This window comes from Lygodium microphyllum, unplaced genomic scaffold, assembly GCF_053477565.2.
Source record: "Lygodium microphyllum isolate KBCC unplaced genomic scaffold, Lygodium_microphyllum_v1.1.10 scaffold_42, whole genome shotgun sequence".
In the NCBI taxonomy this organism is placed as follows: Eukaryota; Viridiplantae; Streptophyta; class Polypodiopsida; order Schizaeales; family Lygodiaceae; genus Lygodium; species Lygodium microphyllum.
The window spans coordinates 1249405-1321493 of NW_028229525.1; the positions used below are offsets into that span (position 1 = coordinate 1249405).

The following is a 72089-nucleotide window of genomic DNA, read 5'->3' on the forward strand; positions in this document are numbered from 1 at the left end:
TTTTAAGGCATCTTTTGGGATTCAATGGCACATTCAGTAAAAATATATGACACTTGTATTGGTTGTACACAATGTGTTAGAGCCTGTCCGACAGATGCACTGGAAATGATACCCTGGGATGGATGCAAAGCCAATCAGATAGCTTCTGCTCCCAGAACAGAAGACTGCGTAGGTTGTAAGAGATGCGAATCCGCTTGTCCAACAGATTTCCTAAGTGTACGTGTTTATCTTGGAGCTGAAACGACTCGCAGCACGGGTTTAGCTTATTAATTAGTTGTATCAAAGATTATTAGTCAAATACTACTTTTTTCTTTTTCTTATACCATTACCGATTCATACTCGAATCTTTATAAAAGATCTTGATATGAATCGGAATGATATGAGTCAGAATGCTGATCTGAACTTACCAAAAAACTTTCAAGACAATTAAATTATCACCCATGATGAGTAACGTACCTCGGCTAACGATAATCGTTCTCTTCCCAATTTTTGCGGGTTTCTTGATTCCATTATTTCTTCAGAGTGAAGGCAGTAGAATGGTCCGGTGGTACACCTTAGGCATTTGTACATTAGAATTTGCATTAATCACTTATATATTTTATTGCCATTTCCATATTCACGACCAATCCATTCAATTACTTGAAAATTTTAGTTGGATTGACTCTATTCAATTCCATTGGAGGCTAGGCATAGATGGGCTTTCCATGAGTCTGATTCTACTTACGGGTCTTGTTACTACTGCAGCAGTGTCGTCGGCTACTTTGGCCAGTCACTAAAAATACACATTTGTTTTATTTTTCAATGCTAGTTATGTATAGTGGTCAAATAGGACTATTTGCATCTCGAGACATTCTTCTCTTCTTCTTTATGTGGGAATTAGAATTGATCCCAATTTATTTACTTCTCTCTATATGGGGCGGAAAGAGACGTCTCTATTCGGCTACAAAATTCGTTTTATACACAGCTTAGGTTCCGTCTTTCTCTTAGTTGGAGCTATAGTTATGAGTTTTTATGGGAGTGGAACACCGTCCTTCAACATTCAAGACTTGATTGTGAAGCCATACCCCGTTTCATTGGAATTACTTTTGTACACAGGATTCCTAGTAACTGTAGCAGTAAAATTACCAATCTTTCCTTTTCACACCTGGTTACCGGATACTCACGGAGAAGCCCATTACAGTACGTGTATGTTGTTAGCTGGAGTGCTCCTAAAAATGGGTGGGTATGGATCAATTCGAGTCAATATGCAAATTCTATCTCAGGCTCATTCGAGAATTTCGTGGTGGTTGGTATTGATAGGATCAATCCAAATTGTTTATGCTTCTTTAATTTGTTCAAACCAATATAATCTAAAAAAAAGAATTGCTTATTCATCCATTTCCCATATGGGATTCGTAGTCATTGGAATAGGTTCTTCGACAGATACAGGTCTTGACGGGGCCCTCTTACAAATGCTTTCCCATGGATTGATAGGCGCAGCTCTATTTTTTTCCGCAGGAGCTTGTTATGACCGAACGCGGACCCTTTCCCTTGACCAACTCGGTGGAATAGCCATTTCAATGCCTAAATTATTCGCCATGTCTAGTGCCTTTTCAATGGCATCCTTTGCCTTACCGGGAATGAGCGGTTTTGTATCCGAGTTATTAGTTTTTCTAGGAATAGTTACCAAGACAACTTATTCCCCCTTTTTCAAAATACTGGTGACTGCAATGGAAGCAACCAGTATAGTATTAACCCCTATTTATTTATCATCAATGTTGCGTAAAATATATTTTGGCTATAATAAAGTTAATTACTTAGACTTGTCCCTAAATGATATTGGACCAAGAGAAATTTTCATTTTGATTTGTTTTTTATTACCGATTCTGGGTATCGGTTTGTACCCCAACATGATTCTACCCGTGTGGAACAGCCAAGTAGTCACTGTTTTTCCTTGATCGATAATTTCGCGATGAAAGGTGTTGTATCATTTTCATTTTTTTTTATCTATTACTATTTAATCAATAAAATAGAGGATAAAAATTTTGTTAAAAAATGTTTATATATGGAAAACTTTGATGGGGAATCCACTTAACTTAGGATTCCCCATAAGATTTCCTATATATTCTTTTTAGCATACTATGCTTTTGCCAGTGCCCATCTCATTGTTACTGCCACGTAGCATCCTCACCTGTTTACTGCTCGCATTCAATTTTCACACAAAACTCTTTTGTAACCAGATCAGATTATTGAATTAATCAAATTATTTGATTAATTCAATAATCTGATTAATTCAACCTTTTTCACTGTTTCTAAACTAACCAGCCGTAATTATGCAAACCAATTCCCAATAGATTAACCCCTAAGAAACGGATCCAAACCAAGAGAAATCCTATGGATGCTATTGCAGCGGGTACTTGCCCTCTCCAACCATTAGTCATTCTAGCATGAATATAAGTAGCATATATTAACCGAGTCACCAGTGCCCAAGTCTCTTTAGGATCCCAGCTCCAATAAGATCCCCATGCCTCGTTAGCCCACACTGCCCCGGACAGAATACCAATAGTTAAAAGAGAAAATCCTAAACTAATCATTTGGTAGATCCATTGGTCCATCCGATTAACCAACTGGTACTTACCTAGGTTTAGAAATAATTGAAAAAAAGATTCTTTTACAGCATCATTTTTTGTTCCTATTGGTTTGAAAAAATCCTGGGCTATACACCAAGTGGATATCAAATGAATAGTATTGCGGTTGAAAGCAAGTACGGAACATTCTTTTTTGGAACTGGAATAAATAATTGATAGAGACACTGCTAGCAAAGATCCACGTAACAGGGTTGCGTAATTCAATGACATCATACTCACATGCATTACTAACCAGTGCGACTGCAAGGCGGGTATCAACCGTGTCTGTCGTTCCATCCCCCCGGGAAGACCTGAAGTTGCAAATCCATGGATCAATGTGGCACCCGATGCTGTAACTGTGCTTGACCAACCATCCCGATCTTTAAGAGCAAGAATGAAATAAATTAAGGAAGAACTCCATGAAATGAAGATAAGTGATTCATATAAGTTACTTAGTGGCAGGTGTTTAGAATCTATCCAACGAGTAATCATAAGGGCAGTTGTGCACGCAAAAGCGATTACCATGCTCTTATGACTGAAATTTCTTTCAAGCTTTTTAGATTTGCCAATTGAATAGACCCATTCAGACAAAGTAGTGAAGAAAAGCATGAACAAAGAAATATAAGCAAATATTTTTTCTGTATCAGTGTGCATCGTGTCGATAAAGAATTCTTGATATTTTCATTTTTGTTACTCAATCCATATTTAGGTATCCATTGTATTCATACTCTGAATTTATACTCAGTTGAATTTATTAGCAAATAGATTTTTATGGTATTCCTCACTAATCAATAATTTTTATAGATTCCTTCATTTCTCCGATCCGTACTCGGTAACGAGCCAAAGAATCTCCTTCTGTTTGAAATTGGATTTTCCAGTCCGATTCGTCGTAGCATTCGTAATGATCCACTTTTCTTAGATCCCATTGAATTCCCGAACCTCGTAGCATTGGACCTGATAATCCCCAATTGATAGCCTCTTCTCTTGCGATGAAACCGATTCCTTCGACCCGTCTAAGAAAGATTGGGTTATTCGTAATGAGTCGTTCGTATTCGTTAATTTTTGGTAGGCAATAGTGACAAAATTCTAAGCATTTGTCTACCCACCCGTAGGGTAAATCTGCGGCTACCCCTCCGATGCGAAAATAATTGTGCATCATTCGCATACCCGTGGCAGCTTCAAATAAATCATGAATCATTTCTCTTTCTCGAAATGTGTAAAAGAAGGGGCACCAACATCTGCCATAAAGGGACCCAACCATAATAAATGGGAAGCTATTCGGCTTAATTCAAGCATAATCACTCTGATATAACTAGCTCTTCTAGGTACTTGAATATTCGCCAACTTTTCTGGCGCATTCACGGTTACTGCTTCCGTGAACATAGTAGCTAAATAATCCCATCTTGTGACATATGGAAGATATTGCAAAATCGTTCGGTTTTCAGCAATTTTTTCCATCCCTCTGTTCTTCATCGAAAAATCAAAAAAAATTGAAATTGATCCTGGCTATGATGGTCTATATGTTGATGGACTGTTTCTATATCTTACCAATAAATAAGTTAATGGACTGTTTCATAATGTTCAACGTGTTGATGGACTGTTTCTCTATCTCATAATACTTACTAATAAGCTGTTGATGGATATGTATAACAATGTGAAAAAGGGATAAGAAAGAACCAAAGGACATTTGTTTTTAAAGAAAAAGAAGAAGATCCAATGCATTGGTTATGGTTTCGGTAAATGCATTGTACCATATTTCTTTCTTAATAAAAAAAGATGTTTCTAATTAAACTGTTTATAAGAGTTAAATGGGACAAATACATTGGTTATGGTTTCGGTAAATGCATTGGCTATGTTTTTGATAAATGCATGGGTTCTGGTTTCAGTAAATATATTATCTATGGTAAATGCATAGGTTCTGGCAATGATAAAATCATATCAAATATGTCTTTCATATAGTCAATCTTATTTGAAAGTAAATACATCGTTTTTTAAATGCATTGGTTCCGAGGAAAGCACTAGTTCAGGAGACTATATCAAAAACCAATAAGGAGAAAAGCCACTAAAAAACCAATAAAAACAGTTGTAATGACTATCGTACTTACCTAAAGCGTTAGCTTCTCGTCAATTCCTTCTATTTTCAGCCATACTTTACTCTCCTGCAATGAATCCTTTGGTTTCCGGTAGATGGAAGATCTGCATGAGCGATACAAGAATTCTTGTATAATAACAATCTTTGGTATCCGGAATGTAAGATGATTCGCCTTGCCAGTGGCCGTTCCGCTTACGGTTGTTAGTAAAAGCTAATAACTTACTAAGAAATCATCATCAACCTGCCTCATATGGCAGAAATTCACTAAAAAATTGGGCTTGATCCTGGCCCAGAATGAACGCTAGCGATATGCTTAACACATGTAAGTTGGATGTCATTTCTGTTCCAGTTTTATGGAATAATTGAAAAAAAAGTAGCAAACGGGTGCGTAACGCGCAGGAATCTGCCAAACAGTTCGGGCTAGATCCCGAAGCAACGCAAGCAATAAAGCTATGCGAGAAGATAATAAAGCGCTGTTTGATGAGCCTACGTAGTATTAGGTAGTTGGTTGGGTAAAGGCCAACCAAGCCTACGATGCTTAGCTGATCTTTTCGGATGACCAGCCACACTGGGACTGAGATACGGCCCAGACTCCGCCGGGAGGCAGCAGTGGGGAATCTTGGACAATGGGCGAAAGCTTGATCCAGCAATATCGCGTGGGTGAGTGAAGAACGTCGCAAACGCGAGGAATGGCAATACCGCTTGTAAAACCCTTTCGTCAAGTGTGCGATGGTGACAAAACTTAAAGAAGAAGCCCCGGCTAACTCCGTGCCAGCAGCCGCGGTAAGACGGGGGGGGCAAGTGTTATTCGGAATGACTGGGCGTAAAGGGCACGTAGGCGGTAAGTTAGGTCGAAGGTTAAAGACGCCAGCCCAACTGGCGGAATGCTTACGAAACCAATTTACTTGAGTGAGATAGAGAAGAGTGAAATTTCGTGCGTAGGGATAGAATCTGGAGATACACGAAGGAACGCCGAAGTAGCGAAGGCAGCTCTTTGGGTCTCTACTGACGCTAAGGTGCGAAAGCTTGGGGAGCAAACGGGATTAGATACCCCGGTAGTCCATGCCGTAAACGATGAGTGTTCGTTTTTGGTCTGCGGATCGGAAGCTCAGCTAACGCGTTAAACACTCCGCCTGGGGAATACGGTCGCAAGACTGAAACTCAAAGGAATTGACGGGGGCTTGTACAAGCGGTGGAGCATGTGGTTTAATTCGATACAACGCGCAAAACCTTACCAGCTCTTGACATAGAAACACTTGGCGTATGCACATTTGACATATGAACTAGTGTACTTGTTCTTAACGGGATAAGATAAAAATTCGTACAGGTGCTGCATGGCTGTCGTCAGCTCGTGTCGTGAGACGTTTTTGGTTAACTCCTATAACGAGCGAAACCCTTGTTTCATGTTGCTAAGACATGCTGTTTACAAAGGATCCATGCCGTCTTTCATCAGCAGCCGTACAGCTCAATGGTTGCTTGAGATCGACGGTATTCTTTTTATTGGGTGTTGCACTCATGAAAAACTGCCCGTAGTTTTACTATGGAGGAAGATGGGGATAACGTCAAGTCCGCATGGCCCTTATGAGCTGGGCTACACACGTGCTACAATGGCAATTACAATGGGAAGCAAGGCCGTAAGGTGGAGCGAATCCGTAAAGATTGTCTAAGTTCGGATTGTTCTCTGCAACTCGAGGACATGAAGTTGGAATCGCTAGTAATCGCGGATCAGCATGCCGCGGTGAATATGTACCCGAGCCCCGTACACACCGCCCGTCACACCCTGGGAATTGGCTCCGCCTGAAGCATTGAGCAGGGATCACTTATTAGTAAAGTGCATTATGCTTCCGTTAAGTGTAATTCACTTTAGTTTTAAAGGTGTTTCCGCTACATATTATGGTTGGGTCAGTAACTGAGGTGAAGTCGTAACATGGTAGTCGTAGGGGAACCTGTGGCTGGATGGATTCTTCCAGAAAGATGAAGATACAAGCTAAAAATCTCATATATGCGTTAATTAGCCTATTTTTTATCTGTTATTTTAATGATATTTTACTAGTAGCTAAAGGGCATTTTTGATGAAATCATTGTGGCCATTGTTTGTAGCTCAAGGAAGGAACCTTGCCAAGGAGATCCGGATAGTCCTGCTAGAAATAAGTTTTTAAAAAGCCCACATTACGCAAATGGGTTGGCTGAAAGCTAGCCTACGAGCTTTATAGTATGTACATAATGTGGCTATGTCATATGGTTAAACGATCTGCCATCTGCGAAATTAGGATCCTGGCACTGAAAAAAAAAGTATTGGCTAGTTGCTTAATCCATGCATGACTATATAAAATAAGGAATCTCCGATAGTAAGTTTCATATAAGGCTATAATAAAATTGCCCCCATTGTAGTTATCCATGGGTTGCCTCCATGTAACCGTGGGGCAAATTGAGAGGAAACAAAGCAGCTTAAAATTTTCTCTCAAAGAAAACCTCGTAACATTCCCAAAATGTGAAACCTAGACGGTACCTGTTAAGTGGTAGAAATAGGGTCTCTAACTCAAAGGGGAGCCACTATTACGTACTTGAAAAAAAGGGTATTTGCTTTGACGAATTTGTTGTCTCTTATTATTACACATGCTCGGTAAATTAGTTTTCAAATAACTAGGTAAGGGAAACAAAAAAGTATGTCAAAATCACGTATATGGAAGCGATACGAAAAAGGCGTTATGGCCTTAAAAGCACTCCCTAACCCAGATTCAGACCGATAAGTGAAAGAGAGTAAGTTGAAATGATATGAATAAGGGATACTCCTGTGTGTGTAAAAAAAAGAGCGTTACTTTCCGTTACGATCGTTTCGGATATTCCTTAAAGCTGATCTACGCATAAGAGAAACCAATGATTTAGACTATAAAAGATAGATCGGGTGAAAACATGCCGTCCTAACGTAGCCAAAAGTTTTGTCATTTCGCATTACATAGGGTATGCCATTTCGATATTTTATTTCTGTATATAAAAGGATAGCGGTTGATTAGGGCCTTTATTTAGACAGCTGATTAAACAGAGCATTGTTTAGGATGTAACCCCATTATAGCTTCGAGCTGTGTACAAAAGGTTCTTAACCTTATTGTTTGTTAACATTGAAATGAAGTTCCTTAGCGTTGGCCTTTTCGATGTAACTTTATTGACATTTATTAGTTATGAGCTTATAGGCTTAAAAGATATTAAGCTTGGTCACAGCAACGGATACTGGATTATTACTTTTATGGCTATAGTATAGCGGAGTTGTTGTTGAGCTAGCTTATTTGAAACAATACTTTTGTTTCATAAAAGCTATTAGCGACCTTTAAGCAGGCAAGCAAATAGTATTTCTATTAAATCACGTAAGAGACCAATAATCACTTTCCCGGTTGAAACCACTGGCTTGAACATAAAAGCATATGATGACAGAAACAATTAGGCTCTGCTCCATATCTTAACCATTTATTGGTTGCCATATTAGTAACTTAAAGTCGGTATGGTTAAAGATACTGTCTTGTCACTTTGGTTCCATAATTTGAAGTTCTGGTTGTGTCTAGCGTATCATTAGCGTTGAATCTAATTTCAGTGGTCATAGTCGCTTAGGAGCGGACTCGAATCACTTACTTAAAGATTTTCAGTCTTTTGCTCTAACCAACTAAGCTACCTAAACTGCTATAGGAATGGCAGACAAACCATTGATATTATTATCTAAGATTACTCAACAAAGCATGTATTAATGATTAAAGCTAGCCAAATAGGTTATGAAGTTGGTTTATGAAAAGGACTTTAAGTTCGTTCCATTGCTTGTGACAAATTGATCGAATTGATAGTGCGCTATGGGCTTATAGTTTGAATGGTTAAAACGTGCCGCTCATAACGGCAATATTGTAGGTTCGAATCCTGCTAAGCCCATATTTGTGATGGAAGCTCAATTTTTTCGTCTCTGGCCTTGCCTTTTTTTTTGGGTTACCTTTCTATGGAGTATCGCCAAGTGGTAAGGCATTGGTTTTTGATACCAACAAGCAAAGGTTCGAATCCTTTTACTTCAGCTCTGTACGACTATTATTTGTTTCAAAGGGTTATCATTTACCAAAAGTGTAATTTGTCCCTTTCCGCAATTCCTTTAGGCATGAAAGTTAAGAGGTTTCGTTTTGCCATATTATTGGCTTTATTTCTTAGAAATGTAGAAGCTAAAGGGTTAATGCATATTTGTCTATAAGTTAAGGTATTGGTTTTAGTTAGCAAAACCATCCGATTTGCCTGGCCAATAAGGATTTCATACAAAAAAACTACAAACAATAAAGGTAAAATAAAGTCAATTATCCACCCCAAAGGGTTAACTCCGTTATCACATAAAAAAATAAACAAGTTGCAAATATGCCACTACGAACAGCAAACAGACACGACTACAAAAATTAGAAAAAACCTGTCATCCACGATATAGATGAAGTATAATAGAATCCCTTAAATCTCTGAGTGAAGTATTTATATCCGTTAAGTTTTGACGAATTCCTATTCCTAACTCATTATTCTCAAGGAGAATTATATCTATAGGTATTTTCTCTATTTTTGCATATAAATCTGTTGTGTTTTGATAAATAGAATTGTATTCGCGTAGAAGATATTTCGGGACGGGTTGATAACATGACCAACTTGTAAACTCTTTTCAATAGATTCAGAATCCATGAGAACCCGACTAGCTAAACCATTTCAATCAACAAAGATTTTAGCTTTATTTTTATCTTCTGCAGTTACTTCTATAATATTTCCGATTGCCAAATTTCTTAACTATTAGATCATTTGCCAACTGAAGCCATTCTCTAATCCCTTGATAATGTTGGCCAGTAGCCATGATATTCTCATAGTTAAGAAAAAGACAAAAAGCATTATGAATAACATCTGACCATTCTTTATCATATATTTTGATAGAATTATATATTTCTAAAATATTAATTAATTTCTGACAGCAAGAAAGAGAATTCATGTTATTCATTAAATTCTTTGGTTTATATGCATACAGTCCCGCGGGGAGGCAAAGCCTGCCCCTTCAATAGAAGCTTTAACAACAATGCCTTATATTTGCTTGTTTCAGCGTATTTTGTGGATAGTTTCTCAGAAATCTATAGCATTCTGTTGGAACACATCCTGTCTTTTAACCTTCGTAGTTCTATGCATAGTTGATATTATAGCTCCAATCATGGCTACTAACAAAATAAGACTAGACACTGGAAACGGGACCAGATAATTGGTATAAAGTAAATTGCCCAATGCTTGCAAATTTGTCCAGCCTTATATCTTTTCAGCATACACTGTATATCTTGGATAGATTGTATTTGAATGGCTAGATAATACTGGGATGTAATCATTATCTAGAATGACAAAGATTTCTAACCGAGAAATTAATCCAATAGTACCACCTACCGGTAAATAGCGCAATATATTTTCATGAATTTCCGCTATTTTAATGTCTAACATCATCACTACAAATAAAAATAATACGGCAATAGCACCTATATAAACTATTGAAAAGATCATAGCAAAGAACTCAAGACCTGACAAAAGTAGTGAACCAGAAGTGTTGCAAGAAACGAGGATGAGAAGGGAAACGGAATGGACAGAGTTTCTAGCACATATGACCATAATAGTAAAAACTAAACTCAAGCCCGCAAAGACGTCAAAAAGTAGCATGGTTTTTTCGTTTATTTTTATTATCATATATTAATGACGGTTTGTTCTTATGTCAAATTTGACCCTAAAGATTTGGCAATCACGTAGTAGCACCAAGCTTATCATTACTTGGGGAAGACCCGATGCGATAAGGATACACAATCGAACGCCAAATTGATTTGCATAACCGCAAATGGCAAGCCATCCGGGCATGTTCCATTTGGTGATGGCGGTTGTTCAGGACTGGTTTCCTTTATAGCCGAAAGTTCTCCAAAAGTATGAAAAGCCGGAGGACTTTATATCATCCATTCCAGTGTGGTTGAATCTTATTCACCAGCCCGAGGACTCGAAGCACACTTGTCTTCGCTACTCAGAGTTTTAAGAACAACTACAAAAAGACGAAAGATCCCCAATACAAAGACATAAAAGCCAAAACTACTTAAAGCATTCCATTCGCCGTAAGCATCTGGATAATCGGGAATGCGACGGGGCATACCCGAAAGCCCTAAAAAATGCATTGGAAAAAAAGTCATATTTACACCAAAGAAAGTAATCCAAAAATAAATTTAACCCAAAGTCTCTAGATAATGAAACCCAGATATTTTACCTATCCAGTAGTAAAATCCTGCAAATAAAGCAAAAACAGCTCCCATAGAAAATACATAATAAAAATGTGCAACCACATAATAAGTATCGTATAAAGCAATGTCTATCCCAGAATTAGCCAAAACTATACCAGTAAGTCCTCCTACAGTGAACAAAAAAATAAAACCTACTGCAAATAACATGGATGTTTTATATTATATTGAACCTCCCCACATGATAGCAATCCAACTAAAAATTTTAATTCCAATAGGCACAGCAATAATCATAATGGCCGCTATAAAGTAAGCACATGTGTCCACATCTAACCCTACGGTAAACATATGATGAGCCCAAACAATAAATCCAAAAACTCCAATACTAATCATAACATATACCATGCCTAAATAGCCAAAGACAGGTTTTCTAGCAAAAGTAGAAACAACGTAACTAATAATACCAAATCCCGACAATATCAAAATATAAACCTCTAAATGACCAAAAAACCAAAACAAATACTAATATAAAACAGGATCTCCCCCTCCGGCAGGATCAAAAAAGCTGGTATTAAAGTTCCAATCGGTTAATAACATAGTAATCGCACCTGCTAATACAGGTAAAGATAATAAAAGTAGAAATGCTGTCACTAAAACAGACCAAACAAATAAAGGTAATCTATGTATGGTCATTCCAGGTCCGCGCATGTTCAATATAGTAGTTATGAAGTTAATAGAGCCCAAAATAGAGGAAACACCTGATAGGTGAAGACTAAAAATGGCTAAATCGACAGCTCCTCCAGAATGACTTGTTATACTACTTAAAGGGGGATAAACCATCCACCCAGTGCCACTACCTACCTCTATTAAAGCTGAACTTAATAAAAGCAACAGCGAAGACGGCAACAACCAAAACGAAATATTATTTAATCGCGGAAATGCCATATCGGGTGCACCTATAGGAATCGGAACAAACCAATTGCCAAATCCACCTATCATCGCCAGCGTAACCGAAAGGGATATCGTTAAAAAGGCGTGAGCGATTATTAACACATTATAAAGTTAATGATTTCCACCAAGGATTTAATGGCCAGGTTATGCTAATTCCATACGGATTAATACTAGAAGGCATGTACCCATTACTCCAGCCATGGCACCAAAAATGAGATATAAAGTGCCTATATCTTTATGGTTTATGGAAAACAGCCATCTCATAACAAAACGGTTCATTCCTGCAAAAGTGTTTTTCTTACCGCACAAAATATTGATAGGTATTAGAAAATAGAGGCTGCGTAATTAAGTAAAAGCATATTATAATGTTCCGTCTAAAGGAAAAAGCAAAGCCAAAAAATACTTTAGTTTCGTAATTGAATATTTATTATCCATACTACGGCAAAGCAAAAACTTTCATACGCCCAATAACTATGCATGGGCTGCCTAGTTAATTAATTGCAATGCTATGGTTTACATAAGACACAAAAAGATTAATTTCTATACAGAAAAAGCCAATAAAAAGGCACTAGATCATGTGATAAGATCTAAGCAATGCCATAATTTACATTTAAAGGCCAGAAGATAGGTGAAAAGAATAGCTAATTTGTTTCCATCTTGCAATGGGTGATTTATTTTAATGAAAGTAACTAATATTGCTTCTTTTTTTAACCAAACTTATAACCTATATTGGCGTCTTCAATCATTTTTCTAATTAAACTAAAGGTTACTAGGGTTAAACCATACATCACTTTTGGCACTGAAAAGACTTTAACTGCCAGACCGATCGAACAGATAAGAAAAAATCCCGTCAATGGCCCCGATCATTATTTGAAGAGGAGGAAAAAGCAGCTCACTTATGTTTTATAGAAAATACCTATAGATTTATATAACATTAACCATAAGGCCTCTTATATTAGGATATATGGCAATTTCCCTTTGAAATGTCTCGAGTGTATTTTTGATCCTATGAAAGAACATTTCTTTTGTTTTTGAGTTCAAATTGATCAAAGACTTCATTTTAAGACAGAAGATTCATTGTTTCGACAAAAACGTCTACTAAATGACTCTATAGGATTCCACTTTCCGTTTTTTCCTTCATGCACGATACTCTCTTTGTATGATTCCGGTAAAAACGCTGAAAATTAATCTGATCAACTTGCAGTATCTTTTAAACTTTGTCCTTTTTGAGTTTCGCATAAATTTTTTTTTAGATTTTGCCGTTGCATTGTAAGGTGCTTTAAAGTAAGTGCTCTTACAGGCAAGTCAGTGACCATTCTACGGCTATATGTCGTTGCTTTTTTTATTTATAAAATTGTATAAGAATGGATAGAAAGTTAGCTTTGAAAAGAGAGGCAGCTAAAAAAAACCATATCTTTGCAATGTGAAATTTCATTTCCTAACATATTCCTTACCCATTCTATAAATAAGCATTAAATGTTTTAAAGAAGATTCCTCAAATCAGATCAAAACAGTGCCTACAATCAGATCCTAAGGTTACTTCATTTGTATGCACTCTGCTCCGGCAACAGATAACTGTCTTAAGACATTTTATCATGTAACAATTAAACTTTGGTCACAAGTTTGCAGATAGTTAGTGTACGGATTCGTTTTATATACCGTTTCATTAAGGCGGTACATAAGTCTAAACCATCACTATATCATATTATAGTCTCTAAGTCTGGGCAGCCAAACCCTCAGTGCCTATTCTCCTTAACCAATGTTTACATTATGACACCATTCTTGCTGTATAGTCAACAGCCTGTTATAGAAAGTGGTTTCATAACTACATTTATGACGACATAGTCATTACTAAAAAAAATTACATTATAGCCTACTAATATATGGTTCAGTTTTACAGGATGCCGATTTCAATAGATAAGCCCATATTTGTTAACTTTAGGTAATATTAAATTTGCCTCTCGGTTTATGTTTAAGGGTTTAAGCTTTTTTCGTTCCGTCTGTTTCCTTACCAAAGAGGGCTTATGATTAGCTAATGGTAACTGAAGATAGGACCAAAACGATTAACCGAGACGTCGTTAAAACAAAGAACCGTTTCCGTTTTGCAGAAAAGTTCCTTTCGCTTAGTTTTACTTTTCAAGTTTCCAGGATGTTCTAAGGCAATCGAGATAATGGCATATAGTCTAGTCACTGGACTACAATATGCTAAAGCAGTTGTGTTACTAAGAATGCTGGCCGGTGAGCCACTAAAGGCAGAGTTTGAGGGCTTTTAGATTTTCTTATGGAAAACAGCTTTCATTCCCTTATATCCTTTCTTTCCTTTTACCAATGGGTAAGTGAAATTATTTTTGTATCTTTGGTAAGAAGATGGAACATTATAAGAATCTTGAAGGTTGGGTATTCAAAACAAGCCAAAATCTCAAAGTTTATTTTAATGAGCCCAATAAAGTAAAGCAACAAGACAATAATCTAATGACATAAAATAGTTACAAGTAAGTAAACAAAAACTTTTAACTTCTATAGATATGAAGAGGGCAAAAACCATAACCTCGGATGATTTTTCTCGAAGTTCCAGAAAATGCCCTAACCGGATCAATTTACCCATTTCACGCAATTTGGTTGGTTACGTGTCTTTTATAGCACCTTTTATGTTATGCCATATAGAAAGGGATTGTCTAGAATCGGTTGGATCCTTAAACTATGAAAACGACTTTCACATGATGGCGTAGGATAAGGCGAATCCTCTATCTAAGAAGAACGGGATGTGGTTCTTAGAGAATGTTTTCATCTCGGTGTTTTCTTTTTATACTCTAGTGTTTCCAGAGCTTTTTAGTGGTTGCATAGAATGGTCAAAGCCTTACAGACGACGAAATTGCTAAAAAGAAATATTTCTCACACGTGTTCTTTAGGAGAGATGGGTTTCTCACGAGTGCTTAAAGGATAGGCTATTGATATTTTCTTTCCCTTGGAATGGAATTCTTTTTACTTCCATAGCTCTTTCCCTCTAACTCCATCCTGTCACATCGTCGCCGTTGCTGCACCTTTTGTAATGTTACGTGGGTAGGAAAGCATAGAAATAAAATAACCGACGATATGCCTAGATAAACCAGTGGATATAGAGAGCGGATACGAAATAAAAGAAGATACGACGTCTGCAAGTCGGAAACGATCATTTCGTATCAAACAGTATAATCTCAGACTAGGCTATGAAAGCTAGAGAAGCGTGCTTGGTCCAAATCCAAGCACCCGGCCAAGACACTATATAAACAAAAAAGGTTCTCTGCCACATTGCTTAAGGGGTACGAGAGGATTGGTTTTTAAAAAACTACTTTTCTTTTATTTATTAGAACGGCATAAAAAACAAATAGTTGCTTTAACGCCTGCACTGAATATGGGCCTGTCCTATGACGTTCTAAACCCAGTTCACGTACCTTTAAAAGACAAACAGTCGACGTCAAAATACCAAACTTTCCTGTCGATGTGCATTGGGCTAGCTTTGAATTTCCTCATTTCACAAAGGTTTACTTTCTTGTTTCCACATTAAATCAACTACCAAATATCCCTAATGCTTAATGGCACAGGTAAAAAACAAACAAAAAAGCCCCTGGACCTGAAATCGTTGGTTTCGCATCGAATAGACATATAGATTAATAAGTAAGTAAACCAAAGTAATTAAGGCTTTTGAGGGCCAAAACTAAGAATAGACAGCGATGTGTCTTGCGTGTGCATCGAAGAGGACTTGAACCTCTAACCACCTGGTTCGAAGCCAGGCACTCTATCCAATTGAGCCATCAATGCTAAAAAAATGTAACTTGACATGGCTTTTTCCATAGGAACATTCATAAAAAATCCAGTGTATTTAACCATATCTTCTTTTTTAATGACGGTATCATTATTGAACATAATAATTCCTATCTTCTCATTCTCAGAATTTGAAGCCATTCCTTTGGAAAGTAACCTCATAAAGTTCACTATGTGATTGATATAGAGGAAAGGGATGAAATTTTTCTCGCCATGTTAGTTCGTATTTATTTGAAAGAAAGTAAGTTTTAACGGAATAAACTAAGTAAATGGAGCGCTAAAGCCAAATATGTATCCATAGCTATGCAGAGACGGAGAAAAATAGATAGGTATAATTGAAAGATGAAAAACTACGCAAACGAGTTAACATTTATATAGTTTTAAATCATAGAATCAAATTTCAAAATGAGCCCAATGCAACTACTTTTTGCTTCGTTTTATGGGATTTTGTTATTTGATTTAATTGGCAAAAATGGATAAGAAACGAATAGACGAGTAAGGTATTAATTGCAATTCTTTTAATTTGAGTCAACTTAAACCATTTTATTTCCTTGCGCTTTATTGCTTTGTTTGGCAATGTTTATTTCTTTGCTTTGCTTGAGCTAAGTTTTTTATGACCTGCTGGGCGATTTAAACTTTCTGACGTTAATGGATAAAAGCAAATAATTCTACAATGATATTTAGATATGAAATTGAAGGTCAGCCTCCATTATATGACATTAAAATTACATCGTAAATTCTGATAGTAATAGTATTTTTTTCTTCCGAAAATCCCTGACCAATTTTTTGTCTTTTCACTCCCTAAAAGAAACAAAGGAAAAAATGATTTGCCATTATGTTTTTTTTGAATCTTTTGTTTTCTTTATCGCGGTTAAACGAAGGGATGAGCTCATGTTTGCCCTTTTTCACAAAAGGGCGGTCTGGATTGGAGATTATCATGGCATAATAATCTCCATTAGACGGTACCATCTGCCTAAAGCATTTAATGTTTTAATGCTTCTGAGTATAGCAGGACTTGAACCTGCGACCATTAGATTAAAAGTCCAATGCTCTACCAACTGAGCTATATACCCAAATATTATTCTATTATTATTAATATTAATTAGAAGAGAGATTTCTATGTGGTAATTAAACGAAAAAAAACAACTCTGATGCGAGTTTTTCTTTGATTTTTCCTTTCTTTGGGATGTTCGGCAATGAAATTACGATTTTCACAGAAATTACTTAACGAAAGAAAGCTTAAGACAACAATTAGACAACATAACTTATGAATACTGGAAATGTTTAACCCGAAACTCTTAATTCTATTTGTAGCGTTACTAATCCAATTCTTGCCATTGCAAGCCTTACAAGAAATGGGAAATAATGAATGCAAGCTATACAAGAATTGCTTGAAATAAAGGCTACAAGCTGTACGGAAAATACAAAAATTAGGAAATTGCCATTACAAAGTAACGGCACGGAAGAGCTATTGTGGATTTGTAGAAAACATTTTTATCCTTAAGGATTGCTCGTAATGCGCTTGGATCCATTACCTGTAAAGATGGCCATTTATTGTTAATGAATACTGATTCTTTATATAACGACATGATAAAGAGAGTGGCGGGAAAGACTAATTCAAGTTGTATCAATTCCAAATGGATCGGTGGTTTCTCAACCAATTGGACACATATGAGACGTGAAGAACGCCCGCATTCCAGTCCACGTTTCTTAAAGATGTAGAAATGCTTTGAAGGATTGATAACACGCGAAATCCCAGATAGTTTAGTTGTACTGAATGTACGTAAAGATTTTATAGCTATATCCGAAGCCAATCGATCGTGAATCTCTATTGTATCTCTGATAGATTCCATCTCTCCGGAGGAATTGCATAAATTAGTTACTTATCCTATTTCCGTAAATAGTGATTCCGTATGGTTTACAAATCCATTCCGTTAATCGATTACGAAAACAATCATTCATTCGAAAAAAGCCCAAAGACCAGCTAGAAAGGCTCGAAAACCCACCGATAAAGCCATTCAGATTCGCATAAAAGCCAATAGGCCTTAAACAATCAAATATTAATAGCCTGTCCATGTTGTTTTTAATTGAAATCGCTAAAGTTGCTATCAAATTGCATAGTATTACTGCTTTTTAAGAGACAAGGATAATCCAGGCTTCACTAGACCCAAAGGTTTTGATGAAATGCTTTTGCTGCACGAGTACCGCCTGGAATGATATCGGATACGTTATGTCATTTTCTTGAGAGCATTAAGATCAAGAAATTTATGCGATTTGATCGCTAGACTTAATTGCAAAAAAAAAACATTTATTTGACATTATAGGATTAATGGAATCATGACTGATTATTTAACTAAGACCTTATTGGAATTTGCTTTTGTATCAGTTTTATTTTTTCGAATGGAAGTTTCTATGTCATGTGGGAACTCTCCGATTGTATCTTTGCAGCTAATATTTTCTATTGTATGGCTACGTCAATTCAGACGATTGGCCCATGAAACGAAGCCGGGGAAAGGGTTTTTTTGACATAAGTTCTAATAGAAAAGCCGGGAAGGCGTCAATTAACAGATATTGGCTACCTGCTGATGTGGTGAATGGAGAAAGCGTTAATTGGCTTGATCTGACATAACAAACATTTGCATTTTGCTGCCTGCTCTATACCTCTAAGCCAACTGTCTTAGGGGATGTAAAGTGCAGGAATATACGAAATTTCATTAAGGACATAGCTGGGATAATGGCAAATAGAAAGTTTCAAATTAAACGCTAATATGATATAAGTTTGCCTTTTGTTCCTTATTTTAGGCCACTTATCTGCGATAGTTTTGTTTGAGCCAGTTTATGGGCATTTTAATGCTGATTGAGAATTCTGTCGGCAGATAATTTATTTGTAGCCATTGATTACGCGTGGGAAAATAGCTCAGTTGGTTAGAGTGCTGGTTTGTCATATCAGAAGCCGCGGGTTCGATTCCCGTTTTTCTCGAATCAATAGGGCATGGGCGGTCTAGTCTTCCGCATGAAATTTGCTGCAGCAGGTTGCGGGTCCATCGGTAACCAAACGGAACCAAGCCGTACGACTTGTAAGTATCCTTTGCTGGTGTGTGATCTGAATCGCTCCTCCGTTCACCCCCAAGGAAGTGTAATATAGGTAGTACCAATAGATCCACTTTGCACATTCCATTCTATCAGGTTTTTCCACCATAAAGTTTATGATAGTTGCATCCTTATCCCCAAGTCCAGAATACCAGTTGTCCAGGGGTCTAACAACCAGTTCCATCACTGTTCCCCCGGAAACACACCGAACCGCTTAGCATACCTATCGCTATGCTCAGGCTCGGAAGTAATTCTGTTTCAGATGCAGAGCGGATGGGTGGGATCCTTTTATCTTTGATCTAGTATTTTTTCCGCTTTCTTCACCTGCGCCAACATTTTTAGATCTAATCATTAACCATGTACGTTAATAAGTTTCAGTCAATAGAACTATGTTCATACATCCTAATGTGCCAGTTATTTCATTTGCGGGGAACCAGAAAATCCTGGAAACAACGAGAATAGCCATCACGCTTTTGCCATATCATGGTGCGGCTTCGGACGGAAGTAAAGGCAAACAGTCGGGCGCCAATAGTGCTGCAATGGATAGGATGATCTTTGCAACTTTGGGAGGCGATAAAGTAAGGTAAATAAGTGGAAACGAGAGTACGGATAGATTGTAATGCTCCCGGATACACGTTGGAAAAACCAGTAAAGCTGGCCTTATTTGCAAATACACATTGTAAAAACCTGGCCTTATTATTGTTTATTTGCCGGCATTATTCCTGCTTATTTTAGGCCTTATTTTCCGATTGTCGGATACACTAAGGAAAAACCGTTAGTTTTTGCAGAACCGTGAGGATTCAAGTCCCTCTATCCTCAGTGAATAGTATAGGGGCAAAAGTCACAAAATTTCTGGTTTGTAAGAGTTCGTTAGGAAAGAGTATCTGTTCCGGACAAGGAAAAGAAAAGTGGATCTCAATAAGCAACCTTTTTCTATTCAAAAGCTTGCTTATTGAGAAAAAGTCATATGTCGAAGTCATAGATACGGATAGTTGCTATGTTTTTGCTTGGCCGGGATAACAACATAACAAGGAAACTTGATTTTTGGCCACCGTAACCTAAAAGTGATATTGATTAGCTTATGATCCTGTTAGCAGACAATGCTTGATGAATAGCAAAAATAACAAAATATTTTACAAGCACCTTTTTTTTACAAACCATCATAAATATCACAAACATCGCTTGGAATAAAAGACCAAACAAGAATAAGGGAAAGCAAAATGGACTTCGCCTCATTATTCCCCGGTGTGATCCGTTGGTCTTGTAAAATAGCCAGCGCTATTATATTAGTAATGTAAACTCCAATCAAAGGCAAAAAGAAATCGTCAAGACCTCCTGCCAATAGCTGAAATATTCAGCTGACTTTCAAGCCTTAGCAAAGGAATGGCTGCCCTTAGAGCTGTAGAAGCAGAAGGCTTGAAGCGCAAGATGAAAAATGAATGAGTGTAAGCTTCGTGGCCTGACAATTAACAGTGCTGATTATACTTAAGGACTCGTCATCATAGCAGCGGGAGAGAGCAGGGCAACGACAGATTGGGGATCGCCATTGAGCCTTTTTGAACGTCCGAAAAGGGTAAGTTATTGATAGCTTTGTCTAAGATAGGCCATCTACGCTCGCCGCGCTCCCCACGGAGTATGGCTCGCGTCCAGACTTTCGGTTGGGAAACGGAGTAACTTTCAAAAGCTCCCCCAAAGGAGGGCCGGCCAAGCCGTATGTTTTTGAAAATGGGATTTTTCCTTAAGCTTTAAAGCCGACGCGGAAACCCATTAATTTTTAATAATGTAGTAGATAATGATAAATCGTATATAATAAATGTAATGTGTGTTAGAGCATGTATCATTTCGATTACGTATTGAATTGACCTTTCTACATAACTTAAGACAAGCCTAACCTTGTGTCATGATTAAATAGGAAAGGGCTCGATACAATGGGAAGAGCCGTATGAGGCCATCAGTTTCATGTACGGTTCGGAAGCCAGGCTTATGTAATAATGCTGAAGCCTAGGATAACTGCATAGTTTCAGTTCTATTTCGTTGCGCGAAGGCGCCCTATGATATTCGGTGAACCCGTTAAAATACGAAAACATAAGTTATGATGGAAGCAGGAATCTAATTAAACTATTACACTTGCGTAATATGGTTTTGGCGAATGCAGGACTCAAAAGCCCCAAAGTGGAAGAGCCAAAAATTATTTTGTCAAAGCCACATAAACCCAATATTATTTTGCTAAAACCATTAGACAGGAAAATGGTTTGGATTGAATTGACCAAGATTTGGCGTGATCGTGAAAAGGTCAAGGGGTTGATTCTCAATCTGATGAAGGGCGGATATACTGTAGCTATCGCGGGGTTCATAGTTTTTTTTTCTAGGAGTCTTTTTTGCAAAAGTAAAAATAGCAAAGTACAAAGGAATAAAAGATTCCCTAGAAATCTAAAAGTCAAATCCCATATGAATAGGAACAGAAATGCAATATTAAACAAAAAAAATGACACATTTCGCAGGAATAGAACATTCAGAATTCTAAATATGAACCCAATAAAACGTAACATTGTAATAAGAGAGATTCATAACGTATCAATCAATTCCGTTCAAGTGCGTCAGGGCAGTAAAGTTTTTTGAAATCCTGGACTGGGCAGTGCCGGCGAGAAGTGTGCTTTGGTCTAAATCCAAGCAACCCGGGAGAGTGGCTGAGTGGTTAAAAGCGACAGACTGTAAATCTGTTGGAAACCCTTCTTCGCAGGTTCAAATCCTGCCTCTCCTAATAAAGTATTTGAACCTTTTCTTTATTCTTAAATAGCTTTCTTGCATTTAATGGGTGTTGGGACAGACCCAAGCACTAGATAAGATTTGAATGCTTAAATAGCATTTTTCGAAAGGAGTTTAAGCGAGTTCGTCGCAAACCATTTATTCCCAATCAAGGGCGCCTTTCCTCCATTCGATGAGAAAACCAATAGTCAAAATCCAAACAAATAGCATCATAGACCAAAATCCATACTAACCTATCTTTTCTAAAAAAACTGCCCAAGGAAATAAAAAAGTTACTTCTAAATCGAAAATAATAAATAGAAAAAGGACCAAATAAAATCATATATCAAATCGACTTCTAGCATCACTAAAGAGATCGAACCCACGCTCGTAAGCTGACAATTTTTCTGGATCTGCCGTTTTTTTACCTGTAAATGTAAAAGAAACCATGATTAGGATAAAAGAAAGTAGCAAACTGAAGATAAAACAAATTGCAATAGGTGCAAACTCATCCATCGTTAAATACTTAAACAGAAAAGGATAAAAATCCACCACAGACGGCTCTAACGTACTACAAATGCTAGGCCATATATAGATTAGCTGCTGTATGCAAGCATCAGACGTTTGTTGGGTATCTCTTAATAAAGGCAGTAGCTGTTTGACTGTCTGCGGATAATAATTATCCCCCATTTCATGGTATTTACGAATGCATAAATTGGCTTTCCTTACAAATCCAGTAAAAGGTTCACCATAAGGGGAACCCTTGGATAAATAATCTCTTAGATTAGGTAATATTACCTGATGTAATTCATTTAAGGGTCTCGCCAAAGCTTCCCTTCCCGTGCTGTTATCGTTTTCAGTAAGGTATATAATATGATTAAGATGAGCGTCGAAAGAGTTCTTCAATGTCTGATATTCTCTCAAATTTCTAAGCAATGGATCCATATTTTCAATTTTTCTTTAAAATACTTAGGTATAGCAAAGACTTACTTAAGCTCTGCGGTCTGTTTCTGATGTTTATGGATATTCTTTGAATAATTTAAGAAATACAACAAATAATTTATATCAAATAGAAGAAAGAATTGATAATAATTTCTTAAAATTTATTAAGGATATCTGATCGTGTATCAAGAGGTAAATCTATTGAAAATATAGATGTTCCAGAAATGGTTAATAATGTAATCAAGAAAGACCATTTTTATTTGAGTCTATAGAAACAAATACAGTATCTACTCAAACTGAAAATATTCAATTAGATAATATTAATTGAATATATCCTTATTCAAAGCCAGTTCTCGTAACCTTTATTCAAAGCCAGTTCTTGTATCCTTATTTAAAGCCAGTTCTCGTAACCTTTATTCAAAGCCAGTTTTGACCAAAATATTCACCTTATCTTACAAAATTGATGTCAAATGACCTTTTTATTAAAAAAAAGAAATATGGCCAGATGGGTTTAGAGCGAATTTTTTTTTTACAACAAAGATTGCTATGGCGCAACCCGTTTGGATTGGCCGAATAGGTTCTTATTAATCGATTGTTATTATACAAGAATTCTTGTATCGCTCATGCAGATCTTCCATCTACCGGAAACCAAAGGATTCATTGCTTTTCCTTTTTTGTCGAACTTGTATAAACACAACCCTATTTGCACCTATCAGTTACGAACTTGCTATTGTTATGAAAGACAACCCCTAGGCTCAGTCACAGCAACGAGTACCGAACCGTCGTTCCCACGGCTACAGTACCAGGAGTTGCTGCTGAGCCAGCCCGTTCAAAACAGTACTTCTGTCTAGCAGAAACTATTAGCGACATCCCTAGAACAGTATTCGTATCGTGAACCAATGGCCACTTTTCCGGTCGAAGGAAATGCCTAATAAATAGTCAAATACTGCACTCTTTAGCTACTGTACTCCGGAAACAAAGTAAGGGAAAGCCCCGTACGTCAAGAGCTGCACTGCTATGAATCAAAGACTGTCTGCTCGCCGTTTCCGGCCAGTATTGCGGGTTCAATGGCTTTATACGAATTAGCTGTTTTTGACCCATCCGATCCCCAGAAATGGAAATTGTTAATACTGGCACTGTACCTTAAGTGGGAGATGGAATAGCCCGCATTCATGGTTCGAACAAAGTAATGGCTGGAGAATTGGTAGAATCTGAAGATGGTACAGTAGGCATCGCTTTGAATTTAGAATCTGATAATGTTGGCTAAGTACTGATGGGCGATGGTTCGACCATACAGGAAGGGGGTTCCGTAAAAGCAACGGGAAAAATTGCGCAAATACCAGTTAGTAATTCTTTCTTAGGCCTTTAAGCCAGTAAATGCTTTGGCCCAACCGATCGATGGAAAGGGTCAAATCCCAGCTTCTGAGTCTAGATCAATTGAGTCTCCCGCACCATATGGGAATTATTTCAAGACGTTCCGGTGGCGGAAAACGACCCGAATCTGCAGGAATTCGGGAAGGTTGAAGCAATGGCCAAACCTCCTTGAGGCTACAGCAATAACGTCATAAGCAATGACACTTAACTAAAGCACTTTATCCTCGCTTTCCACCTTTTATCTAGGGTTAGGAGGATCACGCGCCATAATGCCGGATCTCCATCTTTCTTTGTTGGTTGCTCTCCAGTCGCAGAATTATGAATAGTTTCACTAAAAATAAGTTTATTGGCTTGAAAAAAAAAATGAACCAATCCTTTAGCCTGGCAACCTGTACTATTTTTGCTGCCTCCAGCAACCTGTTGCAACTAACTTCATATTCAGGATGAAACAAGACAATTATGCCAGATAGTAAGGAATTACAAGTTTTCTGCACTAGAAAAAGCTAATAAATGGACTCGACCCATTATATATTTTTCCAGTAGTCATTTTAGGGACGTTTGCATGTACTGTGGGTCTTGCGGTTCCGGAACCATCAATGATTGGTGAACCAGCAAATCCTTTTGCGACTCCATTGGAAATATTACCCGAATGGTACTTTTTCCCTGTCTTTCAAATACTTCGTACAGTTCCCAATAAATTATTGGGGGTCCTCTTAATGGCGTCCGTACCGGCGGGCTCGTTGACCGTTCCTTTCATAGAAAATGTAAATAGGTTCCAAAATCCGTTTCGACGCCCATTGGTGTGGGTGGAAGGATCTCCTTGGCAATGTTTAAAGCGCTAGAACAGAAGGTGCGCCTGAAATTGAGACTTTTGATTCAAAAGGAGATGAACAGAAGGTTCAACACCCTTTTGATTGCACTATTGATGAACAGGTTCAACATAATCCTCCTTTTGCTAAATCAAAAGATGTTGAGGCAGAAGCTGAATCAAAAGCAGGGCCGTTAGGATGCTTAAAAGCAACCTCTCTTTAATGAACGAACGGTTATAAACATCAGAAACAGACCGCAGAGCCTAAGTAAGTCTTTGCTATGCCGTTGTATTTTTGCTTTTTGGATGAAGAGATAGTTTGATCTATGGATCTGGTCAAATATTTAACACTTTCTATGATTTTTTTCCCTTTAGGTATCCGGGGAATTTTTTTAAATGGAAGAAATATCATCATTATGTTAATGTCAATCGAGTTAATGTTACTGGCTGTCGATCTAAACTTCCTAGTATTTTCCGTTTATTTAGATGATATGATGGGTTAATTATTTGTTTTATTAGTGTCAACGGTGGCAGTTGTGGAATCTGCGATTGGGCCTGTCATTTCAGTGATAACTTTTTGAATCCGCGGAACTATTGCTGTGGAATTTATTAATTGCATGAAAGGTCAAGCGCTATTGTTTTTATTGGATCTCGTTTTTTTCTTTTTCACACAGAGCTTGCTTCGGCGTCAAAAAAGGTATGGTCTAAATTTATCTCTTAGAATCTAGCAAATTGGATAAAATCAAAAGCTTCTGTCACTCGACCACTTTCCGCTCTGACCCTCTGAGCCAAAATTAGGCTATGAAACGGCGACAACAAATTACGATAAATGGTATGCTTTGGCTCTATAAATGAAACATCATAATGTTGACAAATCGTGGTCTTCACAGAATCTTTAAGAAGACATTGACTGGCTAAGCCATGAATTTCTTACGTATTTTTAATCATTGCAATAGCGCATCATTTTACAAAATTATGATATTGGCGGTTTTCGAGATTCTCAAAAGTGCTTGCTGTCAACGCTAATATAATGACTTAGCTTTTACAATAAAATCGAAACTAAAATGACCGTGCCGGGCAACAAAAAAGTTTAATAGGCCAACAGATAGCACTTCACAGGCAGTTGATGAAGGATCTGTGGCAATCGTTTGAGGTGAATTGACAATTTTTCGTGGCGGAACCAACTTCTTTTATACTGTCAAACTCTGCACCGTCAATTGAGCTATTCAAGCCAATGGCTTTTCTTGTTATGTTTACCTTGTTTCTGGCTAACGTACTGGTGGAGAATTTTGTTTTTAAGGAATAAATGATACGATTCATCTAATGTATTTTTACAAGATCTTAGGCGTTTCGGTGCTGCAGAAAGCCTAATCTGGGATGTCTCTAATGATTCCGTATCTTGGCCGAAGATTTACATTTGTCAAATGGCCTAGGTGTGCGCATTTTGAAAAGGTTTGACATCTGCATGTATGTAAAGGTGATTCTTTTTAGTTAGTTTGCCTTATTGCTTAAAGTTGCTTTCTTTTTACCGGTTTATTTATCTGAGGCAATTTTGATCAATCTACTGGATCCTTTGCTAAGTAATCATCAATTTCATAAACTCCTTACTACATCTGATGGCAACCGGAAATTAAGAAATAATCATGCGGCCCACATACTGACAAAAAAATACGCGACCAAACATTGGCTGGGGCTGGCTAACCTCCCGAAAAAAGCAATGTATATGGACTAGAAGGGTAAGGGCGTGGCTTTACTAAGTAGTCAATCTTAAAAGTTTAATCACAACCTTGCTATTTGTTCCCATGTGGCAGCTGCCATCATTTTAATAACTACTTTGATATCACTAACGTCTACTAAGTTGTCTTAAAACGAATAAAATGCACACCGAAATCAGCACGCCTAGGAAATAAAGATTAAGTCACTTTAAGGTGCTAAGGCCACAACGTATAACTTGCATACGGAATAGATTGGCGGCAGATCCAGAAGGCCACAGACTGTGGGTTCGATACTCTTTATTTCAGATAGAATCTCTCCCATTTTGGTCCCTGGGGAGCATGCCTAAGCCCTCTGAAAGTTTAATCAAGTTATATTACACGCTATTGATCTGCCTCCTTAGCCAGGCTGGATCATTGACAGTAGGGCAAGGTCCGATCAGAAAGGTTTCGACTTACTAAAAAATGTCAAACAAATTCTCATAACAAACATCATTCCGCAGCTCAAACATATAGCTAAGGCGAAAGTGCTTAGTATTAGGGTGGCTTAATTTATCAAAAATCCGCACGAGACGCTCCTTTTGTTCCAAATATGCAACCAAGAGTTTCTGTTTATCTGTCATTATCTAACTAGGTGTAGGTAAGTGTTCAATTCGATCGTATAGTCTCAACGAATGACAGTTTGTTTCAGATCACCGTCTTTATTTCTCTATCTGCTTCTCCAGGTGCAGTGTCTTGAGTACCTATAGTGATGACTACATTGGTTGGTATGTAATGTCTAGATGTAAAGTAAAATCCTTGCGAATAAGCAAAGCCAAGTGCTCTTGTTTTACGATAATGAGGACGATTAGTTTCGTTGCTGACCGAAGACACGCCGAATTTTCCTTTAAGCGCTTCAGTCCGCAGATCCCTTTAGTCCAATATAAACCAGAGAAGGGAAGATTAGTTTAGATCCTTCAAATGCTTACTATTATTGATATTGAAAACCGCAAAGCGCGTAAAAAACTGCCCTACTTCATGGATGATCAGAGGTGGCGGACAATAATGAGTCACTTCGGTTTATTTTGCGCGAAGAACTGGCCTTTTCTCTTTACCCTTTGCTTATGTTCGTCTTCAAGGCTATATCGAAATAACAAAGCTACCTTATTGCAAATAATGCCATCGTATGCTAGCGAACTTGTTTTTTCAGCTTTGTCTTGCCCCAGGTTTATAATCATTGAATTTTACAAATACCAGGGATAGTTGGACATTACATCTACCATACTTGTAGTTGCTTTTTCTACTACATCTGATGCTTTTTCTACTACATTTACTGCTTTTCCTAGCATATCCGTTGTTTCTGATGGTTGTGATAGTGCTGGCTTTTCTATTATGGTTGTTAACGATAACGCCTTTTCAAATGAGTTTACCGGATTTTCCTTGCCTCCAAACCTAACACAAAAATCTTAATACACATAAATTGTAACTAAAAAGCTAATAAAAGGACTAACCGTTTCTTATTCTCATTAGGATGAGCATTGGAGCTAATGAAAGGAACGTAACCAAACATACGAGGCTAGCTGACGGGATTCAAGGCCTGAAACTCTTAATCTTAACGTTGCACTAATTCAACTTTTGGCTTTGCAAGTCCAACTTTTAGTGTTGCAACCCATACTACAAACATAAAAACTAGGAAATTGCTTGAAATAACGACTGCAAGCCATACAATACAAGATTGTTTGAAATAATGACTGCAAGCCATACGGAAAATACAAAAACTAGAAAATTGCCATTACCCGCCTGAAACTCTTAATCTTAACGTTGCACTAATTCAACTTTTGGCTTTGCAAATCCAACTTTTAGTGTTGCTAATCCAACTTTTGGCATTGCAAACCATACGTAAAAATAAAGCATAAACACTAGGGAACAGCTTGAAATAACGACTTAAGGCAAAAACACTAAATCTAACATCAGAAAACCATGACCCTAAACTTGCATTGGAAAATGGAAAGCTAGTAAAGGAATAAGCCTTTAGTAAAGAACTAAGGTAAAATGGAAAGCTAATAAAGGAATAAGCCTTTAGTAAAGAACTAAGGTAATATGGGAGGCTAGTAAAGGAATAAGCCAAACGTAAGGAACCAAAATGACATGAAAGGCTAATAAAGGAACGAACTAAACTACAAGCATAACCCCAAGGGTATGGATAAAAAGGAGTGCCTTCGGGAACGTGGATACAGGTGGTGCATGGCTGTCGTCAGCTCGTGCCGTAAGGTGTTGGGTTAAGTCCCGCAACGAGCGCAACCCTCGTGTTTAGTTGCCATTACTCAAATTGGAACCCGGCAACAGACTTTTACAAAGGTGATAAGCCGGAGGAAGGTGGAGATGACGTCAAGTCAGCATGCCCCGTTAGCTCTGGGCGACACATGTGCTACAATGGCCGGGACAGAGGGTCGCGACCCCGTAAGGGCAAGCTAACCTCAGAAACTCGGCCTCAGTTCGGATTGCAGGCTGCAACTCGCCTGCGTGAAGCCAGAATCGCTAGTAATCGCCTTAAGGTCAGCCATACGGCGGTGAATCCGTTCCCGGGCCTTGTACACACCGCCCGTCACACTATGGGAGCTGGCCATGCCCGAAGTCGTTACCTCAACCGCGAGGAGGGGGATGCCGAAGGCAGGGCTAGTGACTGGAGTGAAGTCGTAACAAGGTAGCCGTACTGGAAGGTGCGGCTGGATCACCTCCTTTTCAGGGAGAGTTCATACTTATTTGGCACTTCGGTTTCCTGCTCACTCTTCCAAGTCTTGGAAGAAGTGATTTACACACCCCGAGTTTTTCGAAGCGATTGCCTTGTTTGCTTTGATGATGGCCTTTTTGACATTATTTGTATTTTAAATAAATTCACCGAATAACGAATGGGTTGTACCTGGAGCAGGGATGGGGGCTTGACTAATTCCTTCCTTCTTTTTGGTTTGGCCCTTTTGACCGAAAAGGTTAAGCATGGTAATTGATCATTTTATTTGAAATCAATAGAAACTAAGGTGTCTTTGGATTTTGGGCAATGACAGATTCGAACCACGTAAACGAGGCACTTTATTGACTGGGCTAATTGCCTTCATTATTTGAGCTAATTGAATAGAGGTTTTTATTTTGTTCAACGGTAGTTAGGATGTAAGGATAGATTCATTTCCTCCTCAAAAGACTGCACCATGATACAGGCTATTGTTTCGTCTTTTGGGACTCAACTAATTATCAATGCCCGTGGCATTCATTGGGATCGTTGGAGCTCAACTAACTAAACTATCGATGCCTATGGCTAACAAATTCATTTTATGCCCAAACAAACACGCAGACATGAGGATTTTTATTTATTTCGATCAAATGGATAAGGAATGTTAGCATTATTAATTAAAATAATCTATTGTATTAACCTTGGCTGCTTTCTGTCTGAGAGCCAGAGCAACTATGCAATTATTTGCGTTATCATAGAAATTTCGTATTTGCTTTATTTTCGAGACGCTATCTGTTTTTTTTTGTTTGATTTTTTTTTGGCATAAGGTAGATAATGAATTTATTTAGGAATTCGTATGCAGGAATCGAAAATGTAATCTGGCTGGTTTCCGATGGACAGAGCAATTTTCATGAATGTTGAGCACATACTTTGTGCCGGCAAAGCCGACGCAAGTTCCTTTTTTAAGTGCTAAAGCGTTTTAGCCTTTTGAACCAAAGCCAATAGGATGTAAATCGATCGACCTTTATCACCCCATATTATTATTTATAAGCCATAGCTTACTTCGATCTTATTTATCCTTCATAGAATCTTTGGAACTTTTTTGGCTGCTGCATTGTTAATTGGTATTTTTTTTTTGAAAGTTGGTCATTTTAGCCTTATTTTTGAAAGTTATTATTAATGTGCCTTCTTCGTTGGAAAGCATTTCCATTGGTTTATCTTAGGCCTAGTAAATTTCATTTTTTTAGCTTTGTCTTATTATATGAGTAATGGGGTTTGTCATTTATGGTAAGATTTCGGATTTATTTTAGATCTGTCTTAAGTTTATATTTTTGGAATCGTGATGTTATTAGTTGCGGTTTTTTTGACTTTTTCGAAATTTATTCAATTTTCCATTTTGTAAGCACGGGGAGTAAGCTAACCTCCCCAGGCAAAGATTCTATTTCGACAAACTAAACCTCTTCATCGAAAAATCAAAAAAAATTGAAATTGATCCTGGCTATGATGGTCTATATGTTGATGGACTGTTTCTATATCTTACCAATAAATAAGTTAATGGACTGTTTCATAATGTTCAACGTGTTGATGGACTGTTTCTCTATCTCATAATACTTACTAATAAGCTGTTGATGGATATGTATAACAATGTGAAAAAGGGATAAGAAAGAACCAAAGGACATTTGTTTTTAAAGAAAAAGAAGAAGATCCAATGCATTGGTTATGGTTTCGGTAAATGCATTGTACCATATTTCTTTCTTAATAAAAAAAGATGTTTCTAATTAAACTGTTTATAAGAGTTAAATGGGACAAATACATTGGTTATGGTTTCGGTAAATGCATTGGCTATGTTTTTGATAAATGCATGGGTTCTGGTTTCAGTAAATATATTATCTATGGTAAATGCATAGGTTCTGGCAATGATAAAATCATATCAAATATGTCTTTCATATAGTCAATCTTATTTGAAAGTAAATACATCGTTTTTTAAATGCATTGGTTCCGAGGAAAGCACTAGTTCAGGAGACTATATCAAAAACCAATAAGGAGAAAAGCCACTAAAAAACCAATAAAAACAGTTGTAATGACTATCGTACTTACCTAAAGCGTTAGCTTCTCGTCAATTCCTTCTATTTTCAGCCATACTTTACTCTCCTGCAATGAATCCTTTGGTTTCCGGTAGATGGAAGATCTGCATGAGCGATACAAGAATTCTTGTATAATAACAATCTTTGGTATCCGGAATGTAAGATGATTCGCCTTGCCAGTGGCCGTTCCGCTTACGGTTGTTAGTAAAAGCTAATAACTTACTAAGAAATCATCATCAACCTGCCTCATATGGCAGAAATTCACTAAAAAATTGGGCTTGATCCTGGCCCAGAATGAACGCTAGCGATATGCTTAACACATGTAAGTTGGATGTCATTTCTGTTCCAGTTTTATGGAATAATTGAAAAAAAAGTAGCAAACGGGTGCGTAACGCGCAGGAATCTGCCAAACAGTTCGGGCTAGATCCCGAAGCAACGCAAGCAATAAAGCTATGCGAGAAGATAATAAAGCGCTGTTTGATGAGCCTACGTAGTATTAGGTAGTTGGTTGGGTAAAGGCCAACCAAGCCTACGATGCTTAGCTGATCTTTTCGGATGACCAGCCACACTGGGACTGAGATACGGCCCAGACTCCGCCGGGAGGCAGCAGTGGGGAATCTTGGACAATGGGCGAAAGCTTGATCCAGCAATATCGCGTGGGTGAGTGAAGAACGTCGCAAACGCGAGGAATGGCAATACCGCTTGTAAAACCCTTTCGTCAAGTGTGCGATGGTGACAAAACTTAAAGAAGAAGCCCCGGCTAACTCCGTGCCAGCAGCCGCGGTAAGACGGGGGGGGCAAGTGTTATTCGGAATGACTGGGCGTAAAGGGCACGTAGGCGGTAAGTTAGGTCGAAGGTTAAAGACGCCAGCCCAACTGGCGGAATGCTTACGAAACCAATTTACTTGAGTGAGATAGAGAAGAGTGAAATTTCGTGCGTAGGGATAGAATCTGGAGATACACGAAGGAACGCCGAAGTAGCGAAGGCAGCTCTTTGGGTCTCTACTGACGCTAAGGTGCGAAAGCTTGGGGAGCAAACGGGATTAGATACCCCGGTAGTCCATGCCGTAAACGATGAGTGTTCGTTTTTGGTCTGCGGATCGGAAGCTCAGCTAACGCGTTAAACACTCCGCCTGGGGAATACGGTCGCAAGACTGAAACTCAAAGGAATTGACGGGGGCTTGTACAAGCGGTGGAGCATGTGGTTTAATTCGATACAACGCGCAAAACCTTACCAGCTCTTGACATAGAAACACTTGGCGTATGCACATTTGACATATGAACTAGTGTACTTGTTCTTAACGGGATAAGATAAAAATTCGTACAGGTGCTGCATGGCTGTCGTCAGCTCGTGTCGTGAGACGTTTTTGGTTAACTCCTATAACGAGCGAAACCCTTGTTTCATGTTGCTAAGACATGCTGTTTACAAAGGATCCATGCCGTCTTTCATCAGCAGCCGTACAGCTCAATGGTTGCTTGAGATCGACGGTATTCTTTTTATTGGGTGTTGCACTCATGAAAAACTGCCCGTAGTTTTACTATGGAGGAAGATGGGGATAACGTCAAGTCCGCATGGCCCTTATGAGCTGGGCTACACACGTGCTACAATGGCAATTACAATGGGAAGCAAGGCCGTAAGGTGGAGCGAATCCGTAAAGATTGTCTAAGTTCGGATTGTTCTCTGCAACTCGAGGACATGAAGTTGGAATCGCTAGTAATCGCGGATCAGCATGCCGCGGTGAATATGTACCCGAGCCCCGTACACACCGCCCGTCACACCCTGGGAATTGGCTCCGCCTGAAGCATTGAGCAGGGATCACTTATTAGTAAAGTGCATTATGCTTCCGTTAAGTGTAATTCACTTTAGTTTTAAAGGTGTTTCCGCTACATATTATGGTTGGGTCAGTAACTGAGGTGAAGTCGTAACATGGTAGTCGTAGGGGAACCTGTGGCTGGATGGATTCTTCCAGAAAGATGAAGATACAAGCTAAAAATCTCATATATGCGTTAATTAGCCTATTTTTTATCTGTTATTTTAATGATATTTTACTAGTAGCTAAAGGGCATTTTTGATGAAATCATTGTGGCCATTGTTTGTAGCTCAAGGAAGGAACCTTGCCAAGGAGATCCGGATAGTCCTGCTAGAAATAAGTTTTTAAAAAGCCCACATTACGCAAATGGGTTGGCTGAAAGCTAGCCTACGAGCTTTATAGTATGTACATAATGTGGCTATGTCATATGGTTAAACGATCTGCCATCTGCGAAATTAGGATCCTGGCACTGAAAAAAAAAGTATTGGCTAGTTGCTTAATCCATGCATGACTATATAAAATAAGGAATCTCCGATAGTAAGTTTCATATAAGGCTATAATAAAATTGCCCCCATTGTAGTTATCCATGGGTTGCCTCCATGTAACCGTGGGGCAAATTGAGAGGAAACAAAGCAGCTTAAAATTTTCTCTCAAAGAAAACCTCGTAACATTCCCAAAATGTGAAACCTAGACGGTACCTGTTAAGTGGTAGAAATAGGGTCTCTAACTCAAAGGGGAGCCACTATTACGTACTTGAAAAAAAGGGTATTTGCTTTGACGAATTTGTTGTCTCTTATTATTACACATGCTCGGTAAATTAGTTTTCAAATAACTAGGTAAGGGAAACAAAAAAGTATGTCAAAATCACGTATATGGAAGCGATACGAAAAAGGCGTTATGGCCTTAAAAGCACTCCCTAACCCAGATTCAGACCGATAAGTGAAAGAGAGTAAGTTGAAATGATATGAATAAGGGATACTCCTGTGTGTGTAAAAAAAAGAGCGTTACTTTCCGTTACGATCGTTTCGGATATTCCTTAAAGCTGATCTACGCATAAGAGAAACCAATGATTTAGACTATAAAAGATAGATCGGGTGAAAACATGCCGTCCTAACGTAGCCAAAAGTTTTGTCATTTCGCATTACATAGGGTATGCCATTTCGATATTTTATTTCTGTATATAAAAGGATAGCGGTTGATTAGGGCCTTTATTTAGACAGCTGATTAAACAGAGCATTGTTTAGGATGTAACCCCATTATAGCTTCGAGCTGTGTACAAAAGGTTCTTAACCTTATTGTTTGTTAACATTGAAATGAAGTTCCTTAGCGTTGGCCTTTTCGATGTAACTTTATTGACATTTATTAGTTATGAGCTTATAGGCTTAAAAGATATTAAGCTTGGTCACAGCAACGGATACTGGATTATTACTTTTATGGCTATAGTATAGCGGAGTTGTTGTTGAGCTAGCTTATTTGAAACAATACTTTTGTTTCATAAAAGCTATTAGCGACCTTTAAGCAGGCAAGCAAATAGTATTTCTATTAAATCACGTAAGAGACCAATAATCACTTTCCCGGTTGAAACCACTGGCTTGAACATAAAAGCATATGATGACAGAAACAATTAGGCTCTGCTCCATATCTTAACCATTTATTGGTTGCCATATTAGTAACTTAAAGTCGGTATGGTTAAAGATACTGTCTTGTCACTTTGGTTCCATAATTTGAAGTTCTGGTTGTGTCTAGCGTATCATTAGCGTTGAATCTAATTTCAGTGGTCATAGTCGCTTAGGAGCGGACTCGAATCACTTACTTAAAGATTTTCAGTCTTTTGCTCTAACCAACTAAGCTACCTAAACTGCTATAGGAATGGCAGACAAACCATTGATATTATTATCTAAGATTACTCAACAAAGCATGTATTAATGATTAAAGCTAGCCAAATAGGTTATGAAGTTGGTTTATGAAAAGGACTTTAAGTTCGTTCCATTGCTTGTGACAAATTGATCGAATTGATAGTGCGCTATGGGCTTATAGTTTGAATGGTTAAAACGTGCCGCTCATAACGGCAATATTGTAGGTTCGAATCCTGCTAAGCCCATATTTGTGATGGAAGCTCAATTTTTTCGTCTCTGGCCTTGCCTTTTTTTTTGGGTTACCTTTCTATGGAGTATCGCCAAGTGGTAAGGCATTGGTTTTTGATACCAACAAGCAAAGGTTCGAATCCTTTTACTTCAGCTCTGTACGACTATTATTTGTTTCAAAGGGTTATCATTTACCAAAAGTGTAATTTGTCCCTTTCCGCAATTCCTTTAGGCATGAAAGTTAAGAGGTTTCGTTTTGCCATATTATTGGCTTTATTTCTTAGAAATGTAGAAGCTAAAGGGTTAATGCATATTTGTCTATAAGTTAAGGTATTGGTTTTAGTTAGCAAAACCATCCGATTTGCCTGGCCAATAAGGATTTCATACAAAAAAACTACAAACAATAAAGGTAAAATAAAGTCAATTATCCACCCCAAAGGGTTAACTCCGTTATCACATAAAAAAATAAACAAGTTGCAAATATGCCACTACGAACAGCAAACAGACACGACTACAAAAATTAGAAAAAACCTGTCATCCACGATATAGATGAAGTATAATAGAATCCCTTAAATCTCTGAGTGAAGTATTTATATCCGTTAAGTTTTGACGAATTCCTATTCCTAACTCATTATTCTCAAGGAGAATTATATCTATAGGTATTTTCTCTATTTTTGCATATAAATCTGTTGTGTTTTGATAAATAGAATTGTATTCGCGTAGAAGATATTTCGGGACGGGTTGATAACATGACCAACTTGTAAACTCTTTTCAATAGATTCAGAATCCATGAGAACCCGACTAGCTAAACCATTTCAATCAACAAAGATTTTAGCTTTATTTTTATCTTCTGCAGTTACTTCTATAATATTTCCGATTGCCAAATTTCTTAACTATTAGATCATTTGCCAACTGAAGCCATTCTCTAATCCCTTGATAATGTTGGCCAGTAGCCATGATATTCTCATAGTTAAGAAAAAGACAAAAAGCATTATGAATAACATCTGACCATTCTTTATCATATATTTTGATAGAATTATATATTTCTAAAATATTAATTAATTTCTGACAGCAAGAAAGAGAATTCATGTTATTCATTAAATTCTTTGGTTTATATGCATACAGTCCCGCGGGGAGGCAAAGCCTGCCCCTTCAATAGAAGCTTTAACAACAATGCCTTATATTTGCTTGTTTCAGCGTATTTTGTGGATAGTTTCTCAGAAATCTATAGCATTCTGTTGGAACACATCCTGTCTTTTAACCTTCGTAGTTCTATGCATAGTTGATATTATAGCTCCAATCATGGCTACTAACAAAATAAGACTAGACACTGGAAACGGGACCAGATAATTGGTATAAAGTAAATTGCCCAATGCTTGCAAATTTGTCCAGCCTTATATCTTTTCAGCATACACTGTATATCTTGGATAGATTGTATTTGAATGGCTAGATAATACTGGGATGTAATCATTATCTAGAATGACAAAGATTTCTAACCGAGAAATTAATCCAATAGTACCACCTACCGGTAAATAGCGCAATATATTTTCATGAATTTCCGCTATTTTAATGTCTAACATCATCACTACAAATAAAAATAATACGGCAATAGCACCTATATAAACTATTGAAAAGATCATAGCAAAGAACTCAAGACCTGACAAAAGTAGTGAACCAGAAGTGTTGCAAGAAACGAGGATGAGAAGGGAAACGGAATGGACAGAGTTTCTAGCACATATGACCATAATAGTAAAAACTAAACTCAAGCCCGCAAAGACGTCAAAAAGTAGCATGGTTTTTTCGTTTATTTTTATTATCATATATTAATGACGGTTTGTTCTTATGTCAAATTTGACCCTAAAGATTTGGCAATCACGTAGTAGCACCAAGCTTATCATTACTTGGGGAAGACCCGATGCGATAAGGATACACAATCGAACGCCAAATTGATTTGCATAACCGCAAATGGCAAGCCATCCGGGCATGTTCCATTTGGTGATGGCGGTTGTTCAGGACTGGTTTCCTTTATAGCCGAAAGTTCTCCAAAAGTATGAAAAGCCGGAGGACTTTATATCATCCATTCCAGTGTGGTTGAATCTTATTCACCAGCCCGAGGACTCGAAGCACACTTGTCTTCGCTACTCAGAGTTTTAAGAACAACTACAAAAAGACGAAAGATCCCCAATACAAAGACATAAAAGCCAAAACTACTTAAAGCATTCCATTCGCCGTAAGCATCTGGATAATCGGGAATGCGACGGGGCATACCCGAAAGCCCTAAAAAATGCATTGGAAAAAAAGTCATATTTACACCAAAGAAAGTAATCCAAAAATAAATTTAACCCAAAGTCTCTAGATAATGAAACCCAGATATTTTACCTATCCAGTAGTAAAATCCTGCAAATAAAGCAAAAACAGCTCCCATAGAAAATACATAATAAAAATGTGCAACCACATAATAAGTATCGTATAAAGCAATGTCTATCCCAGAATTAGCCAAAACTATACCAGTAAGTCCTCCTACAGTGAACAAAAAAATAAAACCTACTGCAAATAACATGGATGTTTTATATTATATTGAACCTCCCCACATGATAGCAATCCAACTAAAAATTTTAATTCCAATAGGCACAGCAATAATCATAATGGCCGCTATAAAGTAAGCACATGTGTCCACATCTAACCCTACGGTAAACATATGATGAGCCCAAACAATAAATCCAAAAACTCCAATACTAATCATAACATATACCATGCCTAAATAGCCAAAGACAGGTTTTCTAGCAAAAGTAGAAACAACGTAACTAATAATACCAAATCCCGACAATATCAAAATATAAACCTCTAAATGACCAAAAAACCAAAACAAATACTAATATAAAACAGGATCTCCCCCTCCGGCAGGATCAAAAAAGCTGGTATTAAAGTTCCAATCGGTTAATAACATAGTAATCGCACCTGCTAATACAGGTAAAGATAATAAAAGTAGAAATGCTGTCACTAAAACAGACCAAACAAATAAAGGTAATCTATGTATGGTCATTCCAGGTCCGCGCATGTTCAATATAGTAGTTATGAAGTTAATAGAGCCCAAAATAGAGGAAACACCTGATAGGTGAAGACTAAAAATGGCTAAATCGACAGCTCCTCCAGAATGACTTGTTATACTACTTAAAGGGGGATAAACCATCCACCCAGTGCCACTACCTACCTCTATTAAAGCTGAACTTAATAAAAGCAACAGCGAAGACGGCAACAACCAAAACGAAATATTATTTAATCGCGGAAATGCCATATCGGGTGCACCTATAGGAATCGGAACAAACCAATTGCCAAATCCACCTATCATCGCCAGCGTAACCGAAAGGGATATCGTTAAAAAGGCGTGAGCGATTATTAACACATTATAAAGTTAATGATTTCCACCAAGGATTTAATGGCCAGGTTATGCTAATTCCATACGGATTAATACTAGAAGGCATGTACCCATTACTCCAGCCATGGCACCAAAAATGAGATATAAAGTGCCTATATCTTTATGGTTTATGGAAAACAGCCATCTCATAACAAAACGGTTCATTCCTGCAAAAGTGTTTTTCTTACCGCACAAAATATTGATAGGTATTAGAAAATAGAGGCTGCGTAATTAAGTAAAAGCATATTATAATGTTCCGTCTAAAGGAAAAAGCAAAGCCAAAAAATACTTTAGTTTCGTAATTGAATATTTATTATCCATACTACGGCAAAGCAAAAACTTTCATACGCCCAATAACTATGCATGGGCTGCCTAGTTAATTAATTGCAATGCTATGGTTTACATAAGACACAAAAAGATTAATTTCTATACAGAAAAAGCCAATAAAAAGGCACTAGATCATGTGATAAGATCTAAGCAATGCCATAATTTACATTTAAAGGCCAGAAGATAGGTGAAAAGAATAGCTAATTTGTTTCCATCTTGCAATGGGTGATTTATTTTAATGAAAGTAACTAATATTGCTTCTTTTTTTAACCAAACTTATAACCTATATTGGCGTCTTCAATCATTTTTCTAATTAAACTAAAGGTTACTAGGGTTAAACCATACATCACTTTTGGCACTGAAAAGACTTTAACTGCCAGACCGATCGAACAGATAAGAAAAAATCCCGTCAATGGCCCCGATCATTATTTGAAGAGGAGGAAAAAGCAGCTCACTTATGTTTTATAGAAAATACCTATAGATTTATATAACATTAACCATAAGGCCTCTTATATTAGGATATATGGCAATTTCCCTTTGAAATGTCTCGAGTGTATTTTTGATCCTATGAAAGAACATTTCTTTTGTTTTTGAGTTCAAATTGATCAAAGACTTCATTTTAAGACAGAAGATTCATTGTTTCGACAAAAACGTCTACTAAATGACTCTATAGGATTCCACTTTCCGTTTTTTCCTTCATGCACGATACTCTCTTTGTATGATTCCGGTAAAAACGCTGAAAATTAATCTGATCAACTTGCAGTATCTTTTAAACTTTGTCCTTTTTGAGTTTCGCATAAATTTTTTTTTAGATTTTGCCGTTGCATTGTAAGGTGCTTTAAAGTAAGTGCTCTTACAGGCAAGTCAGTGACCATTCTACGGCTATATGTCGTTGCTTTTTTTATTTATAAAATTGTATAAGAATGGATAGAAAGTTAGCTTTGAAAAGAGAGGCAGCTAAAAAAAACCATATCTTTGCAATGTGAAATTTCATTTCCTAACATATTCCTTACCCATTCTATAAATAAGCATTAAATGTTTTAAAGAAGATTCCTCAAATCAGATCAAAACAGTGCCTACAATCAGATCCTAAGGTTACTTCATTTGTATGCACTCTGCTCCGGCAACAGATAACTGTCTTAAGACATTTTATCATGTAACAATTAAACTTTGGTCACAAGTTTGCAGATAGTTAGTGTACGGATTCGTTTTATATACCGTTTCATTAAGGCGGTACATAAGTCTAAACCATCACTATATCATATTATAGTCTCTAAGTCTGGGCAGCCAAACCCTCAGTGCCTATTCTCCTTAACCAATGTTTACATTATGACACCATTCTTGCTGTATAGTCAACAGCCTGTTATAGAAAGTGGTTTCATAACTACATTTATGACGACATAGTCATTACTAAAAAAAATTACATTATAGCCTACTAATATATGGTTCAGTTTTACAGGATGCCGATTTCAATAGATAAGCCCATATTTGTTAACTTTAGGTAATATTAAATTTGCCTCTCGGTTTATGTTTAAGGGTTTAAGCTTTTTTCGTTCCGTCTGTTTCCTTACCAAAGAGGGCTTATGATTAGCTAATGGTAACTGAAGATAGGACCAAAACGATTAACCGAGACGTCGTTAAAACAAAGAACCGTTTCCGTTTTGCAGAAAAGTTCCTTTCGCTTAGTTTTACTTTTCAAGTTTCCAGGATGTTCTAAGGCAATCGAGATAATGGCATATAGTCTAGTCACTGGACTACAATATGCTAAAGCAGTTGTGTTACTAAGAATGCTGGCCGGTGAGCCACTAAAGGCAGAGTTTGAGGGCTTTTAGATTTTCTTATGGAAAACAGCTTTCATTCCCTTATATCCTTTCTTTCCTTTTACCAATGGGTAAGTGAAATTATTTTTGTATCTTTGGTAAGAAGATGGAACATTATAAGAATCTTGAAGGTTGGGTATTCAAAACAAGCCAAAATCTCAAAGTTTATTTTAATGAGCCCAATAAAGTAAAGCAACAAGACAATAATCTAATGACATAAAATAGTTACAAGTAAGTAAACAAAAACTTTTAACTTCTATAGATATGAAGAGGGCAAAAACCATAACCTCGGATGATTTTTCTCGAAGTTCCAGAAAATGCCCTAACCGGATCAATTTACCCATTTCACGCAATTTGGTTGGTTACGTGTCTTTTATAGCACCTTTTATGTTATGCCATATAGAAAGGGATTGTCTAGAATCGGTTGGATCCTTAAACTATGAAAACGACTTTCACATGATGGCGTAGGATAAGGCGAATCCTCTATCTAAGAAGAACGGGATGTGGTTCTTAGAGAATGTTTTCATCTCGGTGTTTTCTTTTTATACTCTAGTGTTTCCAGAGCTTTTTAGTGGTTGCATAGAATGGTCAAAGCCTTACAGACGACGAAATTGCTAAAAAGAAATATTTCTCACACGTGTTCTTTAGGAGAGATGGGTTTCTCACGAGTGCTTAAAGGATAGGCTATTGATATTTTCTTTCCCTTGGAATGGAATTCTTTTTACTTCCATAGCTCTTTCCCTCTAACTCCATCCTGTCACATCGTCGCCGTTGCTGCACCTTTTGTAATGTTACGTGGGTAGGAAAGCATAGAAATAAAATAACCGACGATATGCCTAGATAAACCAGTGGATATAGAGAGCGGATACGAAATAAAAGAAGATACGACGTCTGCAAGTCGGAAACGATCATTTCGTATCAAACAGTATAATCTCAGACTAGGCTATGAAAGCTAGAGAAGCGTGCTTGGTCCAAATCCAAGCACCCGGCCAAGACACTATATAAACAAAAAAGGTTCTCTGCCACATTGCTTAAGGGGTACGAGAGGATTGGTTTTTAAAAAACTACTTTTCTTTTATTTATTAGAACGGCATAAAAAACAAATAGTTGCTTTAACGCCTGCACTGAATATGGGCCTGTCCTATGACGTTCTAAACCCAGTTCACGTACCTTTAAAAGACAAACAGTCGACGTCAAAATACCAAACTTTCCTGTCGATGTGCATTGGGCTAGCTTTGAATTTCCTCATTTCACAAAGGTTTACTTTCTTGTTTCCACATTAAATCAACTACCAAATATCCCTAATGCTTAATGGCACAGGTAAAAAACAAACAAAAAAGCCCCTGGACCTGAAATCGTTGGTTTCGCATCGAATAGACATATAGATTAATAAGTAAGTAAACCAAAGTAATTAAGGCTTTTGAGGGCCAAAACTAAGAATAGACAGCGATGTGTCTTGCGTGTGCATCGAAGAGGACTTGAACCTCTAACCACCTGGTTCGAAGCCAGGCACTCTATCCAATTGAGCCATCAATGCTAAAAAAATGTAACTTGACATGGCTTTTTCCATAGGAACATTCATAAAAAATCCAGTGTATTTAACCATATCTTCTTTTTTAATGACGGTATCATTATTGAACATAATAATTCCTATCTTCTCATTCTCAGAATTTGAAGCCATTCCTTTGGAAAGTAACCTCATAAAGTTCACTATGTGATTGATATAGAGGAAAGGGATGAAATTTTTCTCGCCATGTTAGTTCGTATTTATTTGAAAGAAAGTAAGTTTTAACGGAATAAACTAAGTAAATGGAGCGCTAAAGCCAAATATGTATCCATAGCTATGCAGAGACGGAGAAAAATAGATAGGTATAATTGAAAGATGAAAAACTACGCAAACGAGTTAACATTTATATAGTTTTAAATCATAGAATCAAATTTCAAAATGAGCCCAATGCAACTACTTTTTGCTTCGTTTTATGGGATTTTGTTATTTGATTTAATTGGCAAAAATGGATAAGAAACGAATAGACGAGTAAGGTATTAATTGCAATTCTTTTAATTTGAGTCAACTTAAACCATTTTATTTCCTTGCGCTTTATTGCTTTGTTTGGCAATGTTTATTTCTTTGCTTTGCTTGAGCTAAGTTTTTTATGACCTGCTGGGCGATTTAAACTTTCTGACGTTAATGGATAAAAGCAAATAATTCTACAATGATATTTAGATATGAAATTGAAGGTCAGCCTCCATTATATGACATTAAAATTACATCGTAAATTCTGATAGTAATAGTATTTTTTTCTTCCGAAAATCCCTGACCAATTTTTTGTCTTTTCACTCCCTAAAAGAAACAAAGGAAAAAATGATTTGCCATTATGTTTTTTTTGAATCTTTTGTTTTCTTTATCGCGGTTAAACGAAGGGATGAGCTCATGTTTGCCCTTTTTCACAAAAGGGCGGTCTGGATTGGAGATTATCATGGCATAATAATCTCCATTAGACGGTACCATCTGCCTAAAGCATTTAATGTTTTAATGCTTCTGAGTATAGCAGGACTTGAACCTGCGACCATTAGATTAAAAGTCCAATGCTCTACCAACTGAGCTATATACCCAAATATTATTCTATTATTATTAATATTAATTAGAAGAGAGATTTCTATGTGGTAATTAAACGAAAAAAAACAACTCTGATGCGAGTTTTTCTTTGATTTTTCCTTTCTTTGGGATGTTCGGCAATGAAATTACGATTTTCACAGAAATTACTTAACGAAAGAAAGCTTAAGACAACAATTAGACAACATAACTTATGAATACTGGAAATGTTTAACCCGAAACTCTTAATTCTATTTGTAGCGTTACTAATCCAATTCTTGCCATTGCAAGCCTTACAAGAAATGGGAAATAATGAATGCAAGCTATACAAGAATTGCTTGAAATAAAGGCTACAAGCTGTACGGAAAATACAAAAATTAGGAAATTGCCATTACAAAGTAACGGCACGGAAGAGCTATTGTGGATTTGTAGAAAACATTTTTATCCTTAAGGATTGCTCGTAATGCGCTTGGATCCATTACCTGTAAAGATGGCCATTTATTGTTAATGAATACTGATTCTTTATATAACGACATGATAAAGAGAGTGGCGGGAAAGACTAATTCAAGTTGTATCAATTCCAAATGGATCGGTGGTTTCTCAACCAATTGGACACATATGAGACGTGAAGAACGCCCGCATTCCAGTCCACGTTTCTTAAAGATGTAGAAATGCTTTGAAGGATTGATAACACGCGAAATCCCAGATAGTTTAGTTGTACTGAATGTACGTAAAGATTTTATAGCTATATCCGAAGCCAATCGATCGTGAATCTCTATTGTATCTCTGATAGATTCCATCTCTCCGGAGGAATTGCATAAATTAGTTACTTATCCTATTTCCGTAAATAGTGATTCCGTATGGTTTACAAATCCATTCCGTTAATCGATTACGAAAACAATCATTCATTCGAAAAAAGCCCAAAGACCAGCTAGAAAGGCTCGAAAACCCACCGATAAAGCCATTCAGATTCGCATAAAAGCCAATAGGCCTTAAACAATCAAATATTAATAGCCTGTCCATGTTGTTTTTAATTGAAATCGCTAAAGTTGCTATCAAATTGCATAGTATTACTGCTTTTTAAGAGACAAGGATAATCCAGGCTTCACTAGACCCAAAGGTTTTGATGAAATGCTTTTGCTGCACGAGTACCGCCTGGAATGATATCGGATACGTTATGTCATTTTCTTGAGAGCATTAAGATCAAGAAATTTATGCGATTTGATCGCTAGACTTAATTGCAAAAAAAAAACATTTATTTGACATTATAGGATTAATGGAATCATGACTGATTATTTAACTAAGACCTTATTGGAATTTGCTTTTGTATCAGTTTTATTTTTTCGAATGGAAGTTTCTATGTCATGTGGGAACTCTCCGATTGTATCTTTGCAGCTAATATTTTCTATTGTATGGCTACGTCAATTCAGACGATTGGCCCATGAAACGAAGCCGGGGAAAGGGTTTTTTTGACATAAGTTCTAATAGAAAAGCCGGGAAGGCGTCAATTAACAGATATTGGCTACCTGCTGATGTGGTGAATGGAGAAAGCGTTAATTGGCTTGATCTGACATAACAAACATTTGCATTTTGCTGCCTGCTCTATACCTCTAAGCCAACTGTCTTAGGGGATGTAAAGTGCAGGAATATACGAAATTTCATTAAGGACATAGCTGGGATAATGGCAAATAGAAAGTTTCAAATTAAACGCTAATATGATATAAGTTTGCCTTTTGTTCCTTATTTTAGGCCACTTATCTGCGATAGTTTTGTTTGAGCCAGTTTATGGGCATTTTAATGCTGATTGAGAATTCTGTCGGCAGATAATTTATTTGTAGCCATTGATTACGCGTGGGAAAATAGCTCAGTTGGTTAGAGTGCTGGTTTGTCATATCAGAAGCCGCGGGTTCGATTCCCGTTTTTCTCGAATCAATAGGGCATGGGCGGTCTAGTCTTCCGCATGAAATTTGCTGCAGCAGGTTGCGGGTCCATCGGTAACCAAACGGAACCAAGCCGTACGACTTGTAAGTATCCTTTGCTGGTGTGTGATCTGAATCGCTCCTCCGTTCACCCCCAAGGAAGTGTAATATAGGTAGTACCAATAGATCCACTTTGCACATTCCATTCTATCAGGTTTTTCCACCATAAAGTTTATGATAGTTGCATCCTTATCCCCAAGTCCAGAATACCAGTTGTCCAGGGGTCTAACAACCAGTTCCATCACTGTTCCCCCGGAAACACACCGAACCGCTTAGCATACCTATCGCTATGCTCAGGCTCGGAAGTAATTCTGTTTCAGATGCAGAGCGGATGGGTGGGATCCTTTTATCTTTGATCTAGTATTTTTTCCGCTTTCTTCACCTGCGCCAACATTTTTAGATCTAATCATTAACCATGTACGTTAATAAGTTTCAGTCAATAGAACTATGTTCATACATCCTAATGTGCCAGTTATTTCATTTGCGGGGAACCAGAAAATCCTGGAAACAACGAGAATAGCCATCACGCTTTTGCCATATCATGGTGCGGCTTCGGACGGAAGTAAAGGCAAACAGTCGGGCGCCAATAGTGCTGCAATGGATAGGATGATCTTTGCAACTTTGGGAGGCGATAAAGTAAGGTAAATAAGTGGAAACGAGAGTACGGATAGATTGTAATGCTCCCGGATACACGTTGGAAAAACCAGTAAAGCTGGCCTTATTTGCAAATACACATTGTAAAAACCTGGCCTTATTATTGTTTATTTGCCGGCATTATTCCTGCTTATTTTAGGCCTTATTTTCCGATTGTCGGATACACTAAGGAAAAACCGTTAGTTTTTGCAGAACCGTGAGGATTCAAGTCCCTCTATCCTCAGTGAATAGTATAGGGGCAAAAGTCACAAAATTTCTGGTTTGTAAGAGTTCGTTAGGAAAGAGTATCTGTTCCGGACAAGGAAAAGAAAAGTGGATCTCAATAAGCAACCTTTTTCTATTCAAAAGCTTGCTTATTGAGAAAAAGTCATATGTCGAAGTCATAGATACGGATAGTTGCTATGTTTTTGCTTGGCCGGGATAACAACATAACAAGGAAACTTGATTTTTGGCCACCGTAACCTAAAAGTGATATTGATTAGCTTATGATCCTGTTAGCAGACAATGCTTGATGAATAGCAAAAATAACAAAATATTTTACAAGCACCTTTTTTTTACAAACCATCATAAATATCACAAACATCGCTTGGAATAAAAGACCAAACAAGAATAAGGGAAAGCAAAATGGACTTCGCCTCATTATTCCCCGGTGTGATCCGTTGGTCTTGTAAAATAGCCAGCGCTATTATATTAGTAATGTAAACTCCAATCAAAGGCAAAAAGAAATCGTCAAGACCTCCTGCCAATAGCTGAAATATTCAGCTGACTTTCAAGCCTTAGCAAAGGAATGGCTGCCCTTAGAGCTGTAGAAGCAGAAGGCTTGAAGCGCAAGATGAAAAATGAATGAGTGTAAGCTTCGTGGCCTGACAATTAACAGTGCTGATTATACTTAAGGACTCGTCATCATAGCAGCGGGAGAGAGCAGGGCAACGACAGATTGGGGATCGCCATTGAGCCTTTTTGAACGTCCGAAAAGGGTAAGTTATTGATAGCTTTGTCTAAGATAGGCCATCTACGCTCGCCGCGCTCCCCACGGAGTATGGCTCGCGTCCAGACTTTCGGTTGGGAAACGGAGTAACTTTCAAAAGCTCCCCCAAAGGAGGGCCGGCCAAGCCGTATGTTTTTGAAAATGGGATTTTTCCTTAAGCTTTAAAGCCGACGCGGAAACCCATTAATTTTTAATAATGTAGTAGATAATGATAAATCGTATATAATAAATGTAATGTGTGTTAGAGCATGTATCATTTCGATTACGTATTGAATTGACCTTTCTACATAACTTAAGACAAGCCTAACCTTGTGTCATGATTAAATAGGAAAGGGCTCGATACAATGGGAAGAGCCGTATGAGGCCATCAGTTTCATGTACGGTTCGGAAGCCAGGCTTATGTAATAATGCTGAAGCCTAGGATAACTGCATAGTTTCAGTTCTATTTCGTTGCGCGAAGGCGCCCTATGATATTCGGTGAACCCGTTAAAATACGAAAACATAAGTTATGATGGAAGCAGGAATCTAATTAAACTATTACACTTGCGTAATATGGTTTTGGCGAATGCAGGACTCAAAAGCCCCAAAGTGGAAGAGCCAAAAATTATTTTGTCAAAGCCACATAAACCCAATATTATTTTGCTAAAACCATTAGACAGGAAAATGGTTTGGATTGAATTGACCAAGATTTGGCGTGATCGTGAAAAGGTCAAGGGGTTGATTCTCAATCTGATGAAGGGCGGATATACTGTAGCTATCGCGGGGTTCATAGTTTTTTTTTCTAGGAGTCTTTTTTGCAAAAGTAAAAATAGCAAAGTACAAAGGAATAAAAGATTCCCTAGAAATCTAAAAGTCAAATCCCATATGAATAGGAACAGAAATGCAATATTAAACAAAAAAAATGACACATTTCGCAGGAATAGAACATTCAGAATTCTAAATATGAACCCAATAAAACGTAACATTGTAATAAGAGAGATTCATAACGTATCAATCAATTCCGTTCAAGTGCGTCAGGGCAGTAAAGTTTTTTGAAATCCTGGACTGGGCAGTGCCGGCGAGAAGTGTGCTTTGGTCTAAATCCAAGCAACCCGGGAGAGTGGCTGAGTGGTTAAAAGCGACAGACTGTAAATCTGTTGGAAACCCTTCTTCGCAGGTTCAAATCCTGCCTCTCCTAATAAAGTATTTGAACCTTTTCTTTATTCTTAAATAGCTTTCTTGCATTTAATGGGTGTTGGGACAGACCCAAGCACTAGATAAGATTTGAATGCTTAAATAGCATTTTTCGAAAGGAGTTTAAGCGAGTTCGTCGCAAACCATTTATTCCCAATCAAGGGCGCCTTTCCTCCATTCGATGAGAAAACCAATAGTCAAAATCCAAACAAATAGCATCATAGACCAAAATCCATACTAACCTATCTTTTCTAAAAAAACTGCCCAAGGAAATAAAAAAGTTACTTCTAAATCGAAAATAATAAATAGAAAAAGGACCAAATAAAATCATATATCAAATCGACTTCTAGCATCACTAAAGAGATCGAACCCACGCTCGTAAGCTGACAATTTTTCTGGATCTGCCGTTTTTTTACCTGTAAATGTAAAAGAAACCATGATTAGGATAAAAGAAAGTAGCAAACTGAAGATAAAACAAATTGCAATAGGTGCAAACTCATCCATCGTTAAATACTTAAACAGAAAAGGATAAAAATCCACCACAGACGGCTCTAACGTACTACAAATGCTAGGCCATATATAGATTAGCTGCTGTATGCAAGCATCAGACGTTTGTTGGGTATCTCTTAATAAAGGCAGTAGCTGTTTGACTGTCTGCGGATAATAATTATCCCCCATTTCATGGTATTTACGAATGCATAAATTGGCTTTCCTTACAAATCCAGTAAAAGGTTCACCATAAGGGGAACCCTTGGATAAATAATCTCTTAGATTAGGTAATATTACCTGATGTAATTCATTTAAGGGTCTCGCCAAAGCTTCCCTTCCCGTGCTGTTATCGTTTTCAGTAAGGTATATAATATGATTAAGATGAGCGTCGAAAGAGTTCTTCAATGTCTGATATTCTCTCAAATTTCTAAGCAATGGATCCATATTTTCAATTTTTCTTTAAAATACTTAGGTATAGCAAAGACTTACTTAAGCTCTGCGGTCTGTTTCTGATGTTTATGGATATTCTTTGAATAATTTAAGAAATACAACAAATAATTTATATCAAATAGAAGAAAGAATTGATAATAATTTCTTAAAATTTATTAAGGATATCTGATCGTGTATCAAGAGGTAAATCTATTGAAAATATAGATGTTCCAGAAATGGTTAATAATGTAATCAAGAAAGACCATTTTTATTTGAGTCTATAGAAACAAATACAGTATCTACTCAAACTGAAAATATTCAATTAGATAATATTAATTGAATATATCCTTATTCAAAGCCAGTTCTCGTAACCTTTATTCAAAGCCAGTTCTTGTATCCTTATTTAAAGCCAGTTCTCGTAACCTTTATTCAAAGCCAGTTTTGACCAAAATATTCACCTTATCTTACAAAATTGATGTCAAATGACCTTTTTATTAAAAAAAAGAAATATGGCCAGATGGGTTTAGAGCGAATTTTTTTTTTACAACAAAGATTGCTATGGCGCAACCCGTTTGGATTGGCCGAATAGGTTCTTATTAATCGATTGTTATTATACAAGAATTCTTGTATCGCTCATGCAGATCTTCCATCTACCGGAAACCAAAGGATTCATTGCTTTTCCTTTTTTGTCGAACTTGTATAAACACAACCCTATTTGCACCTATCAGTTACGAACTTGCTATTGTTATGAAAGACAACCCCTAGGCTCAGTCACAGCAACGAGTACCGAACCGTCGTTCCCACGGCTACAGTACCAGGAGTTGCTGCTGAGCCAGCCCGTTCAAAACAGTACTTCTGTCTAGCAGAAACTATTAGCGACATCCCTAGAACAGTATTCGTATCGTGAACCAATGGCCACTTTTCCGGTCGAAGGAAATGCCTAATAAATAGTCAAATACTGCACTCTTTAGCTACTGTACTCCGGAAACAAAGTAAGGGAAAGCCCCGTACGTCAAGAGCTGCACTGCTATGAATCAAAGACTGTCTGCTCGCCGTTTCCGGCCAGTATTGCGGGTTCAATGGCTTTATACGAATTAGCTGTTTTTGACCCATCCGATCCCCAGAAATGGAAATTGTTAATACTGGCACTGTACCTTAAGTGGGAGATGGAATAGCCCGCATTCATGGTTCGAACAAAGTAATGGCTGGAGAATTGGTAGAATCTGAAGATGGTACAGTAGGCATCGCTTTGAATTTAGAATCTGATAATGTTGGCTAAGTACTGATGGGCGATGGTTCGACCATACAGGAAGGGGGTTCCGTAAAAGCAACGGGAAAAATTGCGCAAATACCAGTTAGTAATTCTTTCTTAGGCCTTTAAGCCAGTAAATGCTTTGGCCCAACCGATCGATGGAAAGGGTCAAATCCCAGCTTCTGAGTCTAGATCAATTGAGTCTCCCGCACCATATGGGAATTATTTCAAGACGTTCCGGTGGCGGAAAACGACCCGAATCTGCAGGAATTCGGGAAGGTTGAAGCAATGGCCAAACCTCCTTGAGGCTACAGCAATAACGTCATAAGCAATGACACTTAACTAAAGCACTTTATCCTCGCTTTCCACCTTTTATCTAGGGTTAGGAGGATCACGCGCCATAATGCCGGATCTCCATCTTTCTTTGTTGGTTGCTCTCCAGTCGCAGAATTATGAATAGTTTCACTAAAAATAAGTTTATTGGCTTGAAAAAAAAAATGAACCAATCCTTTAGCCTGGCAACCTGTACTATTTTTGCTGCCTCCAGCAACCTGTTGCAACTAACTTCATATTCAGGATGAAACAAGACAATTATGCCAGATAGTAAGGAATTACAAGTTTTCTGCACTAGAAAAAGCTAATAAATGGACTCGACCCATTATATATTTTTCCAGTAGTCATTTTAGGGACGTTTGCATGTACTGTGGGTCTTGCGGTTCCGGAACCATCAATGATTGGTGAACCAGCAAATCCTTTTGCGACTCCATTGGAAATATTACCCGAATGGTACTTTTTCCCTGTCTTTCAAATACTTCGTACAGTTCCCAATAAATTATTGGGGGTCCTCTTAATGGCGTCCGTACCGGCGGGCTCGTTGACCGTTCCTTTCATAGAAAATGTAAATAGGTTCCAAAATCCGTTTCGACGCCCTAAAATCTTAACCACGAAGGCACCCGCTTGCCCAAAATAAAATGAATTAGCCGGATTGCTGCTTTATGACACTTGCTAGACCTATAAAAAATGTTATGATCTCCAGACCTATAAAAAATATTATGATCGCAGAAAACAAACATAATCAATGCGATATAGCCAGTCTTTGCTATGGCATGCGATAAGCCATATTCGCGATCAGCTGCATTGTCTGGCCTGGCAAAGCAATATGCAGCGATGGCAAGCGATTGGCGCGTAGGCCTTTTAGATAGAAAGTAACGAAAACATGCAGAGACAGGAATCAGCCAAAGAGTGCGGGAGATTGATTGCAATACTTATCAGTCAAATAGTTAGAAAGTTGGCCTGCTATGATTTAACGGTGCTAACCAAGTGGAAGAGCCGTCACTCTTAGGATAAGAGTGACTCTGTGGGATAACAAGCTGATCAAAACATCTTAGGGAAGGTTTAGCACCTCGATGCTGAAAGCCATAATCAATGCGCTAATGCCTTTTAGTTAGCGTGCTATGATAATATATATTTATTAATCTGGTTGTTTTTTTTTACCATTATCTTTGTCCCTGCAATCATGATCATTAACCGGATTATGCGGTTTCTTTTGTTTGCATTTCTTATAGCTATTATTTGAATTAGTATCTTGGAGTGAATTGCAAGTTTGTTGCTTAAATTGGCTTTTATCTAAAGCTTTTATTTTTTCAGCAAATATTCTTTGGTGGTTAAAGTATTTTGTAAAGTTAAGAAAGATCCGTAACCATATTTCTTTTTCAATAATGCAAATGCAAAAACGGGCTCAATAAGAATCTGTTTTTCTGGAGTTCCAAAGGCTAGCATGACATCGTTATGTACGTAAAGACCTAGAGTGTGGAAACCTAGAAATAAGCTAGCCCAACTTAAATGGGATATTATTGCTTCTTTATGCTCCAACATTCTTGACAATACATTGTCTTTGTTTTGTTCCGGATCATAATCCCTAATGAAGAATATGGCCCCTACCATGATAAACCCAGCAATATATTGGTGATGGGTATAAAGTGGGTGGTAAAATCTTGTGCTATAAAAGCATAAGCAGGTAAGGCGAATCCAAACAGCAAACAAAGCACAACTATGATTCGTTTATAGGATTTGAACCCGGTTCGAAGCCATTCCTTTGACACCTTAAACTGGCAAATTCTACCGTGGAATACGCAATCACGAAGGGTAGGATAAAGCTAAACATCCCTTTGATAGCTAGGTCGCGGGTCTGCTGCCTAACGGCCTCTAGTCTTCGCTTATCCACAAAATACCGTACAGGAAAGGTTGTTATGCGGGTAGGGAAGAAAAGCAAGGAACGGACGACTTGGGGGACAAAGTAAAGATAAAGGGATTGGATGATTTTTCTCTGAAATTTTTATTCATACCCACATGCCGGATAGTAACAATTTTAGGGAATTTATCTTATCCTTAAACTTATTAACCGATCTTTTAAATGGGCGTAGGTTTGCTTGCATAGGACTAGCGGGTATGTCTAACTCTGATCAATTTATACTTTCTTTCGAAGATTCTGTTATTAAAATAGCAGTTTCTATGCTTAAAGCTTATTCGAATCCCAGTCTTCCTCCAGCTCTAAACGCTCTTTACATACTCTGTCATAATGAAGAAAAGGAAAAAAAGAAAGAAGGTCTATTAAATAGAATAGTAATGGAGACTATATGGGACTTAAGTCCCGATTCTAATGAAAGTCAATAAATTCTAGGGAACATTCGATGCTTTCTGGGATTAGGAAAAACTTTCATTTATCGGTAAGAGCCCCAGTTTTTTAGATAAATAAAGTAAATTATCTAAAGCTAAAACGACGAAATAACTATCTATGATCAAAAATGAATGCCCAGTCGGGGCTGTATGATTTGAAATAGGTTAAATGCTATTATTACGATTACTATCATGGCTAGATGACTTTTTGTGCTTAAGTAGCCCATGTTTTCTGTACTCGATTAGCATTCGGTAGATCATCCAACTCTAAGCAATATAAGTTATTGGTGGGGATTTGGTTCGTTAGCTGGTTTTTGTTTGGTCATTTAAGTCATTAGTGGTGTTTTTTTAGCTATGCATTATACACCTCATGTTGATTTAGCTTTCAACAGCGTAGAACAAACTGCCAAACTTTTTATTCTTCTTTCTTGCTTAACACGACGCTTAAACCGTTTTTGACATGATCGGCTTGGTGATTAAACCAAACCGATTTAAGGGTCATTTAATAAGAATTTATTGTATCACTTATAGGTTAATTTAAACGAATCTTCCGTGTTGCACTAAGTTACTCACGGAAGTATGCATACATTCTGAAAACGTTTCGAGGTAAACACCCATCCAAATAGGTAGAGTCAGAAATCCGGCGTTGAAACTGTAAGCTTAGTTCAATGGGACGAAATGAAAACATTCTCCTTGCTTACCTTAAATACGTAACCTAATAAAATGCTCTCCAAACCGGGCCAGATAGTTTCCTTTCACTCGGCTCACTCACCTAAACTCCCGTCGCCATGAGTTTAGATACCCGAACCGCAATTAAATGGATTTCAGCTCTTCGTATGAAGGTCTCTATACAGTAAAAGTAGAGAAGTGGCTTTTGCTTTGAACTGGTTAGATTTCGTAAAACATCCGATTGTTGTTCTATTTATTGCTTTCATCCATTTGGATTTGGAGTCAATGCGATGATATCATTTAAGTGTGCAACGCCCATTCATGATGATTCATCGATGTCTATTGATTTAGGCTCTTTCTCCGTTACCCTACACAAATGGAACTTACACAGATCAAAGCCTTTGGTCCCCGACCCTAATAGCAAATCACCGTAAAAATACCTAAATTACCTGCCCTTTCATAACTAGACCTTTAGAATTGCATATAGCGTACTTGCTTATAGGAGACATCAAAAGTATGCTTTATCTAGCTTGCGTACAGAATGACGTATAGAAATTATGAAAAAATTTCGTAGCTTACCATACAATTTCAAATAAGCCCCTATGGTCTATACGGAAATGAGGCCTCTGTACTCCTTAAGAACACTGTTTTGAAAAGGTTTGGTTTTGAGAATGCGGCTCTATCCTTTAACGGAGGCTAAGCGGCCCTTAAGTTTTATATAATCAATAAAGGCTTTGCTGTATTTCATTTAGCCGTCACCTCAGTTATTGACGAGATGTTTGGTTTTGGTTGGGTTTAAAAAGATACTATGAGTCCTCTGTTCTAAATTTCCGAATCTACGGTTATCTAGTTTGCCGGTGCTACCAAAAACTCCAATGCTTACGTTATTGACGTAAGATCTTGAACTCAAATGAGTCATATTAAAGAAACCAGTTGTGCTTCCAGCATTGACTTCATATCGAAGTTGAGAACTCATTATGCCCTGCCATAAATGCGTGAAGTCTATATCATGGTAAAGATAACGCTGTGATATAACCAATTGCTTAACTATTGGACCAGACCAGGCGCGTTTAAGTCATTGCCTTATTTAAGTTTGCCTTCGTGAGTTAACCACTCGACTGTTTCTTGGAGACACGGTTAGAGAGGAAATGGTTAGCAGCCCTGTCCTTTTTTTTTGCAACAAGCTATGTTTCCCATTGAGGTAAGTTGCTTTCGTTTCATCGCGAGCACCTACAACGTAGTAATTAAATCGTTTAATCATATATTTATTGGGCAGTATAACGGCCACCTCTCCACAAACAAAGGGTAAAAACATAAATTCTTCTCTCCTATTCAAATCGGAAAATTTATGTAAATATTTAGATCTTAGACCCCCAAAAACTACACAATTATATAGCCAAAGGGAATAGGCTGCGCCTAAAACCATTCCAAGTGCTGCCAATGTAGCCACAAAGCTATTTTTCTAAAAAGCTCCCAATGGAATAAGAAATTCGCCAATGAAGCTGCTAGTACCAAGTAGGCTCATATTGGCTAAAGTAAAAAATGATGGGATGATAGAAAGATTGAGCATAGTACTTACTAAACCTCCGTAATATCTGACAAGTCAAGTCTTATATCGATCATATAGAGCACCAACACATAAAAAAAGAGCTAAAAAGACCAATCCATGACTCGGCATAAGTAAAATGCTACCTTCAATTCCCTGTACGTTTAATAGAGTGAAATACTCTCCTTAAATCAATCAAGGTCATTCGATTCCTCCCCAAACCGTACAGAATCGTTGCCCATCATACGGCTTTTTAACCCCATTTCATTTATCAGCTGATGTGTTTTGCCTTTAATTGCTGTTAGTATCTAGAATTAGTTGCCAGGCAGATAATATTTTATATGCATGTAAAGTTACTTGTTTTGCACTTATAGTTAGCATGTATTCGTTTTAATCTGTCGCAGTCCCTGGGAACGCATGACAGGGCTTTTAGCTTTCCTCCATCTTTGCCTTTCCAGCCCATTATGCATTAGCATTATTTAACAGCCGCAATGTGTTGATGATACATTGGTATATTGATAATATGTAATTTCTGTAAGGCTTGCTAAGATCATGATCTTTAGTCCTACCGAATAAAGATCCTGATTGTCTTTTTTCACCCAAATCTGGCCACATATATTTACGTGATATTTACAATATATGGAACAATAGAGAGGCAATCTGAAATACATTTCTGGCGTATCTTTACCATTATGACAGATCTTAAAGGCTTGCTTACCAGATTCTATTGATTTGCGCATTAATTTATCTCCTAGGCAAAATCATTCGACTCAGGAGATGGCTGAGTCTAAATTCATATAAAGCTAGACAAAAAAGAAGTTTCTAGTCTATGTTTCAAAATAAAAATTTCCTGACTTCTTTTCTCAGAAAATGTAAGGTCAGCGATTAGGCTTTTTCTCTTTGCACGCATATGTGAATTTTCTACTTCAGATGAAACCTAAAAAATAATTCATATGCAGCCGCATCATATACTGGAAAGCATTGTCTTAAACAATAGACTAGCTAAACTTACTATCTTTTGGTGTAAGATTAGGTGCTTGTAACCATATGTTTTGGTTCAGTAAGTTACAAGCCCATGTCATGTTAAGAGTAAATGGTTCCACAGACAACATCACTATTATGAAGGCCAGAAACTTAAATATTCACACTAATATTGTATTGAGCCCATTCTGTATGATGGCAAACAAAAAATTTGTACATAGGGGTATGGAGTAATATCCGCAAGGATCATACGGATATATGGGCCCCTTTCCTTCCACTGAATGTTCCAGCGCTTTCCGTCTACATGGCTCCTTAATGAAAGTTAGGCAGGTACTATGGGCTTCTGATTTCCAGCCATACGCCCTTCGCGAAGCGAATGAAGACTGATAGTGTTTGAAACGTCATACATAAGGTATCCTTTTAAATTTAGGCAAAGCAATCAAAGGTTGATAAAAAAAAACACATAGCCTTTGAAATACTAACGCACAATAAAGTTAGACCGTTTGCTTGCTTGCATGCAGGTCGGCAGCCAAAATAATTACTTTATTTGCAAGGGTTCGCAGTTTAGCCAGATCTCGCCTTTGTCACCTATAGGCTGTGACGTCTAGAGTCGTTGTTCATACATTTTCTTTGTCTTCGATAAAATGAGTCCTTTACTCTCCCACTCGTTATGGCCTTAGCACCTAGTCTCGATGGCTGATGGGAAATATAGTGGTTTATATGTTCTTGTTTTCTTGCGTATACCGGACACGTGTTTTGGAAAGTATTGTTTTGGAAGTGACTTTAATTTGCCTGTCTAGGCTCAACTCGCTTAACGTTGGCGGACTTGCTTGATTTGATTAAACAATCTGAAAAGATGTCGGGGATATTAAGAAATGTCTTAAAGCATGTTATAAGACTCAAATCTAAGTATGGGCAACGCCATGCATCTTTATGAGGCTTCCATCAATTCAGCGAAGGTAAAAAGTGAACTGAGAAAACCGTCTCTTTTCCGAGCTTCAGTAAATGAACAATCATCTGGTTGCTTAGTGAGCCACGTGCTTTACGCTTTTTTTCTTCGCAGACAAAGCAGCTTAAAATGAACCCATATCGCTAACATCTTTGTTCATTTTGCTTTAATTTTCGATTCTCATTGCGTAAAACCAACTAATAAAGTGTTACACATATTCGCTTATAAAACTAGCAAAGTCTCCTTAGCTGATCTTTCATCTTTAATAGCAAAACAATAAAGTCAAACAAGCTGGCCCCGCATCCTATGCAAATACTTCATTGCCAGATTATATCAAGCTGCTTTTACAACATGCTATGTTCTCTATTTTATTGTTAGAAGGTTGATAAGTTGCACGCTCGGAACACAAAAATTAATTGAATATGTTCATAATTATAGGTAACTATTAGGCCGCCCGACTAAACATACCAATAGTCACGAAATTCATATAAGCTACCGAGGAGTAGGCAATAATCTTTTTTAGATCGATTTGTCTTATGGTAGTTAAGGACGTATATATGACTGCAATCATGCTTAAGGTATAAAGGAAAGGAGTGAAATAAAGCGTCGCTTCAGGAAACATGGGTATGGAGAATCTTAATAAACCATAGGTTCCCAATTTTAAAAGAATTCCTGCCAAGATTACAGATCCAGCTGTAAGTGCCTCTACATAAGCCTCAAATAACCAAATATGAACTGGTACCACAGGCACTTTTATAGCAAAAGAGACGAAAAGGGCAAGCCGTAACAAAATTTAACATCATTCACTAAATCCTGTAGTTAATAATACATGTGAATCAGTAGTTCCTGCCTGGAAAAAAATCAATAAAATAGCTAGAAACATAAAGACGGATCCAAATAGAGTATATAAAAAAAACTAATATACCGCTCATATCTTTCTTTATCTAAAACCCCATACTCCTATAATAATGGGAGAGTCAAAAATAGGCCCCTTATTTTACTTTAGGAAATAGGCCAAAAAAAGGCTCCGATAAGTACCCAATCCCTGCTCAAAGAACCATACGTGATACTTTCGCATCATATGGCTCCGTTTTAAGATAGCAAATGACCCGGCTCTTGTTAATTGCCCGTGATAACCGCTCTTGGTCTTGAAATTGAATCCATTGTCATGATTCTATTTTTTTCCGTTTTTAGGCTCACCCTAGCAAGCATTTCTCAGGCCTTTTATCTAAACCTAAAATAGAATGGGTTAATGAGTACATCATATTATATCATATATGTGTTTTCTTGTTTTGCTTGTAAGCTTTTTTTGGATATCTGGCCAGAAACCAATCAATTTTAGATGCATGGGTTTTCTGTCCGCCTGCCGGCAAGTTAGATCATAAACCTTGCCTAATTTTCCCTTAAAAGGGAAGCCCTTTTACTGTTTTGCTAGCCATATACATGAAGCTTTTACGAATTTTGTTCATCATGTTGTAAAAGACAAAGGTTCATAGGAAAGTAATTTTGTTTTCTGAAATTAATATATTAAAGCGCGGTTGATGTGAATTGCTCGAATTTGAGCCTTTCGCTTTTCTGTGCTAGGGTGAACCCTTTTTCTATCCATCATTCATAGGTCCTTAGAGCAGTTAATAATTAAACTAGGAAACCCTTGCCATAAAAGACCAGCCGGCCAAACGGGCTAAAAGTGGCAAATTATTGGACCCTGACAATCGATAATCATCCAAACTTCATAACATAACACAAGCCGTTGCAATATTTGCAACGGGCCTCTTAAAATGCCTTAGCTGTCGACACGACATAGGCTAGTTTGGTAGGCTGGACAGACTTTCGTATTCTCATTGAAATAAAGTTTTCCTTTTCTCTAGCTTGAAAATGTTTTGTCAACAGGCAGGCTCTTTAGCTCTAATACCTCTGCCGAAAATTCCTAGTTACAGACGCGGCTGCTTCATTTGCCACTAGAAAGGTTGCCGTATCTGGAATTTCAAGGAAGCGCCTATCCAGACAAGTATACAATCTTTTGCTGCTTTCAAAGGAGAAAAAAAATGACCTTATAAACCCATTCTCTTATCTTGTTCCATTTTAAAGCTCCCTTAATCAAGTAAACACCATGTGCCTTGTCAGCCCGTTATCTGCTTCTGAGCAGATAACCTAAACAAACGCTGTGGCAGCAATGTTGTAATTATTGAAGCTCGCAATGCGTTTGCATGGCTTTTGCTACACTTAAGAGATTTTGGTTAAAAATTTACCTGCTCAACCTTTGCAAGTAAATGGAAACTCCTATGCTATAAACCCTCTATGTAACCAAGGGACCTTTCCTCTACAGTTAAGTGATTACATTTGTACCCTATAGAAAGTAAAGTAAATCTAATGGAAGGTGCTCACCCCTTGACCCGCTGGTATCTGCTGGTTTATTTTGAAAGGATTCTATGGGTTTTTAGCAATATAAGTAAAGTCAACGAGACTAATTTCTAAACCTGTAGTCAAACTCATTGAATGTTGATCCACATGATCGCATATATTTTGCCCGTATATGCGGTCCATTTTAGGCTTTATTTATATCGTTAGCATATCCTTTTTTTTTATCATCATGATAGAGGATAATTTGATATTATGTTCCCGATTGGAAATTAGGAAAGTAGCTTTGGAAATACAATAGAAACTGCTTCCTATATGATGTGAGCTTTCTTATAATCTAATCTAAATTAAATAGGCCAACTTATTATTAAAAAAATCCTATCTATGTAAAAAAACAAGCAGTGCTTCCGCAATCGAGATTACTGTGAAATCTTGTCCTTTCATTCCATTATGTTCTTCTCTTTTTGTCTCTACTTTTTATGCTGGTCGTTTTGCTTTTTGAACTTTTTAGATCTTAGAACCGCTATGACCGGTTCACATCTAATTTCAGAAGCCAAGAGTAATCTTTTATAACGAGTAGTATTGAATGCTTTAATTCTTTTATGGCAACTTTTGTTATGGCCGGGTCGCCAAAAGCAACCCGTTAAGTCTTCTTTCGAGATCAGGACAAATATCTCTGTTGACTCCACAAATAGCCGACGAGTTTACGTCCATCCCCAGGCATCAGATACAATCCGTCACCCTTGTAGCCGTCATCTGCAATTCGCGCAAGTGTGCCCGCACCCTATATATAATCGTTGCTTTTTCGTGACGAAAGTTCCCTGCCTGAAAGCACCCTTTTCCGCATGTCCATACGATATTTAAGTAGGCAAATCGGGATCTCAGAGTACCCATTCGACAAAGAACTTCCCGCCAATTGCAAATAGGTCATCTGACAGATTCGGCAATCAATACTGTGCCTACACACAAGACTACCCTTTACTAAAAGCTTTGCGGGGATAATTCGAATCCAACCGCTTAAAAGAGTTTACTGCATAAAGCTCCTGTCCGCAGGGGGCTTTATCCCGACGAATATCAGAGGCTCGGCTCCACACGACATAGAGATTAACACGCTTTCAAAAAAAACGTGAAAAAGTAAGATATCCAACATACGAAATACAGCAATCATAAAAAATTCACCAATTAAAAGTGCTATTACATACTCCTTTCCGAAACTCTCAATACTAAACCAACCTACTAAAATGCAAATGAGAATTAAAAACGTAGTCAAGACTACCAAAAACAAAAAAATACCATCCATACCTATAACAAGGCTTATGTCTGAGTAGGGAAGCCATCAAATGATTTCCACAAATTAAAATTTGGCTGTGGAATTATCAAATCATATCCAAAAGACTGAAAAATACAGAAAAGTCATCAAAAAAGCACACGAACCAATAATTCATATCCGTCGTATTTCAGAATCAGGAAAGACCAGAAAGATAATGCTTCCTAGCAAAGGACACAAAATAAGACCACTAAGATGGAATTCCGCTAGTAACGTCATTTCAGTTATCCATTCAATCCTTCCCCCATCTCTCTATCTTCCATATGCATGAAATTCAATGAGAAGAATAAAAACCGGCACCCATTATGTATTCTCGGCTAGCTATTGAATCTATACAGCAGTGCATTCTGACAATAGCCAGAGCTTTAAATTGGCTATTCGTAAAGGTTGATGATGATTTCTTAGTAAGTTATTAGCTTTTACTAACAACCGTAAGCGGAACGGCCACTGGCAAGGCGAATCATCTTACATTCCGGATACCAAAGATTGTTATTATACAAGAATTCTTGTATCGCTCATGCAGATCTTCCATCTACCGGAAACCAAAGGATTCATTGCAGGAGAGTAAAGTATGGCTGAAAATAGAAGGAATTGACGAGAAGCTAACGCTTTAGGTAAGTACGATAGTCATTACAACTGTTTTTATTGGTTTTTTAGTGGCTTTTCTCCTTATTGGTTTTTGATATAGTCTCCTGAACTAGTGCTTTCCTCGGAACCAATGCATTTAAAAAACGATGTATTTACTTTCAAATAAGATTGACTATATGAAAGACATATTTGATATGATTTTATCATTGCCAGAACCTATGCATTTACCATAGATAATATATTTACTGAAACCAGAACCCATGCATTTATCAAAAACATAGCCAATGCATTTACCGAAACCATAACCAATGTATTTGTCCCATTTAACTCTTATAAACAGTTTAATTAGAAACATCTTTTTTTATTAAGAAAGAAATATGGTACAATGCATTTACCGAAACCATAACCAATGCATTGGATCTTCTTCTTTTTCTTTAAAAACAAATGTCCTTTGGTTCTTTCTTATCCCTTTTTCACATTGTTATACATATCCATCAACAGCTTATTAGTAAGTATTATGAGATAGAGAAACAGTCCATCAACACGTTGAACATTATGAAACAGTCCATTAACTTATTTATTGGTAAGATATAGAAACAGTCCATCAACATATAGACCATCATAGCCAGGATCAATTTCAATTTTTTTTGATTTTTCGATGAAGAGGTTTAGTTTGTCGAAATAGAATCTTTGCCTGGGGAGGTTAGCTTACTCCCCGTGCTTACAAAATGGAAAATTGAATAAATTTCGAAAAAGTCAAAAAAACCGCAACTAATAACATCACGATTCCAAAAATATAAACTTAAGACAGATCTAAAATAAATCCGAAATCTTACCATAAATGACAAACCCCATTACTCATATAATAAGACAAAGCTAAAAAAATGAAATTTACTAGGCCTAAGATAAACCAATGGAAATGCTTTCCAACGAAGAAGGCACATTAATAATAACTTTCAAAAATAAGGCTAAAATGACCAACTTTCAAAAAAAAAATACCAATTAACAATGCAGCAGCCAAAAAAGTTCCAAAGATTCTATGAAGGATAAATAAGATCGAAGTAAGCTATGGCTTATAAATAATAATATGGGGTGATAAAGGTCGATCGATTTACATCCTATTGGCTTTGGTTCAAAAGGCTAAAACGCTTTAGCACTTAAAAAAGGAACTTGCGTCGGCTTTGCCGGCACAAAGTATGTGCTCAACATTCATGAAAATTGCTCTGTCCATCGGAAACCAGCCAGATTACATTTTCGATTCCTGCATACGAATTCCTAAATAAATTCATTATCTACCTTATGCCAAAAAAAAATCAAACAAAAAAAAACAGATAGCGTCTCGAAAATAAAGCAAATACGAAATTTCTATGATAACGCAAATAATTGCATAGTTGCTCTGGCTCTCAGACAGAAAGCAGCCAAGGTTAATACAATAGATTATTTTAATTAATAATGCTAACATTCCTTATCCATTTGATCGAAATAAATAAAAATCCTCATGTCTGCGTGTTTGTTTGGGCATAAAATGAATTTGTTAGCCATAGGCATCGATAGTTTAGTTAGTTGAGCTCCAACGATCCCAATGAATGCCACGGGCATTGATAATTAGTTGAGTCCCAAAAGACGAAACAATAGCCTGTATCATGGTGCAGTCTTTTGAGGAGGAAATGAATCTATCCTTACATCCTAACTACCGTTGAACAAAATAAAAACCTCTATTCAATTAGCTCAAATAATGAAGGCAATTAGCCCAGTCAATAAAGTGCCTCGTTTACGTGGTTCGAATCTGTCATTGCCCAAAATCCAAAGACACCTTAGTTTCTATTGATTTCAAATAAAATGATCAATTACCATGCTTAACCTTTTCGGTCAAAAGGGCCAAACCAAAAAGAAGGAAGGAATTAGTCAAGCCCCCATCCCTGCTCCAGGTACAACCCATTCGTTATTCGGTGAATTTATTTAAAATACAAATAATGTCAAAAAGGCCATCATCAAAGCAAACAAGGCAATCGCTTCGAAAAACTCGGGGTGTGTAAATCACTTCTTCCAAGACTTGGAAGAGTGAGCAGGAAACCGAAGTGCCAAATAAGTATGAACTCTCCCTGAAAAGGAGGTGATCCAGCCGCACCTTCCAGTACGGCTACCTTGTTACGACTTCACTCCAGTCACTAGCCCTGCCTTCGGCATCCCCCTCCTCGCGGTTGAGGTAACGACTTCGGGCATGGCCAGCTCCCATAGTGTGACGGGCGGTGTGTACAAGGCCCGGGAACGGATTCACCGCCGTATGGCTGACCTTAAGGCGATTACTAGCGATTCTGGCTTCACGCAGGCGAGTTGCAGCCTGCAATCCGAACTGAGGCCGAGTTTCTGAGGTTAGCTTGCCCTTACGGGGTCGCGACCCTCTGTCCCGGCCATTGTAGCACATGTGTCGCCCAGAGCTAACGGGGCATGCTGACTTGACGTCATCTCCACCTTCCTCCGGCTTATCACCTTTGTAAAAGTCTGTTGCCGGGTTCCAATTTGAGTAATGGCAACTAAACACGAGGGTTGCGCTCGTTGCGGGACTTAACCCAACACCTTACGGCACGAGCTGACGACAGCCATGCACCACCTGTATCCACGTTCCCGAAGGCACTCCTTTTTATCCATACCCTTGGGGTTATGCTTGTAGTTTAGTTCGTTCCTTTATTAGCCTTTCATGTCATTTTGGTTCCTTACGTTTGGCTTATTCCTTTACTAGCCTCCCATATTACCTTAGTTCTTTACTAAAGGCTTATTCCTTTATTAGCTTTCCATTTTACCTTAGTTCTTTACTAAAGGCTTATTCCTTTACTAGCTTTCCATTTTCCAATGCAAGTTTAGGGTCATGGTTTTCTGATGTTAGATTTAGTGTTTTTGCCTTAAGTCGTTATTTCAAGCTGTTCCCTAGTGTTTATGCTTTATTTTTACGTATGGTTTGCAATGCCAAAAGTTGGATTAGCAACACTAAAAGTTGGATTTGCAAAGCCAAAAGTTGAATTAGTGCAACGTTAAGATTAAGAGTTTCAGGCGGGTAATGGCAATTTTCTAGTTTTTGTATTTTCCGTATGGCTTGCAGTCATTATTTCAAACAATCTTGTATTGTATGGCTTGCAGTCGTTATTTCAAGCAATTTCCTAGTTTTTATGTTTGTAGTATGGGTTGCAACACTAAAAGTTGGACTTGCAAAGCCAAAAGTTGAATTAGTGCAACGTTAAGATTAAGAGTTTCAGGCCTTGAATCCCGTCAGCTAGCCTCGTATGTTTGGTTACGTTCCTTTCATTAGCTCCAATGCTCATCCTAATGAGAATAAGAAACGGTTAGTCCTTTTATTAGCTTTTTAGTTACAATTTATGTGTATTAAGATTTTTGTGTTAGGTTTGGAGGCAAGGAAAATCCGGTAAACTCATTTGAAAAGGCGTTATCGTTAACAACCATAATAGAAAAGCCAGCACTATCACAACCATCAGAAACAACGGATATGCTAGGAAAAGCAGTAAATGTAGTAGAAAAAGCATCAGATGTAGTAGAAAAAGCAACTACAAGTATGGTAGATGTAATGTCCAACTATCCCTGGTATTTGTAAAATTCAATGATTATAAACCTGGGTTGTTTCACTGGTGTATTGATGGCTATTTATCTATATAGTAAAAGAGATGGAGGTGGAGAAGGAGAAGGAGAATATGATGATAGTGATACTAATAATGGTGGGCTTAGTGCTATACCTAAAGCAAAAAGGATGATTTCGGAAGAAATGAGAATAAGAAAATAGGGTGCGATAATGGCAGACCCTCGTGATAACTACTCCTTTTCCTACCCGGGATTGAGGCCCCATAATAGGGAAGCACTCGGGTAGGTATTCCCGCTTTCAGAAGGCTTTGAAAGGCTTTCGAAGGCTTAGTACTTCCAGCTTTAAGCTTGCTTAAAGGCAGTAGCCTACGGAAGTTCTTCATTGAAAGAGAATGCCTTAAAGGTCTTCTTTCAAGGCCTCGCCAACGGTTCCAGAGCTTGGAATAAAGGCAGTAGCCTACGGGATTCCCTTTGAAGGCTCCTAAAGTTTAGGAATTCCAGCTTTTTTTCAAGGGCTTAGGCTAGGTATTCCAGCTTCTTGGGCAAGAAGGGCAGGGCTTGGTAGGGGATGCTGGCAATTTCGGGGTGATTGCCAAAGGCGTAGGAATGCTCACTAAGGGCTGGCACGGCACACAGAGGCTTAGCTTGCCGAAGTGCACAGAAGCACACGAGGCACACCGTGGGTGGACCTTCTGCTTTCAATCTATGTATTTGCTAGCCCAGCAGTGAGAGATCATTGACCTTAGTTTACTTGTGTTTCCCGTTACAGGGCTTAAAAGTTGCCACTGGAAACTGTCTACCGGCCAAGAATCACATTGTTCCTGCTGAGGGAATGGCTGGGCTAGCTGAGTGCCATAACACCTGTGCCGAACCGAACTTGCTGATGGAGATCGTATCAATTCGGCAAATAAACGTACCGTTCCATGGAACAGAAAACAACTGTCGAGTGGATTTCTAGCTCTCTAACCCATTCAATCCTAACTCTAAGATGGACCCTGGCGTTTGCTTGGGCAATGCCCGAGCCACTGAACCCGAAACTGCATGCAGTTCCGAGTCTATATTATCCCCAGCCAGGTCATTGCCCGGGGCACCGCTACATATGTTGGCAACCGGAAGTATTCATTTGCGAGCATATATGGCAGCTGGCTTTGACAAGCGCTGATTGTCCTTTTTCCGATAGCTTACTGTTCCGTGTGTGCCGATGGGTTGGAATGACTTGGTTCAGTGCCATGCGTAGTGGCATATGCCTTAGGTGCTGGATTATTGCACATCCGAACGAGACAGGCAGGACACTCGCCGAACGGACAGGCAGGGCACCTGCGTTGGAATTTCTGGCCGAACCCGAGGCCTCCCACGTATTAGGAGCCTTAGACTTAACCATAAGTCCAGCTTAGATACCCGTGTGGCATGTCTAATTCCTCGAGAACCAGCTCTGGTGGCAGGGTAGTCCACCCTAAAAACTCTTTAATAGTCCCTTTCAGGTCCCTTCTAGGGTTCGCTATGGTTGCAGAACCTCTGGGGAACCAGTCTTGGGTATACTGCCAAATCGTGGTAGGAAGTTGCGAATGGCCGTTGTACAGGGCACTTTCTCTGGAAGTACCTTGTAGTTCCCTTCTTAAATAGGCAGTATAGCATGTAACACGTTTTTTATCATATTTGCCGCTTTGCTAACAGTGCTGAGCAAAAAAAAGAAACCCTTAGCGATAACTTTATGGGGCTGTATGCGATAGAAAATATACGGATTACGAAACATGCCCGCCATAAATCAATTGCTTCGTCATCGTAGAGAAGCGAAACGTCACAAAACACGTACTTGAGCTTCGAATTAATGTCCTTAAAAGTTTGGAGTATGCCCACGTGTTTCAACAAGAACACCAAAAAAACCTAATCTGGCTTCATGTAAGATAGCTAAAGCACGTTCAAGCAATCGACGGAATATCATTGCTTACACCCTCGGCGAAGGTCATGATTTGTAGGAGCATCCCGTGGTTATGGTTAGAGGAGGTAGAGTAAAAGATCTGTCTGGTGTAAATCACCATCGCATCTGAGGAGTAAAAGATCCGTAAGGAGTGCCGGGTTGAAAATAAGGCAGATTCAAGTATGGTGTAAAAAGACCTAAAGCTTCAATACGAATAAACAAGTCAAATCAACAAATGGTGACTCTTTTTGTCCATCCTCCCTAAACTGGTCTAACTTATTGGAAATTGTATCAGAACGACCGGTAAAAAATCCAAAGACAAAGAGCCATCTGCCTTAATCCCATTGCAACTCTCCTTATGTACCTTCAACAGGGCTTTTGTCATTTAAAAGAGGCCGCAAGCAAAGCACATACAATTGTTCTAATAGATTCGGCTATGTTTGGAAATTGGATATTAGAGAAACAAGGTTGGTTAATAAACTAGTTTACTCCCTTATGACCGATGGTAAGAGAACATACTCTTATGCTATTGTTTTCCGGACCTTTTGTCCCCCTTTCCAAGCTAAACCTAATATTCATGTTATCACACTTTTAACTAATGCTATAGAAAACATTAAACCTACCTGCGAGGTCAAAAAAGTGAGAATCACAGGGACTACTCGTAACGTACCTAAGATTATTGCTAAAGAACGTTAAGAAACCCTAGCTTTTCGTTGGATCATAGAAGCAGCTGTCAAATGAAACACTATAAACGGAAACGGCTAGAGTTTGAGTAAATGTTCATCTGCCGAAATACCGGATGCTTATCATAAAAGGGGAAATGTTCGTAAAAAGAGAGATGACCTTTACGAACTAGCAGAAGCCAATAAAAGTTTCGTACATTATAGATGGTGGTGAACGATTAAAAATACGTAACGGGCCGGGGTAAAAAACTGTTAGACACTTTGGCAGCACACATCCCGGCAAAATCAATTCATTATTAATTCATCAGTGAACAATAAAAGAAAATTATTTCGGATTATTTGTTTCACACTTTGAAATAGATAATAATTCATTTTTGCCATAGCAGGCCAACTTTCTAACTATTTGACACTCGACTGAAGGGAAGAGGGAAAGGCAAAGTGCAACGATTTGAATGGCGTTCGACCCTTTATGCGATTGGAAAATTCCATGGCAATGGTTCCGCGAATTTGAAAAGTTACCGCCAGAATGGCCAGCCCGCGGATTCCGCAACTGCCATCGTTAACATTAGTAAAGCGAGTGATTGACCCATCATATCATCCAAATAAACAGAAAATACTGGAAAGTTCAAATTGACAGTCAATGGCATTGACCCAATTAACGTCGGCATGATAATGATATTTCTTTTATTTGGTAGAATTTCCCGAATACCTAAAAGAAAGAGAATCATGGAAAATGTCAAATATTTGACCAGATCCGTAAGACAAGGTCTTTTTTCGTTTCCTAAAAATCCGAGCATTGGTTCTTTGTACTCATGGCTGTTTCAGAAGTGAAGGGAAGGCAGGTAACCTTATATATTAAGCGAAAAGTGACCGAAGCATGAAATTGGTTCAGTTGAAAATAGTTTTCACTTGCTAGCCCTAAACAAAAGCAAAGCATTCCCTATGGTATATGATCTAATGACTTTCCGCATCCTACAGGATTTGAACCTGTGACCTTCAACTTAGAAGGTTGTTGCTCTATCCGATTGAGCTAAGGATGCTATGCATTATAAACACTTCTAGGTAAATATGACATACTTAAAATCTGTTCCGTTTCAAGGGGCTTTAGCCACTTCTTGATAATCCGCTCTCTGTAAACGAAAGGAGGTTTGAAGAAGTGGCACTTGGGCCTGACTATGATGTGCCCATAGCAAGCAGAAAACATATCCACGTTTATCTGGCAACACGTCGAATAGGACATGGTCCCTCAATTTAAACTCCGATTTGCTTTCAGTTTGTATATATAGGGGCCCAGAGCAACCAGCAAATTCACCTTAATGCGGCTGCTAGAGCACATCCTTAGGGAGACATGTTGTGCTCTGGATTTGCTTTGTCTCAACCATCGATTCGAGATGAGGGCAATACAAGATAAATATCTACTTATGTTTCCGGATATTCCGCCCGCTATTAATGGCGCCCAGTGTTCCATCCTAAGAAGACTAATCTCGGGAGATAAAATGACATGTAAAAGAAAAAATGGGGCAAACCCTAAACCAAGCACATGGCGATTCTATACAGGAGGCATGACCTGAAGCTTTACGATATATTTGGGTCAGACCTTTCTTTTTTTCGGTCATCTAACGAATGAAATCCGATTTCGGCGACGAAACAAGATCAAGTTCATGAGCTTATTTTCTTAGATCGAAACAAGCGTGCCCTCGGAGAGTACGGAAGGCTATTCGAGTAATCAGCGCTTTAGTGTTCGCGAGCTCTTTTAGCATCGAGGACAGTGTTTCTTCAACAAGAAAAGAATGAGTTTAGGATTCGACAGTTTAGATGGTATGAGAATTGGTTTAAACTTTAAACCAGATATCACGATATATGGAATAAAGATTAAGACAGTACAATGAATAGTATGATAAACAGGATGTTAGCCATCTGGTAGTTTTATTCAAAAAGATCGGGGCGAGAAGGGTTCAACTCCATTTTCTCCGGATGCAAGACTCAAACTTAAATAATAATTTTACGTGCTATCGCTGGCTTTCGCGCATACTAAGCAAATCACCTTAAGGCGCTATTGGAATAATCTTTTTTCTGCGAGATTGGATGGCACCTTAACTGGATCCGTGATAGATTTTATTTGATGGTTAAATCGTTGATTTTGATGGCCTAGCTAAAATGATGCCATTCTTGCTGTTTACTATTAAAGTCATATAAGCTGGCACACCTCTTGACGGAATTGCTTTGCCTTGGTTCATCACCTTGCTAGATTGTCTAGCCTGGTATGTTAAGGCAAGATGGGCGATTCGCTTAGATCACCTAGCGGCAATGTCAGGCCTGCTAAAGGACACGTTTTTATCCTCATTCATTTCACTTCCTCTCCTCTCCCCAGGGGATTAAAACACGTGGCTACGAACCATGCTGTCGAGGGTTCGAATCTCTTTTGTTTCAGATTATGTTATTTGGTAAACGTGCCCGTAAGGATAACCATAAAGTGAATAAAGATAAAAGAGGCCGGAATGAACGGCAAACAAAGGTAAAAGATCTTAAAGTCACAACGCATCGGTTTCAATTCCTTTTCCCTTTGAAAAGAAAACCTTTTTATTTCAAAACGATTTTTTCGGGTATTGGATAAATAGAAAGATATATGAAGAAAATTAATATGAAACTAGCTTATTGGATATACGCTGGCCCTGCAAACCCATATTAGTACTTTAAGAGTAGCCAGTTCCTTTAAAAATGTACATGCTTCCCTTAAAAACATTTCAATGTAATGCGTTTTATGGCATTTTCGACAACGTTTAGTTATTGCATGTTATAGCTTTAAATATGTTGTTTTTGCCTAAAAAAATAGGATATGGCTCGTCAATACTTGGCCATTCTATGGCTCGTCAGTACCTTGTGTTTTATAACTTTAACCACGTTATTCTTTAGGCTAAAGTTATTTAGTTTCAAATAGGATATGACATGTCAACACTTTGCCATTAATGTGTTTTATGGCATTTTCACTAATACCTTGTTTTCTAAAAAAGGTAAGTTCTTGCATTCTATGGCGTTTAGTTTTTGCGTTTTATGGCTTTAAATATTAAGTTCTTGCCGGCAAGAAATAGGATATGACTTGCCAGCACTTTGCCGGCACATGTGAAGTAATTGTTTCAAGGACTTTGATGGCAAAACGATTGATTAGTGCATCCGTTACCAATACTTATATGAAACAAATCTATACAAACCTTTCAAAGCAATGCTAGTTTATTTTTTTTATCTTCTATTCGATTGGTAATGACTGTTTCTTTATGCAAGAAAACGGATGTTGGCTAACGACACTATAAGAAAACCGCTTGCCAAAGAGCTTTAGCGTATCAACGACAAAACGTCACTTAACTGAATAGGAGTCAATAATTTATTATGTCTTCTATATCAACCTAAAATCGATTTCTAACAATAAAACGTTTTATCATCGGCAAGGCCAAAGGCCCACTAACTAAGGACCAGTCTAATCGTTGATTCTTATAGCACTGAAGAACTTATTGTTTGAAAAACGCCATAAAACGCAAAAACGTTAGCCATAGAACACAAGAACGACAAGGTGTTTGGAAAGCACCATATCCTGGAACGCAAAAACGACAAGGTGCTTAAAAAGCTAATTATGCTTGCTTTTATCATGCTCGCATCCATTATGCTATTTATTTTATTAACTGTTGAATTGATTTGGCATAAAGTGCGTTTTATCATCCAATTCTCTCAACAAGGTCAATATTGCACTGCTTTAATATTTATACAAATGTTCTCATAGACTTAAGTAAATTACTATTTTTTAACATTCTTTAATAAGTTGAATATGGATTAGATCTTCTTACTTGTTTCAGATGATAAAATAGAATATCTAATACGGATATAGTTACTAAAGGTACAATAATATATAATAATCAATTCCGTGTTGAATGCTCGTGATATGCTAAATGAGGCCGATTTGGTTCTTAATGGTGTCCTCTACTCAATGCTTAGATGGTTTAATAAACCGACAACAATTTCACATATATTGAGAATAGCCAGTAAACAAATAAACACATGCCCAAAAAACATACAAAAGTAATAAAGCAAATGCCTTAGCACACTTATTTACTGTCAAATCTTAGAACTATTTAAACATTAGCAACTAACGAATCCTCAGCCAGGATTTTGATCATAAAATATAAGGCCAGGTGCCTGCCTATAAGTCCCTTTCGTCTAATGGTTAGGACATCGTCTTTTCATGTCGAAAACACGAGTTCGATTCTCGTAGGGGATAAGAAAGGCGAAACATTTTACGTGGTTTCGTATATAAATTTTTGCCTTTCCTAAGATTGGTGGTCTGAACTTGCCAAAATCAACTGTCAATTGCAAATCAATGATTCCAATTAACTCAACAGCCAAGGTGCAAAGAGAGCCAGCGAAAATAGCTTAATGGTAAAGTATAGCCTTGCCAAGGCTGGGGTTGAGGGTTCGAATCCCTTTTTTCGCTATAGAAGCCACAAAAAGGTGACACATCTGCTTTTGAGGCTTATCAGTTCGTTATTTCAAAGGTGAGCTTTACATTTCTGTCTCTCCCCTGCAAACTCATGTAAAGTTATTCTAGTAAACTTAAGCTATTACGAATCATTCTTCTTGATCACAGAGATC

At 37.8% G+C, this 72089-nt stretch overlaps 7 non-coding genes and 2 pseudogenes across 7 annotated transcripts; 4 read left to right on the forward strand and 5 right to left on the reverse strand.

The window, feature by feature from the left end:
* Positions 1-4969: 4969 nt before the first annotated feature.
* On the forward strand, positions 4970-6661 carry LOC148009057 (18S ribosomal RNA; annotated as a pseudogene).
* Positions 6662-8536: 1875 nt separating this feature from the next.
* TRNAM-CAU (transfer RNA methionine (anticodon CAU)) lies at positions 8537-8610 on the forward strand. Its single transcript has one exon. It is a non-coding gene; the product is annotated as a tRNA-Met (tRNA).
* Positions 8611-15618: 7008 nt separating this feature from the next.
* Positions 15619-15692, reverse strand: TRNAR-UCG (transfer RNA arginine (anticodon UCG)). Its single transcript has one exon. It is a non-coding gene; the product is annotated as a tRNA-Arg (tRNA).
* A 1003-nt stretch (positions 15693-16695) lies between these two features.
* TRNAK-UUU (transfer RNA lysine (anticodon UUU)) lies at positions 16696-16768 on the reverse strand. The gene has a single exon. It is a non-coding gene; the product is annotated as a tRNA-Lys (tRNA).
* Positions 16769-31425: 14657 nt separating this feature from the next.
* Positions 31426-33117, forward strand: LOC148009061 (18S ribosomal RNA; annotated as a pseudogene).
* A 1875-nt stretch (positions 33118-34992) lies between these two features.
* On the forward strand, positions 34993-35066 carry TRNAM-CAU (transfer RNA methionine (anticodon CAU)). Its single transcript has one exon. It is a non-coding gene; the product is annotated as a tRNA-Met (tRNA).
* Positions 35067-42074: 7008 nt separating this feature from the next.
* On the reverse strand, positions 42075-42148 carry TRNAR-UCG (transfer RNA arginine (anticodon UCG)). The gene has a single exon. It is a non-coding gene; the product is annotated as a tRNA-Arg (tRNA).
* Positions 42149-43151: 1003 nt separating this feature from the next.
* Positions 43152-43224, reverse strand: TRNAK-UUU (transfer RNA lysine (anticodon UUU)). The gene has a single exon. It is a non-coding gene; the product is annotated as a tRNA-Lys (tRNA).
* A 25193-nt stretch (positions 43225-68417) lies between these two features.
* On the reverse strand, positions 68418-68491 carry TRNAR-UCU (transfer RNA arginine (anticodon UCU)). The gene has a single exon. It is a non-coding gene; the product is annotated as a tRNA-Arg (tRNA).
* Positions 68492-72089: the final 3598 nt, after the last annotated feature.